We start from the raw sequence: 72,089 nt of genomic DNA, 5'->3' as shown, positions 1-72,089 counted from the left end.
GCCTGTATCATATTGCATTGGGAGATTAGCCATCATGATTTAGCCATCGGTCCCTGGATGCAAGTCCAACTCGGCTGGCTGCAACTTTGTTGCAGTCAATCCCACTGCACTATGGAGCCATGTAACGTCAAAACTGGTGACGTTGTCAGATTTCATTCCCTGTTGAGCGTTAGAGAATCAAATGGATTTTATAACAATCTGCTGGATTCATTGTTACCATTATTGAGAAAAGTCTTTTTTTTAATTTTAAGGTTATATTTAATAGAATTTGGAATCCCACGGTTGACTTTGTGGAATTCATACCCCGGTTACCGTATTCTAGGCCAGTAAATTATCGCAAGTAACTTGGATATGTAGAGAGGCAATCATACTCTGAAGTCAATGTTACTCCCTGAGGCAAACCATATAGGGGAATATCACATAGTCACGTTTCCAAATGTAAAGTCACAAGAATTCACAAGTAACATGGAGGAGAGAACTTGGTGTTTGTGTTTTGTTCATTTGAGCCTTAGTTTCAAAATTATGCACAGAAAAGTCTTTATCACAGTGTAAGGGCAGAACATGTTTTACAGGCTAGGAGTATTTCAAAGGCATAGGCACCTTTGCAAAGAAATGTAACTCTTAAGTTTTTTTATGGAGAAGGACAAACAATAATGAGAGAAATGGCCAATTTATTAGTCTTGCTGACACTCGATTATCAGGGGCTTGAATACCAGCTCTGCCTTTCTGTCCACATTGCCTATGGATCTCTCAGAACAAGACCATTCTCTGAGCTTGGTCATCTGGAGTGGGACTGGAATCCACAAGCTTCTTAGCTGAGAGTACTGCAGCTATAAAGCCACACATTGAGAAATAAAGCAGCATGATTAGTATCTGGTCCGACAATAACTCAGTCAATGTTTAGGGACTGACAAAACAGATGTCTACATTGTTCACTTTACAAGTAGATTCTGTTGTTAATTTCCTGGTCCACACCGCTAAATTATTGTAGCACAACAGTTGGACATGCTTCCGTACAGCTCCATCATCCCAGATTAGATCCTGATATGCATGGATTTCGCATGTTCTCCCTGTGATAAAGTGGGAACCCTCCAGCTTTTCTCCAACATCCCCGAGAAAAACCACTAGGTTAAAGGCTGCAAATTAACCCTTTGTGTATGTGAGTGGCAAAATAATTAATTTGATGAGATATGAGAGAGAAGAGTACTGGAAAATAAGGAAAGAGAGATTGAAACTGATGGGAACGTGCTGCTAGCAGACAGTTAGAACACATGGCCTTCATCTGTGTCAGAAGAAGTAATTAACACAATAATAGCACCATTTTGTATCTTGAAGGATATTTAAGGCAAGAAGAACTGATGGTATTGTGGCCTCATGTATGGCACTGTAGCTGGTGTTGAAGGCATACTGCGTGTTTGCCGCATTATTCTAAGGCCAGTTAACACACACTATTACAGTCATAGAGAATACAGGCCATTCAGCCTAACAGGTTAACGTTGAACATGGACCCCACCCAAAAGTCTCCATTTTTTGTTTTTGGATCATATCCCTCTAAGCCCCTCCACATACCTGTCCAAGTGTTTCGTAAATCATACTATTCTACCTGCTTCATCCACTTCCTCTCACAGCTCATTCCATTTACAGAAAGTGGTGTCTCTCAGGTCCATTTTAAATCTTTCTCCTTTAACCCTACACTTAGTTTGGACTCCTCACCTGGGCAAAAAGACTGTTACTACCCAACTTATCCATGCCTCTCATAATTTTAAACACTTCTATAAGATCACTCTTCATGGAATAAAAACCTAGCCTGGCCAACTCCTCCCTATAATTCAGGCTCTCCAGTCCTGGTAACATCCTCATCATCAGCACTTTTTCAGTTTAACCATAAATTTTCCATAATAGGGTCAAGTTTACATGCATTGATACCTTCTAACATGCTCTCTAAGCCTTGACATGACATGATATAAAATTGGTTTTGAATTAATGGAGATGCACTAGAATGCACTACTCTTTTAACTTACGAGTTCAACTCGTACTATAGTTGGAATGGGGAAAGGTGATAGTGATGTTAATAGACAAGCCGTAGCTGTTTCTAAATCAATTGTGACAGCCCCATGTTCGATGTTAATGGGTGAAGATACATCTTGCTGCATTACTTTGAAATCCATTGAAGCCCACATATGTCTCCACTTGAGCAGTTAGGATTTACTGCAACCAGACTGTCAAATTAGTAAGGCAAAGGAGTTTCACAGCAGGTTATGCAAATCCTATCAGCAACAATATTTGTAGGAAATAAGAATAATCATCAGGGAGTTGGATATTTCCACTTCAAAGCAAGGAGTATATATACCTAAGGCCTGAAAATATTGGGATTCAGCAGAGCAGGACCGTGGATAGACTGCTTAACAGCAATTAATCACGCCCCTTTTGCCAGAAACTGTACTTACATCTGGAAGGGAAGATTGATTTGTTTATGAAGCAGCTGGCAGTAAGATAGCTTTTCAATAGCAATGTGGTATTTATTTATGTGCGTGTGTGTCTATTTGCTTATACTTTAGATTTTAGTGTATTGTTTCATCAATTGAGTGAGGTACCAGACTAGAGGCAGTTTAATTTGTACTACGTAAATGATCTGCGTTTGTTGTCTTATTCAATTTAATTGGTTGCTGGCTGCCTATACACAGAGAAGGCAGGAGAGTGCTTGGGAAGAGGATCAAGTCTCAATCTCCTTACCCAGTAACCTCACGGCAAAGGGGCCATGAAAGTAATGGAACAGTAGGGCCGGGCAATCAGCTTGGGTTCATTGACAAATGGAGAAGTGCTTGCTGGGTACAGCATCAGACAAATATAACAATGAGGGGTCCACTTGATAACGCTGTAACCAATGTTCCCTGTACAGTATTTTTTTACAGCTATACAGACCAACCATTGCTCTGACTGAGCAGAAATTCATTACATGGCCTAAAAACTACACAGCACTTTAAGTGTTTTTTGCAATATGCATACTATAAATATTTAGAATGAATTTTGAAAAATCGCATACTTTTGATATTATTTATTAATTGAAGAGCATGATGCTTTAATGTACAACAAAGAAAATATTTCACATTTTGTAAACTTTTTCTTGTCTGTCTTTATTACAAATCCATTGTCGGCAAACACTGTCCAGATTAATTTCACATCCAGATGAAAAATATGTCTTAATCCTCATGAGATCATCCAAATGTTCTACTTCTAGTCTGGATTTACATTTGATTGAATTCATAACACTAAATCTACGCTCGCAGTTAGCACTAGAAGCTTGAAAAGTTCTAATGAGGTCAACAAGAATTGACATTTCTTCAAATTCTTAATTTCTAAGCACACGGTTCAACATATCAATGAAGGACCATGCAGCTCAGTGGGACTGTGAAAGTGATAAAAGCTGACTACAATAGTTTTTGTAGGCAAAATCTCTGAGAAAGTTTCTGATATGTTAATCAGGTAATTACTTGCAAAATGTGGCTTTGTTTTAAACTGAAGAAAGTTCAAGGAGTTTCAGGAAAATTTCAAGCATTTGTTTTTTTGAGTACTGTATAATGAACCAGAATCTACTCTGTGTGCAGTAAGGTTATTGCACAGACTTCAAGTGGGTGACAAAAAGCTGCTTGTAAAAGGAATTGAAAAGACCAAAGCCCAGCTGGATGAGTGGAAGGCAAAAAGAAAGGATTCAATGAAGATACAAAAAGAGAGGATTCATCAAATGATGTCGTGAATGAGGAAACCAAGAAGAGAGATCAGATAGTAAAGAGAGCAAGAGAAGTATTAATAGGAGAATACATCAGTGAACTAAATACAACTTCCCAGGACCAAAACACGAGGAATTCAATTAGTCAGTTAGTCCTGACGAAGGGTCTCGGCCCGAAACGTTGACTGTACTTCTTCCTAGAGATGCTGCCTGGCCTGCTGCGTTCAGCAACAACTTTGATGTGTGTTTCCAGGACCAAGATTCTCATCCTGGAAAGAAGAAAAGGGAAAAGAAAAAGAAAGACAAGAAGTTCAAAATGGAAAGCAGAGTAATACCCCTTGTCAGGAAGGACATTATACCACAAGAGTAAAAAAAAATCCTCCACAGCAATTCAATCTTCAGGGTTGAATAGGATAATTTAAAATTCACCTTGTTATGGATGTCCGTATATAGTAGTTATATAATAAACTGTGTAAGTGGTTGAGATACATTCTATACTGAGTTGGAGTTTATACTTAAGCAGGGAGGAGTGTTGTGTGTTTATTATTCAAACAACATTTGAGTAATCTTGTCTATGTATAGTTTGGTTGAGTATTCTTGTTTGTTTAAATAATTCATTATGGGTTATATGTATAAGTACATGAATTGCATACATCATTACGCTACCACATGATATGTACTGTACATGCCTTGCTTATAGTAAAACATGAATTTAGGCTCACATTTGGACACCTGTGCCTTCCTTTGAATTAGTTTAATGTTTTGCAGTTACAAAACATAATAGCCTCTACATCCTTTCTATAATGGGGTGACCAGAATTGAATGCAATTCTCCAGATTTGGTCTAACCACAAGTTTTATGATGCTACAGCATAACTTTTTGACTCTTAACACAACACCTCAACTATTAAAGACAAATTTCTTACACACCTTCTTTATCATCCTATCAGCTTGTTCAACCAATTTCAGGGAGCTATGGTCTTGAACCCCAAGGACCTTCTGTCCATCAGCACTGTTAAGGGCCCTTCTAAATTTGATCTCCCGAGATGCAACAGTTCACACATACTTTACTTTATTGTCGCCAAACAATTAATACCAGAGCGTACAATCATCACAGCGATATTTGATTCTGTGCTTTGCGCTCCCTGGAGTACAAATCGATAGTAAACATTAAAATTTTAAATTATAAATCATAAATAGAAAATAGAAAAAGGAAAGTATGGTAGTGCAAAAAAACTGAGAGGCAGGTCCCGATATTTGGAGCGTACAGCCCAGATCCGGGTCAGGATCCATTCAGCAGTCTTATCACAGTTGGAAAGAAGCTGTTCCCAAATCTGGCTGTACGAATCTTGAAGCTCCTGAGCCTTCTCCCGGAGGGAAGTGTTATGTACCCCGTAACTGGGTTGCCAAACCAGCAGAAATGGACCACTTAGTTGGAGTCTGGATTACTGGAACTAAGAAGGTTTTATTAAAGAAATAAGTAACACAGTACTCTAATCGTAAGGATATAAATGCAACAGGTTAGCAATGATAAAACACACATGTACACAGGACTAGGATAACAGGAATCAATCAAGCTCTATCGCAGTCTAGGGGTAAAATGATCAGTCTCAAGTGACGCAGAGTTCAGTTCAGTTTAGTATAGTTCGCAGCAATCGCTGTTGTGCCGTTTGGAGAGAGAATGTGCAAATAGGATCCAGACAGACCTTTGTTCTTCGCAGTTAGCTTTCGGCGCGAGCCCTTTTAATATCTTCTGAGGTCACCGACTGTGACCCCTCCGTTCCGGATACGATTGTTCTTCTGCGGTGAACCCGGCACCAAGGCAAGGGCGGACACACACACCAGGTTCCCGCCGATCGTACCTTTGGACCCTGTGCGTCTATGGTCGGTCCCGCGACCAGACCTCCAAAACTCCCACCACCTTGTGGGGGGGCACACCGCACTTCCAGGGTCTCGTTATCTCGTGGTGTCGTGGTGTGTCTCTTGCCTTAGCGAACCTGTTCCTTTTATCCCCCTGCTGGGGTATCACCTGTCCATCAAACTTCAAACAGTTCAGGTTCAAAGCAACCGGTCTGACGATACTCGGAACTGTGTCTCTTTTCGTTAATCTCTCTCGTCTCTCATTAACATTTGGAATGTTTCTCTCTTTGTCTCTCTTATCAGCATCAATCTTCTGATAACTTGGTCTTTTGTCACAGAAGAGGGACAAAAAGTGTGTTGGCTGGGTGGGTTGTGTCCTTGATTATCCTGGCAGCACTGCTCCAACAGCATGCGGTGTAAAGTATACAGTACAGTATACAGTACTGTGTATATATCTCTCCTCCATGCTAGAAGAGCCATCCCTGCTGTATTGAAGATCAAACAACAACAGAAAGCTGAATACAGTACAACAGCTGTAGAGAAATGGCAGGTGGAGATAGACAATAGGATGCAAGATCACAGCGGGGTCAAAAGTCTATCTGATTGTGCTAGGCAGTAGTTATATAACAGTGGGACAGAGGCCGTCCTTGATCTTGGTGTCAAGTTGTTTTTAATCTTCTGCTTGATGGAAGAGAGGAGAAAAGAAAACATCTGTGGTGGATCTTAGATTATGCATGTTGCTTTATTGAGGCCTCGAGAAGTACAGCAGAGTCCATGGAAGGCAGACTGGTTTCCATGATGTACTGAGCACTGTCCACAGCTCTCTGCAATTTATTGAGGTTATGCACAGAGCAGTTGTCATACCAATCTGTTATGTATTCAAATATGATGGTGCATTAATAAAAATTCTTAAGGCTCAATGTGGACATGCCAATTTTCTTTAGCCTGCTGAGGAATTTTCACAAGCTGTTGGCAAAGGAATAGAGTTTGGCCAGATCTCATCTGGAATTGAATAATCAACACGTTGCCATTACAAAGATGGAACTGTAGTGCATCTGCTTTCTTTGAAGTTTGTGCAGATTCAGCATGTCATCTAAAACTTAGACAAATTTCTTTAGATACACAGTGGAGAATACCCCGACTGGATGCATCATGGCCTGGTTTGGAAACACCAATGCCCAAGAAGAGAAAAGCCTACAAAATATCATCCATCACAGGAAAAGCCCTCCCCACCATTGAGCACATCTACAAGGAGTGCTGCTACAAGAAAGCAGCATCCATCAGCAAGAGCCCCCACCATCCACACCTTGCTGCTCTCCTTGCTGCTACCATTGGGAAGGAAGTGTACAAGTCTTAGGTCTCACTCCTCCATGTTTAGGAACAGTTATTACCCTTCAACCATCAGGTTTCTGAACCAGCATGGATAACTTCACTCACCTAAGCACCAAAATGATTCCACAACCTATGGACTCACTTTCAAGGACTCTGCTACTCATGACCTCAGTGTTATTTTTTTATTTATATTTATAATTTGTTTCTTTTTTTTTGTATTTACATAGTTTGTCTTCATTCGCACATTGGTTGCTGGTCTTTGTGTGTCACTTTGTATTGATTCTATTCTATTTCTTTGTTCTACTGTGAATGCCAGCAAGAAAATGAATGACAGGGTAGTATATGGTGACTTACACTGTACATACTTTGACAACAAATTTACTTTGAACTTTGAATGCTTTTTGCACATCTGAAAGGTCTGTCAAGTTTGTGACGCCAAACCAAGTTATCAGACGATTGATGCTAATGAGAGAGATAAGAGAGACAATGAAGAAACATGCAAAATGTTAATGAGAGAGGAGAGAGAGATTAACGGAAAAAAATCACGATTCAGAATATTGACATACCGGTTGCTTTGAACCTGAACTGTTTGAAGTTTGATGGACAGGCAATACCCCAGCAGGGGGATATAAAGAACAGGTTCGCTAAGGCATGGGACACCACGAGTTCATGAGATAATGAGACCCTGGAAGAGCGGTGTGCCACCACAAGTTGGTGAGAGTTTAGAGGTCTGGTTCACGAGAACCGACCATAGACTCACAGGGTGTAAAGGTACGATCAGTGGGAACCTGGTGTGTGTGTCCGCCCTTGCCTGGGTGCCGGGTTCACTGCGGAATAATGGTCATATCGGGAACGGAGGGGTCACATTCGGTGACCACAGCGGGATAGAAGACATAAAAGGGTCTGCCCAAAACTGCGAAGAACATCTAAGGTCTGCCTGAAACAAACTGCAATCCCCTCCTCTCTCTCTCTCTCTCTCTCCAACAGCACAACAGCAATTACTGCGAACTGTACTAAGCTGAACTGAACTCTGTGTCACTTAAGACTGATCATCTTACCCCTAGACTGCAATAGAGCTTGGTTTGATTCCCATTACCCTAGTTCTGTGTACATTTGTGTATTATCATTGCTAACCTGTTGCATTTATATCCTTACGATTAGAGTACTGTGTTACTTATTTCTTTAATAAAACTTAGTTCCCAGTAATCCAGACTCCAACGAGTGGTCCATTTCTGCTGGTTTGGCAACCCAGTTACGGGGTACGTAACAAGTTGAACACCACTTAGGGAGGATGTTGGTTCATTACAACTGACAGAGGTCCCACCTATTCATTTGTTTTTGCGTTCAAACACCTGGGGAGAAACTTGAACCAGTGGCCACTAAACATGTCAGTGAGAAAGCAAGCTAAATATTACGTTTTGTTCTACTGTCAGCTCTATGCATTGGCCTGAACATGATTGGAAATGCACCAAGGTCACAGCGGGTGGGTTCACAAGTCAAAAACTCCTGCTTTCTCTGTATTCACAGTAGTGTTGTAATATTTTCTAATTCCATACAAATCCTACACCAGCTCTACAATTCTGTTAAAGATCATATCAGAGAACTTCCCTGCTGCTCACATCTGCAGTCACATACCTGGCAGAGAGATGTACATATAATGCATGCACTGGGGCAGCAAGTCCAAAACACAAAATAAGTCCCTTTGTTAAAACAACATTTGCACATTCAATTAACACACATCAAAGTTGCTGGTGAACGCAGCAGGCCAGGCAGCATCTCTAGGAAGAGGTACAGTCAAAGTTTCCAGCCGAGACCCTTCGCCCGAAATGTTGACTGTACCTCTTCCTAGAGACGCTGCCTGACCTGCTGCGTTCACCAGCAACTTTGATGTGTGTTGCTTGAATTTCCAGCATTTGCAGAATTCTTCGTGTTGCACATTCAATTAGTGCATTGACACTCAATTACGGAATGTTAGAACTGGAATCCGTGACCGCAGACTTTTGATGTGAGCAATTTAACTACCTTTATTACAGATCACAATTTGACTACTTTCGAACAGAAGAAAAAAGAGTTTACAGAGCAATTTGGACTATATGGCAGTCAGTGCATCCTGAAATTCTCTGCTGCTTTTTCAGTGTGTTTTCAATATGGTAGCAACATTCTTAGCAAAGAATGATACCACAATCAGTCATATTACCATAAGACCATACAATATAGGAACAGAATTAGGCTATTTAGCCCATCGAGTCTGCTCCACCATTTCATCATGCCTGATCCAATTTTTCTCTCAGAGCAAGTCTCTTGCCTTCTTCCCGTATCCCTTCATGTCCTGTGCAATCAAGAATCTATCAACCTGTGCATTAAATATACATAAAGACTTGACCTCCCCACAGCTACCTGTGGCAAAGAATTCCAATGATCCACCACTCCCTCGCAAAAGAAATTCCTCCACATCTCCGTTCTAAAATGACGCCCCTGTATTCTGAGGCTGTGTCCTCTGCTCTTAGACTCTCCCACCGCAGGAAACATCCATCCAATCCATCAAGGCTTTTCACCTTTCTATAGGTTTCAATGAGATCATCCCTCATTCTTCTGAATGAGCCCAGAGCCATCAAACGCTCCTCATGTGACAAACCATTCAATCCTGGAATCCTTTTTGTGAACCTCTTTTGAACCCTCTCCGGTTTCAGCACATCCTTCTTAAGATAAGGGGCCCAAAACTCGTCACAATACTCCAAGTGATGCTTCACCAGTTATTTATAAAGTCTCAACATTACATCCTTGCTTTTATATTCTGGTCCTCTTGAAATGAATGCCTTCCTTACCACAGAGCAACCTGCAAATTAACCATTAGGGAATTCTGCACAAGTACTCCTAAGTCCCTTTACACCTCAGATTTTTTAGAGTGTTTTCTCTCCATTTAGAAAATAGTCAACCCTTTCATTTCTTCTACTAAAGTGCATGATCATACACTTCCCAACACTTTATTCCATCTGTCATTTCTTTGGCCATTCTTCTAATCTGTCTAAGTCCTTCTGGAGCCCCTCTACTTCCTCAAAACTACCTGCCCCTCCTCCTATCTTCATATCATCTGCAAACTTTGCAACAAAGCCATCAATTCCATCATCCAAATCATTGACTGTTAAAGAATCGGTTCCAACACAGACCCTTATGGAACATCACTAGTCACCAGCAGCCAGTCAGAAAAGGCTCTCTTTATTCCCACTAGTTGTCTCTTGCCAGTCAGCCATTGTTTCATCCATACTAGACTATTTCCTGTAATACCATGGACTCGTAGCTTGTTAAGCATCTACATGTATGGCACCTTGTTAAAGGCCTTCTAAACATCCAAGTACACATCAACCGATTCGCCTTTGTCTATCCTGTTGGTTATTTCTTCAAAGAATTCCAACAGATTTGTCCAACAAAATTTTCCCTTGAGGAAACCATACTGATTATGGCCTATTTTATCTATTTTATATTTATCCAAGTGCCCTGAGACCTCATCCTTAATAATCGACTCCAATATCTTCCCAACCATTAGGTCAGACCAATTGGCCTATAGTTTCCTTTCTTCTACCTCTTTCCCTTTTCAAAAGTGGAGTGACATTTGCGATTTTCCAGTCTTCCAGAATCATTCCAGAATCCAGTGATTCTTGAAAGATAATTACTAACGCCTCCAGAATCTCTTCAGTCATCTCTTTCAGAACTATGGGATACACCATCTGGTCCAGATGACCTATCTACCTTCAGACCTTTCTGTTTCCCAAGAATCTTCTCTCCAGTAATAGTAACTTTACACACTTCGTGACCCTGGACACCTAGAACTTCCACCATACTGCTAGTGTCTTCCACAGTGAAGACCGATGCAAAATACTTATTCGGCCCATCCACCATTTCATTGTCCCCTGTTGCTACCTCTCCAGCATCATTTTCCAGTGGTCCTATATCCACTCTCACCTCTCTTTTATACTTTATGTAAATGAAGAAACTTTTGGTATCTTCTTTAATATTATTGGCCAGCTTACTTTCGTATTCCATGTTTACCTTCTTAATGATTTTTTTGGGTTGCCTTCTATTGGTTTTTAAAAGCCTCCTAATCCTTTAAGTTCCCACTAATTTTTCCTGTTATATGCCATCTCTTTGATTTTTATGTTATGTTAGAGATGTATGGGGTGTCAGGGAGGGGTAGCGCCTCTGGAAGGGAAACATGTCACGTCCTTTTCAAGGTGGTTAGTCCACCTTTGGTCCCTGCCTGGCACTCAGCTCTCACTTGTGGCTCCTCGTAGCTGTTTGCATGCGATAGCGGCCACACCCCGGGCAATGGCTTCGACAAGCCGGCTAAACCAGGTGACAGTAGCTGATGGGTCTCAAACCCTCTGTGAGATAGGGAGTTGTCTATCCCAGCATGTGAAGAGAAACTCCGGTGGATTGAGCGGACTAGACCTATGGAAGGTCCAACGATCAAGAAGGAAATCTGTGCAAGTGTCATGGAATGTGTAGAGCAGGACAAGACACAGAAGACGTCCTGGTCATCCACTGCACCTAGTCCCATCTCCAGCCGTCTCGACTCTGTCTTGTCACTGGATCCAGATGCGAATTGGGAAGAGACAGTGAGGCTGACGCTGCACAACTCTCCCTCACTTAAATCCAAATCACGCACTAGCCTCGACACCATCATAATGGTGTCGAGGTCCTCATTGACATCGACGATGGACAAACACAAATGTTATAACTAGTTAATCTGTTTCTGATACCAGATGATAATTACATTATCATAAGACTATAAAGCAACTACTGGATAGTGGGATGAGTGTGTATGGGTCCTTGCTGGTTGGCATGGGACAAGGTAGGCTGTTTCCATGCTGCGTGATGCCCTAATGGAAAACTGGGAGAAAAGATAGTGTGCCGTCCTTCACAGCCTTCCGTGGAAGAGAAATCCACAGGTTCACTACTCCCATTGAAGAAAAGTCTCTTCATCTCAGTCTTCAGAGCCTTACTCTCTACCTCAAGACTGCAACATCTAGCCCTAGCACCCCCAGCCTCCCTTCTCCATGTTTGAAGAAAATCTGCCCTGTGTCTAGCCTGTCAGACCCTGTAAGAAAGTTATTCACTTCAATGAGATCCCCTCTCATTCTTCTAAACTCCAGAGAATTCTGGGGTAAAAATACCAATCTTTCTCCATAAGAAATTCCCACCATATGAGCAGCTTAATCCAAACGTCAATTATCCTTCCAATAAAACCACAAGATTTCTGAACTCAATAACATTATTTGTAAGACCAAATGAGATAAGGTGTCTGGAAAATGGAGGATGTGGGTTTCCACAGAGTATCTGATGTGCAATATGTATGGTTAGTGAAGTTTTATGTATGGCATGTGTGTGTGTGAATGGAAACAAATGGATGTTACTGAGGTTATGTGACCAGAGAAGTTGTTAGTCTGGTTAACTATCTGCTGAACTGCATCATCATTGACCCAAATAAAACATAACAGTCCCTTTTATTGAACAAATCAGACATACAGTATACAGACACAGGACATTATCACACACTCCTTTCAAGAGCCAATGAAGGTTTTGGAATATTTATCTGAGAAATCCAATCACTGTCAGCACAGAGGAAATAGAAGTTGGTCTTCAATTACAAAACCACAGAATTCATCTAACATTTGAGTTGTCTTTCAAAACTGATCAAGTATAAATATCACCAAGCTTCACGAACCTCTGAACTGATAGATACATTTGCACAAATTCCAAAACAGCTCTCTTCAGTGGAGTCAGGGAATTGCAATCCACTGATATACCTCTGCTTTCTTAGGAGCTTGTGCAGATTCATCATGTTACCTAAAACTTTGACAAACTTGCATTGATGCATAGTGGAGTGTGTCCTGACTGCATCATGGCCTGGAATGAAAAAAACCATGTTTATAAAAGCATACAAAAAGAGGTCTAGTTCATCCTAATAAAAACCCTCTACACTATTGAGCCCCTCTACAAAAAGTACTGCCAAAAGAAAGCAGCATCTATCATTAAGGACCCCACCCTCAACCACACCACCATCCAGGCCATGCTCTCTTCCCATTGGTACAATCAGGAAAGAATTACAGGAGCTGTAGGTCCCACATCACCAGGTTTAGGGACAGCTATTTACCCTTCAACCATCAGGCTCCTGAACCAGCACGGACATCTTCACTCATCACAACCCAGAAATGATCATTGAACATAACCTATAGACTCACGTCCAATGACTCTTCAACACATGTTCTTGGCATTATTTGTTTGTTTGTTTGTTTATTATGTGTTTTTTTTGTATTTGCACAATTCGTCTTCTTTTGCACATTGGTTGCTTGTCAGTCCCTGTTTTTGTGTAGTTTTCCATTGATCCTATCATATGTCTTTTTTCTACTGGGATTGCCTACAAAAAAAAGTAATCCTAGGCTGGTACTTGGTGACATATACGTACGTATTTTAATAATAAATTTACTTTGAACTTTGAATTTAATTGGAGGGTTCTTTTAGAAGTTATGCAAAAAATTCTGTCCTGACGAAGGGTCTCGGCCTGAAACGTCGACTGCACCTCTTCCTAGAGATGCTGCCTGGCCTGCTGCGTTCACCAGCAACTTTGATGTGTGTTGCTTGAACTTCCAGCATCTGCAGAATTCCTGTTGTATGAAAAAAATTCACTTGGTTTTGGTACTAGCACATTAAATGGACAGCTGGATATGTGGTATGTGAGATGCCGGTTTCATTTCACGTTATACTAGAGAAACACAAACTTGTTCTACTGAATAAGCTTCACTCAGCTTAGACTAATGTCCTGTAACAAATAATTACAGCAGTAAATAAAGCTTTAAACAACTAAAAAGCACAATATTTAACCACATCAGCAATCAAACTAATTTACAAATACTCTATTATCCCTGCCCTGATCAAGACATAGTCATCCTTCAGGAGTTTGAGGAGATATCTCACCAAAGAGTCTAGCAAATTTTGACAGATGTACTATAGAGAGTATTCTGCCTGGTTGCATCACAACCTGGTATGGAGACACCAATACACGGGATTTTTAGAGGCTTCAACCATCTCCATCAGAATCAGGTTTATTATCACTGGCATGTGTCATGAAATTTGTTAACTTAGCAGCAGCAGTAGTTCAATGCAATACATAATATAGAAGAAGAAAAAATATATATATAAATAAATAAGTAAATCAATTACAGTATACTTATACTGAATAGATTAAAAATCGTGCAAAAATCAGAAATAATACATATTTAAAAAGTGAGGTGGTATTCACAAGTTCAATGTCCATTTAGGAATTGGATGGCAGAGGGGAAGAAGCTGATCCTGAATCACCTCACATGCCTCCTCGCCATTGAGGACATCTTTCAAAGATGATACCTCAAAAAGGCAACATCTGGGACATGCCCAATTCTCATCTGGCATCAGGGAGGAGGTATAGGAGCTTGAAGAATCTGACTTATCATTGTGCAACAGCTTCTTCCCCTGTGCCACCAGATTTCCGAACAGTCTATGAACCCACGAACACCATCTTTTGCACTATTTATTTATTTTTATATTGTACCTGACTGTGATTTGTTTTGCCTGGTCTGGACTGCAGCCACAAATGAACACATTCCATGACTAATGACTAATAGTGAACATGAGCACATACATTTCCTAATAAACAAAGCCCCCTCCACAATGTCCAGTTAATCAAGTACGGTTAAGAGTGTGGTTGGTGTTGTAATGCTAGAATTTGTGAAAACTAATAGCTATACATGACGAGCTCCCACAAACCACAATGTGACAATCGCTGCGTATCGGTTTAGTGATGGTGTCTGGGGGGAGAACTATTGAGCAGGGCACTGGAAATATCTTCCCAATTGTTTATCAGTGTGGTTTCATGGGATCCCTTACGCCTACCTGTGAGAGCAGGTGAGTCTTTCTTAAATACCCCACAGAAATTGCTTCCAATCATGCTGCGCTGCATTTTGACTGACTGACATAAGACTTCAATTAACAACCCTTGACTCACAGACGACGGGTATTAGTTGATAATATTAATAGGCTTTAAAGTGTGCTAATAAAAGGGGTGGGGGTGGGCTGGGGGGCGGGGGAGAATGCTGGAGTGTTTATTCAGTGACTGCTTATAAATCAGAAAAGAAAATTCCATGCCATAGAAGAAAATAGTGATTAGCTAAACCTCAGCAGTTTGTGTCAGAGGGGTCAGAGTATTTATTAATAGTAATAGAACACAAACAACAGAGATCACCAGGGAAACACTGATAAAGATAAATTTATTGGTAAATAGTCATAGTCATAGTCATACTTTATTAATCCCGGGGGAAATTGGTTTTTGTTACAGTTGCTCCATAATTAATAACTAGTATTAGAATCATAAATAGTTAAATAGTAATATGTAAATTATGCCAGTAAATTATGAAATAAGTCCAGGACCAGCCTATTGGCTCAGGGTGTCTGACCCTCCAAGGGACGAGTTGTAAAGTTTGATGGCCACAGGCAGGAATGACTGGGGAGGTGAGTTAATTACACAGATAGAGCTTGGGAGTAAGTGAGGTTTGATCGATAGCTGAACTGAGATATGACTGCGAGGTGATCAGTATTGGTAACTGAATATTCTACGGTGCATGCATTCTTAAAAACAAAGAGGAAACTAGGAAAATGGGTGCATTAGCAAACTCCAGTCTGGATCCTATTGTAACAAGAGAGCTGTGGTTGGTGGTGAACTCAAGTGCACCAGTAAGGTCTAGAATATATTCAGACTCAAAATTAGCAAGACGTCACAAACAAAATCCAAAGGCAAAATCACAAACAGTACTAGAAAAGAAAATCTTCCAATTGAGTACTGAGTGTCCCGCTCAAGGCCTTTAAGTACAGACTTTCTTTGAAGGAATGCTGCAGGCAATAATTGGCAGTCTGAGTCTTAAAGGGAAAGCAGCAGCTAACTATTCTCTGAGAAATTGGAACCCCCCAACTTGGATGCCTGCTGCTGTTCAGTCAGGCCCATGACATGTATGCCCTGAGAGAATCAGGGGCAATGAAGCCAAGAAGTAAGAAAGAGGAGAAAAGAGTTAATAGAAATGGTTTACTGGCTGTAGACCAGTAACCATGAGGCTGGGCTGAGTCTAATTCCATGAATGAGTTTGCAGAGTCCTGACGAAGGGTCTCGGCCTGAAACGTCGACTGTGCCTCTTCCTATAGATGCTGCTTGGCCTGCTGCGTTCACCAGCAACTTTGATGTGTGTTGCAGAGTAATACAGTTGTCTTGGGGATCTTAAATCTTCACAGGCTAAACCAATTTAACCAAAAGTGGTGTGAGGAAAAAATACTCATGAAACGCATTCATGGCGGGAATAATCCACCAAAGAACCAAATAAGAATAAGATTATATAGATCAGCTGCAAAATGAGGCTGAGATACTGTAATTAGTAAAAAAAATCCCTGGAGAAGAGTGATAACATAATAGAATTTCAATTACAGATCAAGAGTGATCTGACTAAGATTAAAACTAAATTAAGGAAAGCCGATTGAAGTCTGTGCAGCAAATCGTTTGAAGGTCATTGAGAAACGATATTAGCAGAGAAGTTGGTAGTTAAGCAATGGAAAATAGGTTTTAAAGAAATAGTCATTTTCAACAAATGTACCTTCTCTTGCTGAATAAAAAAATAAAATATCACTGCATGAACAGTACATCCCATAATTAGTGAACAAGTTAAAACTAGTATAAAATTAAAAGGAAGTTACATTTATTACATATGGTAAGGGTTAGTGGTATGTGTTCAATATTGAGGAATAGTGCAGAGCACACCAGATACCAGCATGCAGGATATCCAACCGAAGTTTATTGATGACCCTGCTTGTATAGAATGTGAACTCCTTCTATATGGGAGTGGGTAACTGAGAAGCATCGGAATAACACTAGTAACACCACTGCATCTCCCCTTCTTGAAAAAAAGGAAAACTAGGTATGTACTTCTTGTCAAAGGACCTGAATTAAAATTATAGTCACTGAAATTAAGTGATTCAGTTCACTTTAACAATAGCACATAAGATATGCTCCTTACATAAACATAAAAAAGAATTGCCAATATTACAACTGTCTTTCTCTTTGTTTTTAACGGTCTCTCACTCCCTTTGCAGTCCTCTCTTTTTTGCCAATTCCTTTTCTTTTAAAATAACAGTCTCATTTTGTGAAATGTTTTCAACATTGAAACCCTTTATAAAAATCTCTATATCGAATGGAAATCAGGGTAGACTACCTGAACACTTCGGTAAAGTGAGAGGATTATTCTGCCTCTTTAGTCACTTGCCCTAAGCTGTCAGGCTATGGAGTATATCTCTATGGTAGGACAAATAAAAGACTTTACATGGTATAGGTTGCTGGAAGTGTTGGAGCAGACGGAGTTTCTCGAACGGGTGCATTCACCTCAGGTAAATGGTCCTTGTCATAATGATCTTTCTCTACCTTCCATGAAATTTGAGGCACAAGCAAACTGTTCCTCCTGATTTCACCTTGTGATGTTCTGATCACAAACAATTGTAGTGCACACTGTCGGCCTATTGTTGCTTTGGTGAATTGGTCTGTAACCCACATAGCTTCAAACCACTCCTGAGTAGCGACAAAGAATTTGCTCTGTGCCTGAGATCATACATGCTCCTCATTTTCTCACGCTGTGTTGTCTCAAAATTTCTCGTTTTGTCTAAGTCTGGTACGTGAAGTTGGAGAAGGGAAGGAAGAAATGGCAGGCTTCTTCTCAATCTCTGACCCATTGACAGCTTTGATGAACTGTAGCCATTCACAAGAGGTGTGGAGCAATAAGCTAGCAGTGCTCTGTAGGAGACCTTTGCCTTCAGTAGGAGACTCTTAACAGTTTGCACTGCTCTTTCTGCTTCTCCATTTGCCCGTGGGTATTGTGGAATGCTTGTCTGGAATTTGAGTTCATATTTCCTAGAAAAGGGTTTGAATTGTGAGCAGCTGCTTTGTGGACTGCTGTCTGACACAAGGGCCTCTGGTTTTCTATGGTGGGTGAATACAGCTTTCAGCTGCTGTATAACTGTTCCTAACGTGGTCATACCAGAGGCGGTAGTGAGGATAAGCTCCCACTACCTATAAAGTGCTCCAAATGATATGTGACTCTAACAGCCTCTGACAACCAAGTCCAACTCTTGGCCTTCACGTGTGGCCTAGTTACTAGGCTTGGCAGAACTGTTTCTACTGACAAGAGAAGGGACAAAGGCGGACCATTGGCGCCTCAAAACCAGCTGCTTCGGGTAGGTGGGGCTTGCCAGCCTTGGACGGGAGTCTGCCCAGGAGAGGGAACACTCTGCTTTTAGACAACCGCTGCCTTGTAGCCATACCCACCCAAGGGAAAGGCTTTGGGAGCAAACCCCAAGGAAGAAATCTGGAGCCAGGGTCCCTAAGGAAGTTTGATGTTGTTTACAACCTCACTCTGGAAACCTCTGCTTTGACACTGGTGCCAAACTGTATCAGTGCTTGCCCTTCCCTTGGACTACATCAGTGACGTGGAGGGGGGGAGCCCGCTGCATGGGCAACAGCTGGTTCTTCAAATCTCCCCACCCAGGCTAGCACCCTGGAGAGGACTCAGTTCACCAGAGGCGCAAACCCATAATTCTCTGGCATTGACAACTGCCTACTATTATAACTGCAGCTGAGGGTGTAGAGGACGGTTTGGACACCAGGCATTCCATGAATAGTAACTCACAGTGAGAAGGTATTTGTCTCTTTTCAGCTCAAAAATGTATGTACCTGCAGTTTGTCGTGGAAAGTCTGGAAATTCTGTGGAACAGAGAGATTCAGCATGATTTTTGCGCAGCTTTCTGCATTCTTCACATTGCTTTACATAATCTTCCAGCTGTGGGCTCAGGCCAGCTCACCACATGGGCTGACTTGCTCTTAGGTGAAATTTGTCATTGGCTTGATGTCCTTGGTGGATTTGACTGATGATTTTGGTGTGCATAGAAGCAGGAATAATGAGTCTGGAGCCCTTTAACAGCAAACCATCAACAGTGGTGTGTGTGTCTCTATTAAGCCAGTAAGGTCTGAGTTCATGAGCTCTTTTAGGAACAGCTGGCCATCCTGCTCAGAGTATTGCATAACCTTACTGCAGATTTGGTCTTTATTCAACTCAGCGTGAATTCGTCCAGTTTTATCTGTGATGCAGGAAGACTTTCACCTACCTGATCTAAGTATATGTTGGTATCTTCCATGAGGGTGGAGTCAGCAGTCCATCCATTCACTTTTGCGTGGCATCCTCTTTCTTTTCTTTATCAATCTTTTTATTAGTTTCAATATCAAACAGATTACAAAAAGTAAGTGCATAATAATTGAGATTATATTAATTGATAATAATTATTGGAATTTACAGTCAGATAACGCATGGTTAGACAGATTAGCAACAAAATATATAAGGAGTATACATAAAATATAAAAATATCATAAAAAAACAGAAAAAGAAAAAAAAAATCCCCTAAAAAAAAAGAACTGCTCTACACAAACTAATGAAAACTAAAGAAAAAAAAGGGCTATTTTGATTACTCAGATAGAACCAATAGTGTCGCCACTTCTTCTCCTCTCCCCATATAATGAAATCACAAAGTAGATTTGGCAAGGGTCAAATTACATCATGTGGAAGTATTGAATAAATGGTCTCCAAGTCTCAGCAAATTTAATAGATGGGTCAAAGATGACACTTCTAATTTTTTCAAGATTTAAACAAGATATAGTTTGAGAAAAACGATGAAATGTAGTAGGAGGATTAATCTCTTTCCAATTCAATAGTATAGATCTTCTAGCCATTAAAGTAACAAAAGCAATCATCCAACAAACTGAAGAGGTCAAATAAAGTTTTTCTATCATTGGTAAGCCAAAAATGGCAGTAATAAGATGAGGTTGTAAATCAATATTCAAGACAATGGAAATAATACCAAAAATATCGTCCCAATATTTCTTCAATAAAGGGCAAGACCAAAACATATGAGTTAATGAAGCTATCTCAGAATGACGTCTATCACATACAGGGTTTATATGAGAGTAATAAAGAACTAGTTAATATCCTTAGATATATAAGCCCAGTGTACAACTTTAAACTGTATCAACGCATGTTTAGCACAAATAGAGGAAGAATTAACTAATTGAAATTTTTTTTGCCATTTCTCAGTAGGTAAAGTAAGCTTAAGTTCCCTTTCCCAGTCATTCTTAATTGTATTGGAAACACCTGGATTTATTTTCCTTATCATATTATAAATAATTGCTATCGAACCTTTCTGAAAAAGGTTTAAATCCAAAATTTTTTCCAATATATCAGTGGAATATGAAATCGGAAAGGTAGTAAGAACAGTATTAAAAAAATTTCTAATCTGTAAATATCTAAAAAATGTGATCTAGGTAAATTATATTTATTAGATAATTGTTCAAAAGACATAAAACAATTAACTGAAAATAAATCAGAAAAACGTATTATACCCTTTGTTTTCCAGACCAAATATGCTTGATCCAAAAAAGAGGGTTGAAAAAGAAAGTTGGATATAATAGGGCTAGTTAGAATAAATTGATTCAGTCCAAAAAATTTTCGAAACTGAAACCATATTCGAAGAGTATATTTAACTATGGGTTATCCATTTGTTTGTCCAGTTTAGAAAAGTCAAAAGGAAGTGGGGTCCCTAAAATAGAACCCAATGAAAATCCTGAAACAGAATTACATTCAAGATTAACCCATTGTGGACTTGGAACTGTATCCCAATTCCATGTCCAAAATTTTAAATAACGAATATTAATCGCCCAATAGTAGAATCTAAAATTTGGCAATGCTAAGCCGCCCTCCTTTTTGGGTTTCTGTAAGTGTCTTTTACCTAGTCTAGGATTTTTATTCTGCCATATGTTTGAGGAAATTTTTGAACCAACATTATCAAAAAAGGATTTCAGAATTAAAATTGGCAATGCTTGAAATAAATATAGAAACTTAGGTAAAATAATCATCTTAACAGCATTGATCTGACCAATTAATGACAAAAACATTGGTGACCATTTAGTTATCAAACCTTTAATCTGATCAAGTAAGGGTAAAAAATTAACCTTAAATAAATCTTTGTGCTTCTGGGTAATTTTAACTCCTAAATAAGTAAATTGATCAGTAACTAATCTAAAGGGTAAACATTTATAAATTGGAACCATCATATTTAACGGAAAAAGTTCACTCTTATTAAGATTCAGTTTGTAACCAGAAAATTTACTAAACTTATCCAACAAGGATGAAGTTGCAGGAATGGATTTTTCTGGGTCAGAAATATATAATACTAGATCAACTGCACATAATGATAACTTATGTATCTCCTTCCCACGAGTAATACCAAAAATATTTGGTGATCTTGAATTGCAATTGCTAAAGGTTCTAAAGCAATATCAAATAATCAAGGGCTTAAAGAACAACCCTGTCTAGTGCCACGAAATAATCGAAAAAAGGGAGATCTTTGATTGTTAGTCAAAATCAAAGCTAAAGGAGTACGATATATCAGTTTAATCCAGGATATAATTATCGGGCTGAAGTTAAACTTCTCAAGTGTAGTAAATAAATATGGCCATTCAACTCTGTCAAAAGCTTCCTCTGCATCTAATGACATAACACATTCTGGAATTCTCAGTGAAGGAGTATAAATAATATTTATTAATCTCCTAATATTAAAAGATGAATAGCGATTTTTAATAAATCCAGTTTGATCCGTGGAAATAATTTGAGGTAATACCTTTTCTAACCTAGATGCTAATATTTTAGAAAAAATTTTTGAATCAACATTCTATAAAGATATCGGTCTATATGATGCACATTCAGTAGGATCCTTATTTTTTTTTAAATTAAGGAAATGGAAGCTCCATAAAATGTTTGTGGTTGTTTACCTATAATAATTGCACCTCTAGAAACTCTGCACAACTGGGGAGAAAGAATAGAAGAGAAAAATTTTAAAAATTCTGCTGTATAGCCATCTGGGCCGGGCAATTTACTAGAATTCATTGAAGAAGTAGCACCCAGTACTTCTTCATCCGTAATAGGTGCTTCTAACTTTAAACATTCATCGGGTGTTAATTTCGGAAAGTTCAAATTCCTTAAAAAATTTTGCATCTCCTTGAGATCATGAGGAAATTCTGACTGATATAAAGATGTATAAAATTCTTGAAAAGATTCATTAATCTCATCATGATCAACTGTTAAAATATCATTAGGTTTACGAATCTTAGTAATTTGACGTTTAACCGAGGCTGTTTTTAATTGATTGGCTAATAATTTACCAGATTTATCACTATGTATATAAAACTCACGTCTTGTTTTCATTAATGATTTTCTATTGACGATGTTAAGAGTAAACTATGCTCCATTTGAAGTTCAACTCTCTGTTTGTAAAGCTTCTCATTAGGAGCAATGGCATATTGTTTATCGATGTCTTTAATCTTGTCAATCAACACCAATATTTCATTCTTAGTGCACTTTTTCAATCCAGCCAAGTAAGAAATGATCTGACCAGGGATATAGGCTTTAAAAATGTCCCATATAACCCCACTGGAAATTTCGTCCGTAGTATTGGTTAAAAAAAAGAAGTCAATCTGATCCTTGATAAATTTTACAAAATCTGAGTCTTGAAGTAAGTTGGAATTAAAACGCCATTGTCCAGTATTAGAAGATATATCCGATAACTTAATAGAAAGATTCAATGGTGCATGATCAGATATGGCAATGATATCATAGTTACACTCAATTACAGATGAAATTAAATAAGAATGTATAAAAAAAAGTCAATCCTAGAATAAGTATGATGTATGTGTGAAAAGAAAGAAAATTCTTTATCCTTAGGACGTAGAAATCTACAAATCTCGGAGATTCCAGAATCAATCAAAAACGAATTGATAAGAGTGGCCGACTTATTCAGTAGTGCCTGAGTTCGTACAGATTTATCCATTGAAGGATTTAAGCATCAATTAAAGTCAACCCCATTATCAACATATAGTCACTTAAATTAGGAAAAGAGGTAAATAATTGTTTAAAAAATTCAGGGTAGTCCACATTCGGGCCATAAACATTAACCGTAACAACTTCCTTATTAAAAAGTAGACCAGTAATTAACAAGAATCTACCATTTGGGTCAGAAAAGGTGGTGTGATGTACAAATGCAATTGAAGAATCTATGAAGATTGAGACTTCTCTCACTTTAGCTTTGGAGTTTGAGCGATACTGTTCTTCCTTCCAAAACTTAAAAAACGCTGATTATCCTCTTTCCTCACATGAGTTTCTTGGGCAAAAATAATATGGGCATTCATTCTATGGAATACTTTAAAAATCTTTTTCCTTTTAATCGGATGGTTTAGTCCATTTGTATTCCAAGAAACAATATTAATCCTCTGAGCCATGTTAGCCATGAATCAATCTTTTGGTATATAAAGGGTTAACCAGAGTAAAACCCATGTAACCGGAAGAAGAACCAGCATTTGGAAAGGAGATGGAAGTTGTGACAATGCAGACATTGTTGTAGTTCAGAATTAGCCTAATGAGAAAAAGAGAAAGCCCCCCCACCCACCACCCAAGAACCCTAAAACTAAGCCAAGAAAGGCCCGAAAGCTAACTGAGACCAAATCTACTCCAATTTCTCCGGAAGGCGGCTCCCAAATATATGCTGGTAAAAAGACCACCTAAAAAACTACACTATAACAGTGGAAAAAAACAATAAACTTAACAAATACAATAAAATAAAATACCTTAGCATTATAATTGCTAACATGCTAATAAAATAAAAAGAACAGAAGGGATACCAATACATATTATTCAATGTAAAATATTTGCAAGGGAAAACAGTTAAGTGTGAAAAGAAGGTGTATCCGGCAAGAAAAGGATTATGGGGAGAAGAACCCAAAAAGATGGCGTGGTAAAAAAAAAAGGATAATGGAAAGAAGAAAACAAAACGCCATCATGATTATGCCACAGGGAGAAAAGACATAGTATTCCCGCACATACAATATTAAAAAAAAATATAGAAAATAACTGATAACAACTGTAAAATTAAGTATAAAGAATACCAACACTACCGATCAAAACTAAAAGTTTTATACTTATAAAAGTCAATTTTTGAAAATGAATCGTATGATTAATAAAATTTGAAAAAAAAGACAAAAAGCCAAAGCCAATATTGCAAGGATCGTATATTAATTAAACCGTGGCAGCTGATTCAAATTCTTCCAGAAAGCTCCGAGCAGCACTTGTGGAGTTGAAAAAAAGTCGCGGGCTGTTTGGAGGAGAAATTCTTAAGCAGACAGGATACAGTAACGCTGGTTTAAGATCTTTTTAGTAGCATTCCATCATCAGAGGTTTGTAAGCCAATCGAGCTCTCATTAATTCTGGGCTAAAGTCCTCATACAGTCGGAATGGATGGTTTTCAAATGTAATCATTCCCTGCCATTGAGCTACTCGTATGAGTTGTTCTTTAACGTGAACATAATGAAATCGGATAATTACTGGTCTCGGTTTAGGTTGAGAATCTGATTTATTTTGAAAAATACGATGTGCGCGATCCAGCAATGGAGGATCATCCGGGAATTCAGAGCTAAATGCAGTCTTTAAAAGTTTAGAGAAGAAAACTGAAGGGTCTCCTGTCTCAGCTCCCTCGGAGAGACCAATTAAACGTAAGTTCTTTCTTCTGGATTGGTTTTCCAGATCAGTAATCTTAAATTTAAGACTCTCCAGCTGTTTATCTGTCGAAGAAACTTTTTGTTCCAAACTCTCGATTTTTTCTTCTTTCTTTCGTGCACCTTCCTTCAGTTCGGTGATAGTATTTTGTTGCTGTTTGACTTGATGGTCAAGCACAGCGTAAGTTTGCATAGTTGCCGTAATCTCTTCATTAACGCCTCAGCGTATTTCCTCAGCTTGATCACGAAGCAAATTCATCAACAATTTGTAAGTTATCTCAGGATGTTTAGGATCAGGTTTCTTTTTTCCATCGCCATCGGCATCTTTTGCAGGTTTGGTGTCTCGAACTTTAGGTTTTATAGCTGATTCTCTGCTAATCTCTTCAAAGTTCAAGATCCAACTTAAAAGTAAGTTAAATAAAGGTGATCATAGATATAAAATGAAAAAGTAACAGAGCGAAGTCGAGAGGTGACCTCACTGCGCGAGCGCCATCTGGAGAATTGCATGGCATCCTCGACAGAGTGTCTGGTGTTGTGAAAGATTTGCCAGGGACATACTCAATGTCATAACGGTATCACATAAGCCTCATTCTGAATCTTTGCAGATGTGGAGGTGAGTCATCCAAATGTTTTGAGCTGATGGCTTGTGGCTTTTTCCAAGTAGGAATTTAGTGCCTATCAAGTAGCAGCTGAAGCACTTGCAAGTGTACGAGAGCCAGTGTCTCCCTTTCAATTTGGGTGTAACTCTGTTCAGTCGGAGTCAGTGCTCTTGATGCATGTGCCACCAGTTTTTACACACCACTGCAGTGTTGCATGAGCATTCCCCCTAGGCCAAAGGAAGAGGCATCTGTGAGACCTCATTTGTTTTGTTCAGATCAAAGTACGCCAATGCTGGCAGAGAGATAAGCTTTGCTTTAAGTGATGAGAATGACTTCTACTGTGGCGTGTCCCAGGTCCAAACATTTCTCCAAGAGAGGAGATCATGTAGTGGCTTTGCTTTCTCTGCCAAATCTGGAATGAACTTTCTCATCAGGTTCACCATGTAAAGGAAACTGCGGAACTCTGTTAATTTTGTAAATTGTTTCATGCTCCGAACTCCTGCCAGTTTGTCTGAATCTGGTTGTACTCCCTCTTTTTCTGAATGGTGATTCCAGCCTCTTTCAGTTTTTCCAAGGCAGCTTCCACTCTTTTGTCATGTTTCCTACTTGAGCCTCCAAAGATGAATATATTGACCATGTGGCAGAATACTCCTTTAGTCCATCCAAAATTTGGTTCCTCCTCATCTGAAAGAGTTCAGGGGCTGATGAGATGCAAAAGGGGAGTCTCTTGAAGGCATAGCGTCCATATGGTGTGATAAAGTTTGTGAACTGTTGTGACTCAGGAGCTAAACGGATCTGCCAGAACACTGATTTGCATATAGTTTAGTGAAGAACATTGCTCCACCTAGCAAACCCAATATGTGCTCAGCAGAATAAACTTCTCTCACGGCACTGCATTATTTGATGTTGTTAGATCAATACAGATCCTCAGCGTGCCATCTGCCTTGGGAACAGGAACAATGCACTCACCAAAGCCCTGGGATCGATGGCTGCCTACTATATCAGTGTGTTTAGCTGATGCTCTTGTGAAGCCTGAATGAGATTGCTTGCAACTTAAATCTTTCAAAATGTCTGAGCCATCTCTCAAAATCACCAAGTATAGAGAAATTAAATGTCACAGAGGGCAGGGAGCTTTATTATGTAAGTAGATATAAAGTTATGTCAGTATTTGCTCCATTTTCCTGTTTTTTTGTTTATTTATTATTTTATTGATTTGGTACAAAAGTCTTCTTTTCGCTCCCTGTGATTTTGACTGACTTCCCTGCTGTGTCTGTGTCTCTGTGCACTTCCCTAGGCTAGTGTCCACAGATTACTACAATGTATACACTTCTAGGTGCAGCCTGAAGGTGTTGCCTAGCAACCCTGGCCAGTTCTCAGCTCAGCCTCAAAGTGTATATAGTCAGCAACCAGCATAGGCAGTTTAGTCATAGTCATAGTCATACTTCATTGATCCCGGGGGAAATTGGTTTTCATTACAGTTGACCCATAAATAATAAATAGTAATAAAATCATAAATAGTTAAATAGTAATATGTAAATTATGCCAGGAAATAAGTCCAGGACTCGCCTATTGGCACAGGGTGTCTGACCCTCCAAGGGAGGAGTTGTAAAGTTTGATGGCCACAGACAGGAATGACTTCCTATGATGCTTTGTGTTGCATCTCGGAGGAATGAGTCTCTGGCTGAATGTACTCCTGTGCCCACCCAGTACATTATGTAGTGGATGGGAGACATTGTCCAAGATGGCATGCAACTTGGACAGCATTCTCTTTTCAGACACCACTGTCAGAGAGTCCAGTTCCATCCCCACAACATCACTGGCCTTACGAATGAATTTGTTGATTCTGTTGGTATCTGCTACCCTCAGCCTGCTGCCCCAGCACACAACAGCAAACATGATAGCACTGGCCACCACAGACTCATAGAACATCCTCCGCATCGTCCAGCAGATGTTAAAGGACCTCAGTCTCCTCAGGAAATAGAGATGGCTCTGACCCTTCTTGTAGACAGCCTCAGTGTTCTTTGACCAATTTAAGTTGATAACCCTCTGGATATTTTTCATAGATATATGCAAACAGGAACAGACTTACACAAGATCCTTTCTTGTTGGGGATCTCACTTGGTTTGTACCACCAATTCATTGATGATCAACCACTTCTGACGCTATGTTGTGTTCAATATTGAGGGATTGTGCAGAGCACACCAGCCACAAGCATTGCAGGATATTCAACTGAACTTTATTGATAACACTTTTTTACAATATGTGAACTTCTCCCATGTGGGAGCGGCTAACTGAGTGGAATGGGAATAACCTTTTAGCTACCACTAGAAGTGGAGTTTGAGTGAATAATCTCATTGAAAAATATAAAGACATAGTGAAGATTTTGATCAATGTATAATAAATTATGTGAGTAACCTGGAAAGAAGCATAAAAATGTTTTATGAACTTTTGCAACATAGTGGAAATGGTGAGATTAATAAAGTAATGTGGGTCCTTAAGAAACAGATAAAAATAAACTATAACAGGACAGAGGGTAAAATAGCTGATCTGTAAAAAAACATCCTGCATCGAGATCCACAGGCCAAATCTCAAAGAATATGTTAGAAAATGTGTTCTGATAAGAATTAAAAATTGGAAAAGAAAAAGTCCTGGAATAAATAGTGGGCCAAACACTGATAAATCTGGTTTCAAATAGTCTGCACCACAGGTTTTTAAAGCAGGTGCTTATGGAGGTAGAGGGAACTGGAGTACAGCGGAGGAAGTATCGAGCTACCCATTGTTATAAAATGAAACAGAAAATTAGGAGTTAATTTTAAAGGAGAGGAGCCATTAAATCTTGAAGAGGAAAGAAATGTAAGTACTCATTTACATGAGTCACAGGAAGTTAACATGCTGGTATAGCACGTAAATGGTAGTCACTTTTTTATTACTACGAAATTAGAACACAAAGGTAAGGGGCCTAGAAAATGTTTGGCAGCTGGAAAATAAGCCTAAGTACTCAAAAACTTCCAAAGAAGTTTTTCACGGTGTTCAACCAAACTGTTTTCCAGGCAAGGACAGTATAGGATAACTATGAGAATAAAAGAAAAACTAAAAATTTCAGGAGGACATATGAATGCTGTCTTCTCTTTATCAGATTCACTCATTGGTATATGGTAAAGCCCTCTTCTTGGGTGCAACACACTGAACCATTTGCTTTCACTTAAATAGGCCAGAGCATCCTCAATCTGTGGAACTGTGTATTGGTCTCAGATTGTACATCTCTTCAGTGTTGTATAATCAATACACATCCATATTTTCCCTTTCTTTTTCCTCACAATCACTACAGGTGATGCATAGGGACTCCTCGGCTCAGTGATAATTCACCTTCCTTATGTTTTAGCAGATGCTGCCTAACATCTTTAATCTGCACTGGTGCTAACCAGCAAGAACTCTCTCGGAAAGGTGTGGCCTCTGTCACTCGGTAGCAACTGAGTGTGGTGATTCATCAGAATGGGTCTCGGCCCGAAATGTTGACTGGTTACTCTATTCCATAGAAGCTGCCTAGCCTGCTGTGTTCCCCAGCATTTTGTGTGTGTTAACAGCAACATAACGCTACAATACATGGGAATAACAATGGAAAGGCCTTTACCAGTAAACAAGTGGGTCTAGAATGATTATGATTTGCGTAACCAAAAAACATAAAAATTTGAACATCTCTTTCAAGGGAACATAAGACCATTACCTGTATGATTACTGATGGGCACCATGAAAATTTAATGTTCTTCAAGAAGCAATAATTTAGCTCTCACCAGTATAAACAGAGACTGAAATTGTATTAACAAAATATTTTATAGCTATAACCAACAAAATAAAGAAAAGGGCTCATCATATCTATGCACACAATTGTTGGAACTCATGCAATGCAATCAATCCAGTTTGCTTTGCTTCGCTTAGTCACAGTACCAAAGTGATTCTGCGCTGAAGAACTAGTCCAAGTAAAAATTATAAAAATAGAAATCCACACAACATCCAAGGAAGGTGTTGAACTGACTCCTCTTACCCTTTCTCCAATGTCATGTAGTAACTGGCTTACTGAAGGTTATCTGCACTTTCTCCATGAAACTACAGACTGTGTGGGTATTTCCTGAAAAGCGTATCTGTCCTTCCAAACTGGGTTCTGTGTGCATTTCACTGTGTTCTTCCGCCCAGTTGTTGTTCATCTTTTTTTCTCCTTCTTTCTTGAAACTTCTTTGATTCCGTGCTCTCTCTAGAATGGTTTCCTGCTGTTGTCTGTTTCTTTCCCTCGGGCATCTTACTGGGCAAAATGTTAGCAAGACAAATCCTTTTGGCTAATTTAACAAGACTAAATTATTAATCAAGCAAAAATAGAATACTCACTTGAAATTGTATATTATTAAGTGTTTAATGTAATTAATGTACACTTTTATCAGGAGGGGAGGAGAAGATGGTGGCGCAACGCAGTGTGCGCGGCCGCTCCGGAATGATATCGGTATTTGTTAAGTAGGTACCGTGCACAATCCTGATTTGATGGAGACAGACGTGAGAAGCATGGAGGAACATCTGGAGAAACTTCTGAAATATCACTGCTACTATGCGATCGAGACTCTCCGGAGGGGAAGGCCCCAAATCCTCAACTTTGCCAATTGCTTGGCGACCAGGGCCGGGGTCAAAGCGCTCGGCAGAGATGGTGCTCGGTGCCGGAGGGCTGGTTGGAGGCTCGAAGTTTTCGGATGGACTCAAGAGTCGGCTGTGGTCGGGTGCTTCCAGGATGCTGCATCGGCAAGTTTGCGGCGCTGGAGGTTCATGGCAGGGAGAGTTTTTCTTCCTTCTATCGTCTGCATGAGATGATAGGACTTTCAAGAGACTTTGAGACTTTTTTTTACCGTGCCCATGGTCTGTTCTTTATCAAATTACGGTATTGCTTTGCACTGTTGTAACTATATGTTATATTTATGTGGTTTTTGTCAGTTTTTCGGTCTTGGTTTGTCTTGTGTTTCTGTGATATCATACTGGAGGAACATTGTATCATTTCTTAATGCATGCATTACTAAATGACAATAAAAGAGGACTGCGTGTCCTCATAATCTAATCTATATATATGAAGATTTTATATATATATATAATATCTTTATACATATATATTTATATATATATAAATCTATATATATATTTTTTTAATATATATTTTATATATAGATTTGCTTTTTAAGAAGATCGGGAATTAAATCTCTGAATTAAACTTATTCAATGGTGGGGCAGGCTTGAAGGACCAAGTGGTTTCTGTAATTGATTCACTTATTTACTTTTTTTTTCTCTCTTCTATATTATGTATTGCATTGAACTGCTGCTACTAAGTTAACAAATTTCTCGTCATGTTCCGGTGATTCTGAATCTGATTCTTTCCCCTATTTGCTTATGTTCTTTCATTTGTGAAAGAAGTTGTAGCATGAGTTTCATTATGCTGTGTTCTGCCTTTGAAGTTTACGAAGTCCAAGAGCTCGATACCCTCTGTGGCCATTTCTGCATCATGGTAAAAAAAAGTCTACAACTTATCTGTGTAGATTAGCATGACATTGGAGACTCATGTTGTTTATTGCCACAGTCTGCTTGAGGGCAGAACTGCTAGAACAGCCTGGGATCATTACACTCAGTCCACAGACACTTGCAGAACATCACTAATCCATATTCAGATCTCCAGTGTTTGCAGAAGAATTCTGTCTGGGTTTAGCCAAATAACAAAGCAGATTTCTCCTGATTTGAATCTCCTTGATATGAGGTTTGCTCTTCAGAGATCTCAGGCCACTTTGAATTTTAACCCACAGATTTTAAAGGATATTCTTCTGGATGTGTTAGACAGATTTTCTGGTCCTGCTGCTTAGCACAGTACACCAGAAGTATTTAAGTGATTCAACCAGAATAATTTAATAACTAGTTGATAACAAAGACATATTGATGCTGCTCAGAACAAAGTTAACTGCTGCTAGTATATTGTGCAAAAGGATTCTTATTAATGAAAGAATGAAGATGATTCCAAGCAAATAACTTATGTTTTTGCTCTTTCTGTATGCTGAATTCAGGAGTGATCCGAACTGCTATTGTCAACCTGGACCATGAGAAGAAGGATCATTATGTTTTGGTAACCCAAGCGAAAGACATGGCAGGGCAGGTGGGTGGATTGTCTGGATCAACTACTGGTATCATCACCATCACAGACATCAACGATAATTCTACTGCCCTCACAGTACATTGCGTACAAAACTATGAAGGGAGTTAAACACCTTCTCAAAAATCACCCAAGCCAGAAGCTTTCTTCAGGGTTTTTGATGAGAAAATTTTCAAAAAGATTTTGCTGTTTCTAGGGCAACTAAGAGTGGATGGAGTTGACTGTCTTTCAAATGTGAGTTCTACAAGTTGAAATCCAAATTGACCCACGTGGGACAATGATGTAAAAAAAAGCTTACAAACAGGAAGTGATAGTTGTGCAAAACGAGCTGCATACAAAATGAACAGTGCCTCTAGAGACAGAACATTTCCCTCTAGACATCCATGATATTAAACTTAACTACTGAAACTAAAACTTAACTATTGAAAATAAAAGACTTTCATTAAGTCTTTGGCAAAAGAAGGACAGTCTCAAAGAGTGGTCTTGAAAATAGTTCTATTGCACAGGCCATAACTGTTCTTGCTTTGCAAATGTCATCCTCGATGACATACTTGCTCATGGTAATGTCTGATGAGCAGGCCGGTAACATGGTGCTCACCCAGAATGACGATTGGCTGAGGTACCTATGAAGTAGATTGCGCTCTCGTATTGTATCCTCCACCTAACTGTTACCACTCAGAGCCAAGAAAGGGACAGAATTCACTGAGATAACTTTGGATTAGGAAAGGTCTTTGCTTTGTGATGCACTGCATGTCCTCTGCTTGCTTATACTTGTCTTTGAACAACAGGAAGGATTCTAGCCTTTGCCCGATATATTTTCACTGAGAGGTTGATTACAAATGTGCCACCCACTGCAAAGGCTGTTTTTTGCTTTTCTTACAATCTTATCTTTCATATAGATACTACTCTCAGATGGGCTGAAATTACTTGGGTGCACATTCTTAAGCAGGTTAATCTTAAGTGCAATGACAGTGGACTAATGAGCACTATTGAGGCAGACTCACCCACTATGATCCAACCCAGGTCCAGTCATTGGGCATTTGGTGCATAACGCCGATCTTTGCGCCCTTCTTGTACCTTCAGCATGACAGAATCATGGCTGAAAGATTATAGCTGTGAGCTTAATGTCCAAGGGTACACATTGTATTGAAAGGATAGACAGGGACACAGAGGTGGCGACATTATTCTGTTGTAAAAAAATGAAATCAAATCATTAGAACAAAGGGTCAGAAGATGTTGAATCATTGTGGTTAGAGCTAAAGAACTGAAACGGTAAAAAGACCCAGATAGGAGATGTATACAGAATCCTAAAAAGTAGTAAGGATGTAGCCTACAAATTAGTCATAGTCATAGTCATAGTCATACTTTATTGGTCCCGGGGGAAATTGGTTTTCGTTACAGTTGCACCATAAATAATTAAATAGTAATAAAACCATAAATAGTTAAATAGTAATATGTAAATTATGCCAGGAAATAAGTCCAGGACCACCCTATTGGCTCAGGGTGTCTGACTCTCCAAGGGAGGAGTTGTAAAGTTTGATGGCCACAGGCAGGAATGACTTCCTATGACGCTCTGTGTTGCATCTCGGTGGAATGAGTCTCTGGCTGAAAGTACTCCTGTGCCCAACCAGTACATTATGTAGTGGATGGGAGATAGTGTCCAAGATGGCATGCAACTTAGACAGTTCTTCAAATTCTTCATTTCTAAGCGTGTGGTTCACATATCAGTACAGGTTGAGTCTTTGGTGAAGAAGGCAAATGCAAAGTTAGCATTCATTCTAAGAGGGCTAGAATATAAAAACAAGGATATAATGTTGACATTTTATAAAGCACTGATGAGGCTTCACTTGGAGTACCTTTGGGCAGGTATGGGCCCCTTATCCTAGAAAGGATTGCTGAATCCAGAGGGGGTTCGATGGAGGTTCACAAATATGATTTGTGTCATCCTTTTTACCTACCACGGGAGTTCTCCAGGGTCATTTTGGTAGCAGTATACATTCCTCCTCAGGACAATGTCAATCAGGCTTTGGATGATCTGAGCAATGGGATCAATATGCATGAAACAGCGCATCCTAATGCCTTCACCATTGTTTTGGGAGATTTTAACCAGGCCAGTCTAAAAAAAATCACTAAGCAATTACCATCAACAGATCACTTGCAATACCAGAGGTAAAAACCCACTGGACCTTTGCTACACCACCATCAAGAATCCCTACCTGCTATCCCACTTCGAGAAATCTAATCATCTGGCTGTACTTCTACTCTCTGAGTATAGGCAGAGACTGAAGACTGCAGCACCAGTAGTGAGGACCAAGAAGGTATGGACAAGGGAAGCACAGGAGCTTCTGCAGGACTGCTTTGAATTGGTGGACTGGACTGTTTTCAGGGATTCATCTTCAAACCTGGAGTACCTGGCAAGGCTTTGAAAACCTGTGCCAACCAACTGGCGGGAGTATTCAAGGACATTTTCAACCTCTCATTGCTATGAGCGGAAGTTCCCACTTGCTTTAAAAGGCAAAATTATACCAGTGCCGAAGGAGAATAACGTGAGCTGCCTTAATGACTATCTCCCGGTAGTACTCACATCTGGAGTGATGAAGTGCTTTAGAGGTTGGTCATGACTAGACTGAACTCCTGCCTCAGCTAGGACCTGGACACATTGCAATTTGCCTACCACCACAATAGGTCAATGGCAGATGCAACTTCAATGGCTCTCCATGTGGCTTTAGACTACCTGGACTGCACAAACATCTATGTCAGGATGCTGTTCATTGACTATAGCTCAGCATTTAATACCATCATTCCCACAATCCTGATTGAGAAGTTACAGAACCTAAGCCTCTGTACCTCCCTCTGCAATTGGATCATTGACCTCTTAACTGGAAGACCACAATCTGTGTGGATTGCTGATAACATCTCCTCCGCACTGACGATCAACACTGGTGCACCTCAGGGGTGTGTGCTTAGCCCACTGTTCTACTCTCTATATACACATGACTGTGTGGCTAGGCATAGCTCAAATACCATATAAATTTGTTGACGATACAACCATTGCTGGTAAAATCTCAGCTTCTGATGAGTGGGTGTACAGGAGTGAGACATGCCATCTAGTGGAGTGGTGCCACAGCAACAACCTGGCACTCAACATCAGTAAGACAAAAGAGCTGATTGTGGACTTCTGGAAGTGTAAGACGAAGGAACACATACCAATCCTCATGGAGGGATCACAAGTGGAGAGAGGGAGCAGTTTCAAGTTCCTGGGTGTCAAGATCTCTGAGGATCTAAACTGGTCTCAACATATCAATGCAGTTACAAAGAAGGCAGGACAGTGGCTATACTTTATTAGGGTTTTGAAGAGATTTGGTATGTCAACAAATACACTCTAAAACTTCTACAGGTGTATCATGGAGAGCATTCTGACAGGCTGCATCACTCTCTGGTATAGGGGGCTACTGCACAGGACAGAAAGAAGCTGCAGAGGGTTATAAATTTAGTCGGCTCCATCTTGTGTACTAGCCTACAAAGTACCCAGGACATCTTCAAGGAGTGGTATCTCAGAAAGGCAGCATCCAATACTAAGGACCTCCAGCACCCAGGGCATGCCCTTCTCTCACTGTTACCATCAGGTAGGATGTACAGAAGCCCTAAGGCACACACTCAGTGATTCAAAAACAGCTTCTTCCCCTCTGCCATCTGATTCCTAAATGGACATTGAACCCTTGGACACTACTTTGCTTTTTTAAATATTTAGTATTTCTGTTTTTTGCATGATTTTTAATCTATTCAATGTATGAATACTGTATAAAGTATACTGAATGAGATTTATATATTATTATTATTATTTTTCTTCTATATTATGTATTGCATTGAACTGCTGCTGCTAAGTTAACAAATTTCACGTCACGTGCCGATGATAATAAACTTGATTCTGATGATTCCAGGATTGAATGGCTTTTCATTTGAAGAGTGACTGATGGCTCTGGGGTTGTATTAAGTAGAATTCAGAAGAATGAATCCTCATTGATACCTATCGAATGGTGAAAGGCCTTGATAGATTGGATATGGAAAGGATATTCCCTATGATGGGAGACAAGAGGACACAGCCTCAGAATAGAGGGATGTCCTTTTAGAATGGAGATGAGGAGGAATTTCTTTCGCGACATGGCAGTGAATCTGTGGAATTCTTTGCCACAGGCAGCTGTGGAGGCCAAGTCTTCATGTGTATTTAAGGCAGAGGTTAATAGATTCTTGATCAGTCAGAGTTTGAAGGGATACGATGAGGAGGCAGGAAATTGGAGCTGAGAGAAAAATTGATTCAGCCATGATGAAATGGTGGAGCAGATTTGATGGGCCAAATGGCCTAATTCTGCTCCTATATATATGGTCTTATGGTCTTTTAGTACATGTATGGATTGTGTCCTTGCCAAGCAACAGGAGAATCTCAGCAGAACGGTCAAATTTGGGGATCTTGTCAGATATGTCATCATGGTGTGAATGTCCACATGTAGATTCAGGTACTGGGATTTCATCCTTGTTGCTGGGAATATGGTCGCACTCAATGAGGGCTGGCAGGGGTAAGCAGACCTCCCCTCCTACTGACTCCATGATGAATTCACTGTCTCTGCTTCTGGCAACTTCTGATGTTCCAGAACATGTCTTTAGCATGTGTGGGGAAGTAGCTTCATCTGATGGAATCTCAGCCAGCCCGCTGCAGTGCTCTGCTGTCTGTCTGCTAGAATAATAGCCCAAGGAGCTGGCCCTGAATTTACAGTTGTATCTGGGTCTAGTTCTTCTGAAGTGTCAATAGATTCTTGGTTCATCAGTTTCTGTCACAACAACAGATTCGGCAGTGTAGCAGATACGACGATTGTGCCCGTGAATATGCATGTGTCAGCTAACTATTATTTCACAGTGATAGTATTTAACTCCATTCTTTTTGTCATAGTACTTGACAAGACTTGAGCAAAGCACAGCAATATTTTGTTGCCAGCTTGCATTCGTCCCTGCTTGAAAAACTAAACTGTCGAGTCAACTGACTCTGAAGACTAGCGGCATTCATTTTGGGAATAAACGGGACCTTTTCAGAATGGCAGGCGGTGACTAGTGGGGTACCACAAGGCTCAGTGCTGGGACCCCAGTTGTTTACAATATAAATGACTTGGATGAGGGAATTAAATGCAGCATCTCCAATTTTGCGGATGACACGAAGCTGGGTGGCAGTGTTAGCTGTGAGGAGGATGCTAAGAGGATGCAGGGTGACTTGGATAGGTTGGGTGAGTGGGCAAATTCATGGCAGATGCAATTTAATGTGGATAAATGTGAAGTTATCCACTTTGGTGGCAAAAATAGGAAAACAGATTATTATCTGAATGATGGCCGATTAGGAAAAGGGGAGGTGCAACGAGACCTGGGTGTCATTATACACCAGTCATTGAAAGTGGGCATGCAGGTACAGCAGGCGGTGAAAAAGGCGAATGGTATGCTGGCATTTATAGCGAGAGGATTCGAGTACAAGAGCAGGGAGGTACTACTGCAGTTGTACAAGGCCTTGGTGAGACCACACCTGGAGTATTGTGTGCAGTTTTGGTCCCCTAATCTGAGGAAAGACATCCTTGCCATAGAGGGAGTACAAAGAAGGTTCACCAGATTGATTCCTGGGATGGCAGGACTTTCATATGAAGAAAGACTGGATGAACTGGGCTTGTACTCGTTGGAATTTAGAAGATTGAGGGGGGATCTGATTGAAACGTATAAGATCCTAAAGGGATTGGACAGGCTAGATGCAGGAAGATTGTTCCCGATGTTGGGGAAGTCCAGTACGAGGGGCCACAGTTTGAGGATAGAGGGGAAGCCTTTTAGGACCAAGATTAGGAAAAACTTCTTCACACAGAGAGTGGTGAATCTGTGGAATTCTCTGCCACAGGAAACAGTTGAGGCCAGTTCATTAGCTATATTTAAGAGGGAGTTAGATATGGCCCTTGTGGCTATGGGGGTCAGGGGGTATGGAGGGAAGGCTGGGGCGGGGTTCTGAGTTGGATGATCAGCCATGATCATAATAAATGGCGGTGCAGGCTCGAAGGGCCGAATGGCCTACTCCTGCACCTATTTTCTATGTTTCTATGTTTCTATATTTAGTTATTACTTTCAGCCGCAGTGTGGGCTTTATTTTAGATTTGAGAGTTTTAGTTAGCAGCCCGGCTTGGCCTAGCATTTATTGTTTTCTTTTCCCTCTAACTCCGTCTGTATTGAAGTCTGTGATCTATTGACCCACTTCAGTGTCTCTTGGGCCATATCCATATGTTTCCAAGTTGAGACCTTGGACACTTCTCAACTTCAACCCTAAATGAGGGTTCATCCTTCTTTGGGTTTGAATCTGAAGCAGAGGATGCAGGTTCAGGAGGAGGACTGGGTAAAAATCTGGTGTGAAGCATGAAAGGAAGCTGGTTCCTATCCTGGTCTGCTGTTTTGATTTCACCCTCTGTTGAGCAACCATGTCATATTAGAGGGCTTGCACCAATGGTCAGTTCTTCAGTCACCTTCCCAGAGAGATCACCACAATCAGCAGGGAAAAAAAAACCAAGTTGTCCAAATAATAAAAGTAAGCAAATAACATTCAGAACTGAAGTTCACGAAAGTAAATCCACAGCCTCAAATCGTGTCATATCCCATAGCCTCAGTTCTATGCAGCGATGAGTAAACCTCATAGAGCAGCAAGCCCATTCCTCTCCTCTGGCCCGATAGCCTGACCTTTTCAATCTGGCCTGGCACTTATATTGGCCAAACAGCAGGACGCACCTCACACTTGGACCTGCGTCCAGCTGCTTTGATACCGCTCTCTGGTCTGGGCCCCACTGCCTCCATTCACCCTGGACACCACCTTTTCAATCTGGCCCATTGCTTAAGTTGGTCAGACATCAGCTTGTTCATCATTGTCAGGCCCCTCAACTATGCCTTACCTCGGTTCTGCCACTTTAAATCAACGCCAAGTCCACTCTAGCAGGCAAACATTGCCCTCATTCCCTGCTCTTGGACCCGGGGCCCACTGCCTTGATTCGTCCCATACATGCCACCCTGCAACCATCCTGCACCTCCAAGACTTCAGTTCACACCACAAAAATGCCAGGTTATACAAGCAGTTCAAAAGTTCAACTCTGAGTTACAAGCTATTGATTGCAGTGACCATTTTTGAGAAAAAATGTGAGTAATAAAGTAGTTAATTGTTGTGTTTGCTGCCAGTGTTTCACCAGCGCCATCTTAAATTGGGTTAAATCCCAAGGCCAAAGGATATGTAACAGTTGCAGTCTAATTTAGGACTTGTCAACTACTATAACAGGTTTCTGCCAAACCTAGCTACTGTGCTCCACCCCTTGAACTCATTACTACAGATTGGGAAGAAATAGCAATGGACAAAGCAGTGTGAGGTGGCTTTCCAAAAGGTAAAGGAAATGGTGACGTCGGACACATCACGTTCCACATCATCCAGTGAAGCTTGCCATGCACTGTTCGAGATGTCAACAGTTCTGCAGTCCCAGAGTCAACTCCTACAACCACCACGGAGGAAGCCCCAGAACCTGAGATTGTTTCTCAGCCAGAAGTCTGTCCTTCCAAGCAGAGTCCCACAAGAGTAAGAAAGCAACAATAGTAACGAAGTCTTTTGGCCTGAATGGGAGAATTTAAAGTTTAGTATACTGTGGATGTCTCTATTGTATTTGCATTGCATAGTGTACCATATATAAATATATATAAATGCATATAAATTGAGATGTATTCTATATTGAGTTGGAGTTTATACTGTTGCTAACCAAGGAGGGGTGTTGTGTATTTAATATTTTAGATGCATTTGAGTAATATTGTAAAAACATACTTTAATTAAGCATTCTTGTTCATTTAAATGATTCATTACAGGTTATGAATTGGGTTCCTTAAAGTTGTTTGGTTCCTTAGTGTTGTTATAACCATGGGTGGTAATGGGGACAAACTCCCACTACCTATTTATTCTTCTAATGGTGTGAGCCTCAAATAGCCTTTGACAACCAAGTTCTACTCCTGACTGTCAATTGTGACTTAGCTACTAAGATGAGTGGAACCATCTTTACTAACAGGAGAAGGGTCAAAGGCAGGTTACTGGTGCCTTAAAACCAGTCGCTTTGGGCAGATGAGGCTCATCAGCCATGGTTGACAGCTCATCTGGGAGAAAGAAAACTCTGATCTCAAACCTCTGCTGCCTTGTGGCTACACCCACTCATGGGGAAGGCTTCAGGAGTAAACCCCAAATGAAAAATCCAGAGCTGGAGTCCCTAAGGCAAGTCCAATGGGTTCAATGTTGAATGGCAACTCCTGAGACACTGCTGGTACCAAACTGAATCGGTCTCTGCCGTTCCTTTGGGTTCATCAAATGAGTGGGCGGGGGGAGCTTGCTACACAAGCAACCGCATTCTCTCCATATCATACTGCTCAGGCTTGCATATCTAGACAGCAAGGATGCAATATTCATGGTCAACTCTGACTGACAGAGACCTCACATCACATCACGGGTTATATATAAAAATAAGTGAAATGCATACATCATAACACTACCACATCATATGTGTGTGACTTGCTTAAAGTAAAAACAAAGTTAGATTCACATTTCAGACTCACATCTTTCCCTTCCAATTAGTTTGACATTTTGGAGTTACAAAACATAAAAAATTATCACTTCTAACCAAATGGAAGCAAAGACTGTATGACTGCACAGTGCGGTACATAGGACTATCATGTTTTGTTTCACAGGGCAAGAAACAAAAGAAAACATTGACTCATTTCATATATGTTTGAGACAAAACATGCATATTCTGGTCTTTAACTGAAAATGCAAGTCTTTCAAAGGTACGCATTAAAACAACTCTGGAGAAAGCTTAACTTGTCAAAATCAATTGCAGATGAGTTAGAAAGATCTCAAAAGATGTTTATGTAGAGCATCAGAGCTGAAAATCAAAGTCAGGTCAAAAGGAATCAGCGGAAAAAAAATTGCAATTAGCAGTGAATTAAACAGAAGGCAAAACAGTACTTTTATCACAGTAGCAACTCCCCCAGGTAGAGCATCATGCCAAGAGGTAACATTGCAAGGCTGTGATGAGAGAAATCTGTGAGGATAAAGTTTGTCATTCAACAATTTTAGTGAGTCAAACCTCATTAAAATGTGTAATGAGTGTTGAAACCAGTACAAAAATTATGATGATTTTTGATATACGTTAGTTATACACTTTACTCATTAGAACACTCAGGCTCAGTTAGAATTCATCATTTACAACTTGTGAACTGATGTACAAGCTGATACAGGTATGTCTGTAAATGTAATGACTGAACAAGCTTTCATGTCTTGGCTGGCATGCTCCAAAAACTCCGCAAGGAAATATTTCTTACAACAGCACTCCACCAACAGATCTGGTTTTCTTTAATTTCAATTTACTTTCAAATCATAGAGCGTTAATTTGATTTTCTCTCTAATATTAGATTACCATGAACTTGTCTAACTTTGGTAAACCATCAGCTCATAGAGATCACAGGCATAATGTTTTCCCATCAATTGCATTAATGATAAAGAAATCAAGGCAACAAGAAGCAAATATTTTCACTGTTACTATGTATGGCAGCAATTTAATTACAAAGCTGGAAACATGGAAAGTACACTCTTTCATGATGCCATACTTTTACTGCAAGATTGCACAAAGCTTGTGACAAACTCATTTGGACTTGTGTCGGACCTAATTGCATCATCATTCTAAAGCCACCAACAGAATATGCCAAAGACATTGTTAATGAAGGCCATCGAACAAACATAAAAGGAAGGATATCTTGTGCAGCAATAGATCTGTTAGTTCAACATAAAATCAGCAATTGTCCAGGTTCCCCAGCAAATCCAATGTCAGCTTTACAAGAACTGATGAAATGATTGAAGTGAAATTAGAAAAATGCTGGCAGTACTCAGCAGGTCAGGCAGCATCAGAGAGAATTTGCTTTAACTAAAAAGCCTTCATCAGAATTAGCGGTTAGAAAACGAGCACATTTTAAGACTTCATATTTTTTATTATGTCTGACCCATGGCAACTCTTAGAGCAATCCTATCAGTCCATGTACATTCCTGTAGTCTACTTCCGATCACAAACCCAGAAACCCAGGATAGATGAAAGGTCTCAACCTGAAACGTTGATTGTTCATTTTTCTCCACAGATGATTCCTGGCCTGTTAAGTTCCTTGAGCATTTTGTGTGTTGGTCCAGCACTTGCAGTCTGTCGAATCTACAGAATTCTTCTTCAACATTCTAACATTGGCTTGCTCTGGGGACAATTTGCAGTGGCCAATTAGACGATTGACCAGCATAACTGTGGAAGAAAGCAGAAGCGTTAGAAATGAACGTATGCGCAGTCACAGGATGAATGTACAAGATCCGCATGCGTACAGCAGTGGAGGATGGGATTGAACCCAGAACCAAGCAGGAACTGTGAGGCAGCATCAGGGATGAAGGGATGTCTCCCTGTGTCTCAATTACCTAGCACCCCATGAGTTAATGTTGCTGTTGCTTTTTCAGATCTACACATTAGCCTACAGTTGTCAATGACTTCAGTGGATTTTTTTTTGTAGAAATTGTCAATTCTCAAACTATGAAAGCTAGAACCTGCAGCTTGATTACAGCTCTGCTCTATATGCTAGTCTCCAAATAGTGAGGACAGATAATGGCCCACTGTTCAACAGTGATCGTTTCAGGAATAAATTCTTCTCAGGCTTCTAGCCAGGTACAGGTGTCAATTTTAACCAACATTTTGATGACAAGCTCTGCCATCTTCATCAGGAATGATGCTTAGGCACGTCTAGTCCAATGGTATACAGTGGCATGCAAAAGTTTGGGCACCCCTGGTCAAAATTTCTGTTACTGTGAATAGTTAAGTGAGTAGAAGATGAACTGATATTCAAAAGTCATAAAGTGAAAGGCGAAACATTCTTTTCAATATTTCAAGCAAGATTAGTGTATTACTTTGTTTTGTTCAATTTTAGAGTGAAAATAAGAAAGGAGAACCATGCAAAAGTTTGGACACCCCAAGAGATTTGGGCTCTCAGATAACTTTTACTAAGGTCTCAGACCTTAATTAGCTTGTTAGGGCTATGGCTTGTTCACAGTCATCGTTAGGAAAGGCCAGGTGATGCAAATTTCAAGCTTTATAAATACCCTGATTCCTCAAACCTTGTCCCAACAATCAGCAGCCATGGGCTCCTCTAAGCAGCTGCCTAGCACTCTGAAAATTAAAATAAATGATGCTCGCAAAGCAGGTGAAGGCTATGAAAAGATAGCAAAGCATTTTCAGGTAGCCGTATCCTCAGTTCCTAATGTAATTAAGAAATGGCAGTTAACAGGAATGGTGGAGGTCAAGTTGAGGTCTGGAAGACCAAGAAAACTTTCCAAGAGAACTGCTCGTGGAATTACTAGAAAGGCAAATCAAAACCCCTGTTTGACCGCAAAAGACGTTCAGGAAGATTTAGCAGACTCTGGAGTGGTGGTACACTGTTCTACTGTGCAGCAACACCTATACAACTATGACCTTCATGGAAGAGTCATCAGAAGAAAACCTTTCCTGCATCCTCACCACAAAATTCAGCGTCAGGAATTTGCAAAGGAACATCTCAACAAGCTTGATGTATTTTGGAAACAAGTCCTGTGAACTGATGAAGTTAAAATAGAACTTTTTGGTTGCAATGAGCAAAGGTATGTTTGGCGGAAAAGGGTGCAGAATTTCATGAAAAGAATGCCTCTCCAACTGTTAAGCATGGGGGTGGATTGATCATACTTTGGGCTTGTGTTGCAGCCAGTGGCACGGGGAAAATTTCACTGGTAGAGGGAAGAATGAATTCAATTAAATACCAGAAAATTCTGGAAGCAAACATCACACCATCTGCAAAAAGCTGAAGATGAAAAGTGGATGGCTTCTACAACAGGATAATGATCCGAAACACACCTCAAAATCCACAATGGACTACCTCAAGAGGCCCAAGCTGAAGGTTTTGCCATGGCCCTCACAGTCCCCTGACCTAAACATCATCATTGAGAATCTGTGGATAGACCTCAAAAGAGCAGTGCATGCAAGATGGCCCAAGAATCTCACAGAACTAGAAGCCTTTTGCAAGGAAGAATGGGCAAAAATCCCCCAAACAAGAATTGAAAGACTCTTAGCTGGCTACAGAAAGCATTTACAAGCTGTGATACTTGCCAAAGGGGGTATGACTAAGTACTGACCATGCAGGGTGCCCAAACTTTTGCTTCGGGCCCTTTTCCTTTTTTGTTATTTTGAAACTGTACAAGATGAGGGAATTAAATGCAGCATCTCCAAGTTTGCGGATGACACGAAGCTGGGTGGCAGTGTTAGCAGTGAGGAGGATGCTAAGAGGATGCAGGGTGACTTGGATAGGTTGGGTGAGTGGGCAAACTCATGGCAGATGCAATTTAATGTGGATAAATGTGAAGTTATCCACTTTGGTGGCAAAAATAGGAAAACAGATTATTATCTGAATGGTGGCCGATTAGGAAAAGGGGAGGTGCAACGAGACCTGGGTGTCATTATACACCAGTCATTGAAAGTGGGCATGCAGGTACAGCAGGCGGTGAAAAAGGCGAACGGTATGCTGGCATTTATAGCGAGAGGATTGGAGTACAGGAGCAGGGAGGTACTACTGCAGTTGTACAAGGCCTTGGTGAGACCACACCTGGAGTATTGTGTGCAGTTTTGGTCCCCTAATCTGAGGAAAGACATCTTTGCCATAGAGGGAGTACAAAGAAGGATCTGATTGAAACGTATAAGATCCTAAAGGGATTGGACAGGCTAGATGCAGGAAGATTGTTCCCGATGTTGGGGAGGTCTAGAACGAGGGGTCACAGTTTGAGGATAGAGGGGAAGCCTTTTAGGACCGAGGTTAGGAAAAACTTCTTCACACAGAGAGTGGTGAATCTGTGGAATTCTCTGCCACAGCAAACTGTTGAGGCCAGTTCATTAGCTATGTTTAAAAGGAAGTTAGATATGGCCCTTGTGGCTACAGGGGTCAGGGGGTATGGAGGGAAGGCTGGGTTCTGAGTTGGATGATCAGCCATGATCATAATAAATGGCGGTGCAGGCTCGAAGGGCCGAATGGCCTACTCCTGCACCTATTTTCTATGTTTCTATGTTTCTAAGATGGAAATAAAAAAGTAATCTTGCTTAAAATATTAATGTTAAAACTTTAACTTTATGCCTTTTGGAAATTAGGTAATCTTTTACTCGCTTAGCTATTCACAGTAACAGAAATTTTGACCAGGGGTGCCCAAACGTTTGCATGTCACTGTATGTACTCAACTCCCATCGTCCATCCCTCCTGACTGGTTAGTCCTCAATCAATCAGGTTTCCAATGTCCCACCTTGTTTAAATTCATATTCCAGTTCTTGCTCAAAGAGAGACCTTCATCTTTGTTAAAATTCTTATTTCAATGTTTTCCTTCGCCAGACAATTCCAAAAGCCATTGGCGCAGCATAGTATCTTTGTGCCATCAAAGTCAATCCTGTAGTCACTGCGTTTGCAATGTTCTGCTACTGTCGATTTTGCTGGTAGCGGAAATGGAGACATGCCTTGCACTCCTTGATGCAAGTTTCCACCGTGCATCCTGTCTGGCTGATATACGCTGCTCTGCATTCACAGAGAATTCTGTAAGTGCCAGCCATCCTGAGACCCAAGTCATCTTTGACCCGTATAAACTGGAATTTGAGATTCTTTAGAGTTTGTGGATGGGATTAATCTGGTATTTCTTCAGGATGCTGGTGATTTTATATGGTTTCTGGAAGCCTGGTTAAGGAAGCCATTGAAATAAGACTAGAGAATAAGAATTTTAACAAGGACAAAGTTCTCACTCTAAGTAAGAGCGGGAATACGATTTTAAACAAGATGGGACAGCAGAAACCTGACTGATTGAGTACTAACCAATCAGGAGGGACGGGCAACAGATTAGATATGCCTAGGCATTATCCCTGATGAAGATGGCAGAGTTTGTCATCGAATGTTGGTTAAAATTAACACTTGTACCCGGCTGGAAGCCCAAGAAGAGTTTATGTATCATATACTCTGGGAAAGTACTGGAGCCTTTTTCCACATTTCAGGAAGTTTGCATATTTTCTTCATACATTGTACAATGAAGCTCACTGGCAAGGCCATAGTGAAGTGCATTGATTTATATAAATGACTGGGAAAGTCATCATTACTGCTATTGTCAAGGGAAAAATCAGGGAAGGAAGAATGTTATTGCTGAGCATTGCTACGTTCAGCAACAGGAATACCACCAGCCACAATTACGTTTTCACACCCTATCTTTCTGAGATGTGGAAGATATCTTCAAGGAGCAGTGCCTCAGAAAGGCGATGTCCATTACTGAGGAACTCCAAGACCCAGGACAAGCCCTCTTCTCATTGTTACCATTCGGAAGGCGGTATAGAAACCTGAAGGTACACATTCAGTGATTCAGGAACAGCTTCTTCCCCCCTGCCATCCGATTCCTAAATAGATATTGAACCCATGAATGAAAACTCATTTTTTTCTTTCTTTTAATATGTATTATTTCTGTTTTTGCACATATAGATACTTACTGTAATTTATTTACTTGGTTATTTATTTATTCATTTTTCTTTCTATATTATCATTTATTGCATGGAACTGCTGCTGCTAACAAATTTCAGGACACATGCAGATGATAATAAACATGATTCTGATTCCGAGATATTTCATGAAATAGATGCCCATAGTTACATGGAGAAGGTAAACCTAAGAGGAGGGCTGAAAGTTTAAGCAGGCAATCAGATTTAGTTTTATACTATTACAGTCCTGGGATAAATTTGTTGAGAAAGTCAGTAATTACGGAAGCAAGCAAACTACTCTGTGTAACATGCAGCCACTTGAAATGACATGCTGTGAAAGTCCCAATGCCCACAGCGTCGCACGCGTTGCAAGTCTTGGAATGAATGCATCGGTCTTCAAAGTCTCTGAAGAAAAACATTCAGTATTAAAGAATCCAGAACCCAAGGCTGGAACTGAAATTGAAACAGGACGACACAGTTGCTATAACAGCTATCACTGTCTCCTATGGAAGTCATGAAAACTCTACCCATTGGACAGACAGAAGCCTGTCTCACCTAACGGACAGAGTGATAAAGTGACATAAAGTGAAAGGAAATTTCTCTTCAGGAAGTGGGAAGGTAGCATCTTTCCCACTGTCATAAGACTATTGAATGGACTTCTAGTACAATAGGATGAATTCTGACCTCACAATCTATCTTATCGTGGCCTTGCAATTAATTTGCACTACTCGTTCTGTTTAACAGTAGTGCTATATTCTGTATTGTTATTTTCTTTCTTTCGTATTACCTTGCTGTACTGACATGATGAAATGATCTTTAAGGATGGTATGAAAAACACTGTACCAATTTGCCAAAGTCAGCTATTTATTTTACTTAACAAGAGAGGAATACAGTCTTTGATTCAACAACAATGAATGGTGCATTTAGCAGCTTGAAGAATGAGGCTCTTTGTGTGATCCCTGGTTTATTATTTATTGTAATGCTGTTCTTTTTCAAGGTAATGTGGGAAATGTTTGAGAATGCCCAGTATCTTATGCAGGGTAATAAAGATCAGCCATTTCCTACATTGTGCTCAGCAGTCAGCCTGTATAATTAATCACACAACTGGAGACAAACAGTGGTATTTTACTCTGGATAGGTCATAATAAAATGATAAATGATGCAGCATATTACATTCAGATGATCTGAAACTTCTTGGCCACCCCTCAATATATCTAAGTCTTAAAGCATCTAACTGTTTTCTCCAAAGAATTGTCCTGGCTTGGACTAATGGTTCAGATTGTTGATCACTTGTTGTACAAAGATAATGGCCTGTAGATCTTTTGCTGTTAAAGTTGCTATGAGGGACATAGATAGTGGGAATGTACAGATAGATAGTCTTTTTCCCAGGGCTGGGAATGAAGAACAAGAGGGAATAGGTTTAAGAAGATATGGGAGAGATTTACTAGAAACCTGAGGGTAAACCTTTTCACTCAGTGAATGGTCAGTATAAGGATGGAACAGTCAAAAGAAATGGCTGAGGCAGAAACAAAATTTAAATGGTGCTTGTACAGGGACATGGATAGGAAAGGTTTAAAGGGAACTGAGCTAAATGGTGGCAAGTGAAGCTATCTAATGACACTACAATTCCAAATTCTTGCACAGTACTAATCAAGAATCTCATTCCGTTCACACCCCCTCTGCACTCATCTCCTCAAACCTTACCAACCCCCAAAATGTCTGTGTATCTTAATTTTAGCAGAATGTCCCTCCCTCCCTCCACAACCTGCCCAACCCCACTCCCTAGCCCATCATTAGAAACATAGAAACATAGAAACATAGAAAATAGGTGCAGGAGTAGGCCATTCGGCCCTTCGAGCCTGCACCGCCATTTATTATGATCATGGCTGATCATCCAACTCAGAACCCAGCCTTCCCTCCATACCCCGTGACCCCTGTAGCCACAAGGGCCATATCTAACTTCCTTTTAAACATAGCTAATGAACTGGCCTCAACAGTTTGCTGTGGCAGAGAATTCCACAGATTCACCACTCTCTGTGTGAAGAAGTTTTTCCTAACCTCGGTCCTAAAAGGCTTCCCCTCTATCCTCAAACTGTGACCCCTCGTTCTAGACCTCCCCAACATCGGGAACAATCTTCCCGCATCTAGCCTGTCCAATCCCTTTAGGATCTTATACGTTTCAATCAGATCCCCCCTCAATCTTCTAAATTCCAACGAGTACAAGCCCAGTTCATCCAGTCTTTCTTCATATGAAAGACCTGCCATCCCAGGAATCAATCTGGTGAACCTTCTTTGTACTCCCTCTATGGCAAGGATGTCTTTCCTCAGATTAGGGGACCAAAACTGCACACAATACTCCAAGTGTGGTCTCACCAAGGCCTTGTACAACTGCAGTAGTACCTCCCTGCTCCTGTACTCGAATCCTCTCGCTATAAATGCCAGCATACCGTTTGCCTTTTTCACCGCCTGCTGTACCTGCATGCCCACTTTCAATGACTGGTGTATAATGACACCCAGGTCTCGTTGCACCTCCCCTTTTCCTAATCGGCCACCATTCAGATAATAATCTGTTTTCCTATTTTTGCCACCAAAGTGGATAACTTCACATTTATCCACATTAAATTGCATCTGCCATGAGTTTGCCCACTCACCCAACCTATCCAAGTCACCCTGCATCCTCTTAGCATCCTCCTCACTGCTAACACTGCCACCCAGCTTCGTGTCATCCGCAAACTTGGAGATGCTGCATTTAATTCCCTCATCCAAGTCATTAATATATATTGTAAACAACTGGGGTCCCAGCACTGAGCCTTGCGGTACCCCACTAGTCACCGCCTGCCATTAGTGAGCATGTATCATCTGATGGATTCCTCAGTTGTGGAAATGCATCTCCAAACCATTCTGACTTCTTCATCCACACCTTTTAAATTTATCATCAAATCAGAATCAGGATTATTATCACTGGAATCTGTCGTTGAATTTGTTAACTTAGCAGCAGCAGTATAATGAAAGACAAGATAATATAAAAAGAGAAAAAAATCTCTTATAGACTCCATAGACTCTGTCATACTCTCCATAAGTATGCCTTCATCTACTTAGATGATATCCTAATCTTCTCGAAGTCCACGGAAGAGCACATCACTCACCTCAGGGACATTTCAAAGAGGCTTCTAGATGATGGGCTTTATGTCAAGCTGGAGAAGTCCGAATTCCATGTGAACACTGTTTCGTTCTTGGGTTTTATCATCTCCAATGGTAATTTCAAGATGGTCTCCACTAAGACCCAGGCAGTCAGAGACTGGCCACCACAATCCAATGAGAAACAAGTCCAACATTTCCTGGGATTTGCCAGCTTTTACCAGATGCTTTTCTCAGATGCTTTTCTTGCTGTTACCATCAGGTCGGTGAGAGGTGCAGAGACCTGCAGGCACACACTTGGCAATTCAGGAACAGCTTCTTCTCCTCTGCCATCTGATTCCTAAATGGACATTCAACCCATGAACACTATCTCACTTTCTAATTTATATTATTTCTGTTTTTTGCACAATTTTTAGTCTATTTAATGTAAGTATACTGTAATTGATTTACTTATTTAATTATTTTTCTTCTTCTTCTTCTATATTATGTATTGCATTGAACTGCTCCTGGGAAGTTAACAGACTTCATGGCCATGCCGGTGATAATAAACCTGATTCTGAGGTCAGTGGCAGCCCCGCTGACGACCCTAGCTAAGAAATCCACAGGGCCTTTTGTTTGGACTACCAAAGTGGCTGCTTTTGCATAGCGTAAACAGTAGTTCACAACAGCTCCCATTTTGGTTTCACCTAACCTAGACCTTCCTTTCATCATGGAGGTGGACGCCTCAGATGTAGGAGTGGGTGGAGTGATGTCTCAAAGGTCACCTTCCGATGGTAAACTGCTCCCATGTGCATTCTTCTCCAGGTGCCTGTCCCCAGCAGAGGTGAACTACGACATTGGGAATAGAGAGCTGCTGGTGTTGGAAGAATGGCGTCACTGACTTGAGGGGGCCATTTTTAGGGTTTGAACAGACCATAAGAACCTGGCTTCTATTCAAGATGCCAAGAGACTGAATTCCAGTCAGTCCTGGCGGTCTCTTTTCTTTAACCATTTTAAATTTTGTCCTGACCTATTGACAGAGTTTAAAAAAACAGGAAACAGATGCTTTGTCCTGTCAGTTCAACAAATCATGGGCAAGAGGAGCAGCCTTCCACAGTTTTGCCCCATGCTAAAGTGTAGCGCCAATTTGTTAGGGAATTTGATGCTCTTGTTCATATAGCCCAAGCACAAGGAGAGGTTTCTAAGAACAGTTTCCTGGGTTGGCTGTTCATCCCAAGTTCCATCCGGTCTCAGGTACTTCAATGTGGACATGCTTCAAGGATGGCCACTCACCCAGCGATTGCCAGGACCCTCGAGTTCATCAAGAGAAGATAGGGTGGCCTGGAATGGTGAGAGAAGTCCGACAATACGTGCAGGCCTGCGAGGTTCACCCTGTATAAAGAGCCCTGAACCCAACTTCAAGGGCTCCTTCACCCCAAGCCTATTCCGGACAGACCATGGATATCAATATGGACTTTGTCACAAGTCTTCCTTCTTTCAAGGGGAAGAACATCGGCATGGTAATTGTCAGTCACTTTTAAAAAGCATGCAAATTCACTGCTTTGGACAAGCTACAATTTGTGGCAGATTCGGCCAAGGTTGTACTGCACCAAGTCTTCAGATCCATGGATTTCAGGTGGACATTGTGTCAGATCACGACTTGTGTTTCTGTAAGGTGTTCTGTAGGCTGAGTCTTTCCTCTGGATTTCACCCACAGTCCAATGGTCAGATGGAGCAGATGAGCCAAGATTTGGAAGAAACCCTTAGATACCTGACCTCAAAAAGACCTAATGAGTGGTGCAATCATTTGATGTGGACAGAGGTTGCCCACAGCATTTTACAACATTCTCTGCAAGGGATGTCCCCATTCAAATGCCAAATTGGGTATTCTCTGCCACTCTTTCCTGAGCAGGAAGACATGGCTGGGGTTCCTGTGCCAAAGATTTCATCCAGTGCTGCAAAGAGAAATGGAGAGCAAGGGAGAATTTGATGGCTTCTATCTGAAAGGCTGAAGACAAGGTAAGCCGAAGGAGAAGACAGAGACCCACTTTGCAGCCTGAGCAACAGGTCTGCCTATCTACTCAGGATTTGCCTTTCCAGATGGAATCTAGAAATTTGACACCCAGGTTCATTGGACTCTTCAAGGTTCCAGGAAAGTAAACTCGGTGGCTTACACTTTGCAGCTCCCCTAGAACCTCAAGATCAATCCCACTTGTCTAGTTTTCTCCTCACAAGGTGACACGTCAAACAAAGTTTTTCACTGTACCTCAGTAAATGTGAAAATAATAAACCAGATGCCAGGTAGCAACATCAATGTAAGTTACTGTTATTACTCTTTGCGAAATGCTGAAGAACGTGCCATCTGCTAGCCCACTTAATTAAGACTGGGTGAGGGAAAGGTGAGGAGCTCTGAGTGAATTGTGAGCCATATTCTGCTGTCTTTTACAGAGTTGTACCAGCTAAGCATGCTGGAAACGGCAGCCATCGGAACAACAGTGGGCAGGGTGAAGGCTGAGGAGACTGACCTGGGACAAAACTCAGAGATGACCTACACGGTCAAAGTGCAAGAGAGCTCTGATAGGTTCAGTGTCATCACAGACCCAGACGCACAGGGAGGGATAATCATTCTCAAGAAGGTGAGTGTTTGCCAACGAGGACCTCTAACCTAGAGGCTGATCCAGTTCTATTCTGAGCTTGCTTCATCTAGTGCATGAAAAGCAAGATACAATGTCAGACTTCCCTTTGACTTTGATCCAGATATTGGAGAGTTGCATACACAAAATTGCCATGGGTGTAGAGTGGTTAAAGTACTAGAATTCTATCCAGAGCCTGAGATTATTGCTTTAGAAATGTGAATTCAGAGTCAACCATGATAATGAGGTAATTTAAAGCCAAGTGAAAATAAAACTAGAACAAGTGGTATTACTAATGGTAACTAAGTACGAGTGGATGGTTATTAAACCACAGAGAATTTGCAATTCTTATACAACCTGGCTTGTGTTCTTCCATTGTGATCAATTTCAACCTGCCTTTGAAATGGGCTAACAAACCAAACCATCAGGCAATTCAGAGGATTGATTAGGATAAGAATAATGTCTTCTTCAATTTGCAAGAAGATTAAGGGAAACCTGCAGGCTGTTTGGTGTTCCCAAGTCTCATTTGAAAAATGTCAGTTATTTATCGAGAAGAGATTAGAATTGATTTACCATATTTAATTTTGGTCACTGTCTGCTTTCCAGTTGAAACATTATAAGTTTTATAATTCTTCACAACATTAGTTACCAAATAGGTCAAGGAATAAGAAATGAGAATCAAATCTGCAGCTACTGAAAATTTCATCTTTTAACAGCAAGGACCCTTGACTTTGTTACCCCACTACATTAACGCCCAAGAGAGGCCAGACCAAAACAGTGTGAGGAATTGGGATATGCCAGACTAGTACAGTGGGAGGTGGCTGCCCTTGGGCTCAGTGACACAGAAGGCCATGGATAGTTTTACTCTGCATCTTGTTTTGATTCCCTTGACGGAGAACAGTGTGACGGGTACACTGAAACCAAGTGGAAAGTGAAGGTCAATCCCTCAACATTAGCAACAAACTCCACCATTTTCAGCATGAAAGCACTATTAGCAATGTTCAGCTGCTGTTGACCTGAGTGTATTGAGCACTATTCCCACCATACCATTTACTGCATGTACCTGGGACAAGCACACAGAGAAGTGTTGCACTGTGTCACCTTTAGCAAAATGAAGATGGACTGAGTTATAGAGAGAGGTTGTATAGTTCAGGACATCTTTTTGTTAGAGATTGAGATATAATACATAAACTATAAAATTTTATGAAAGGCATAGATAGGGTGAATGAGACAGTCATCGGCAGGAAATTGAAAGCTATTGAGGAGATCAAGAGCATGCGAAGTGTTGCAGATGGGACGGGACTGAACCAAGGGAGATAGAATGGTGTTGTGGTATGCAGACACGAGTTCAGTGGGGCAGGAGCAGGCAGAACCAATGGACCTACCCGGACAGTCAGGTTTGTGGATCTTGGGTGGGAGGGAGAAATGAGCAGTGTACGGTAAGGGAATGCTGAGTTTGATGGTAGTGGTAGGGAGTTCTCGAGAGTCGATGAGGTTGCTGATAGTGTCAGAGACAATATTCTGATGGCCCTGGAGTGGGGTCCTTCTCAAGGGTTAAGTAAGGGGAAGAGTCTGAGAGTTACCGCATGTCCTCAGTAAGATAGAGGTCAGTCCGCTTCACTACAACAGCACCCCTTTGTCTGTGAGGTTGATGGTAAGGTTGGGATTGGTGCAGAGACAGTAGGCAGTGCATTCATAGGGGGTAAGGTTTAAAGAGGAGCGAGGAATGCAAAAGTCAAGCTGGCTGATGTCATGTTGGCAATTGGAGATGCAAAGATCCAGAGCAGGCAGAGAACCAGAGTAGGGTGTCTAAGAAGAGGAGGACGGTTGGAGACTGGAGAAGGGGACATCAGTGCAGAGTAGGGAATTCTTGCCAAAGAAGTGGACTCGGAGATGGAAGTGAAGGAAAAAGAGCTTGGCGTCATGGCAGGGATGGGACTCACTGAGGTGCGGGCGAAGCGGGAAAAGGTAAGGTGAGGACAGGACGCTCCACCTCAGAGAAGGGAAGGTCAAAGGGAATGGTGAAGCACAGCAGGGATTAAGGCTGGGATCAGAGGGGGAAGGAGAGTTGCTAGTATCAGAGGATGGTCAGGGAAGACAGGGTGGGAGGAAGTTGAAGGCTCTGAAGACACAAGTGGTGATGGGGAAGCTTGACAGAATGCAAAATGATGTTTCAAATAATAGCAGTAATCAGAGGAGATAATTAACCAACCTTGTATTAGTTGCTATATCTGTAGCCATAAATTCATGCAGTGTAGGAATAAGCCTTTCAACCTGTCTTGTGTATGCTGATCATCCAGTACCTACCTGCAGTAAACCTCTGCACCAGCACTCACTGTAGCCTGTAATCTTTCTCCTTGACAAAGGTGCTTCTTCAATGTTCAATGATTATTGTTCTCCCTCATCTTTTCAGGCACTGTGTTCCATTTCCACTGGTCTCCAAATTTGAGCAAGGACGTTCTAGCTATTCAGGGAGTGCAGCGTAGGTTCACGAGGTTAATTCCTGGGATGGCGGGACTGTCATATGTTGAAAGATTGGAGCGAATGGGCTTGTATACACTGGAATTTAGAAGGATGAGAGAGGATCTGATTAAAACATATAAGATTATTAAGGGATTGGACATGCTACAGGCAGGAAACATGCTCCCGATGTTGGGGGAGTCCAGAACCAGAGGCCACAGTTTAAGAATTAGGGGTAGACCATTTAGAACGGAGTTGAGGAAAAACTTTTTCACACAGAGGTTTGTGGTTCTGTGGAATGCTCTGCCTCAGAAGGCAGTGGAGGCCAACTCTCTGGATTCTTTCAAGAAGGAGTTAGACATAGCTCTTAAAAATAGTGGAGTCAAAGGATATGGGGAGAAGGCAAGAAAAGGGTACTGATTGTGGATGATCATCCATGATCACAGTGAATGGCAGTGCTGGCTCAAAGGGCTGAATGGCCTACTCCTGCATCTATTGTCTATTGTCTATTAGGCAGTTATCCTCTGACTGAAGGTTACCTTCTTCAGATCATCATGCTCTTCCTATAATGCAGTGAACAGCACTGCACATAGAATTTCAACTGTGAGGAAACCAAACTTTTATAACATTGTACCAGCACCTCACTTCTGTAACAGTTAATCAAGTTCAAGTTAAGGATTATTGTCATTCAGCTGCACACACATATGCAGCTAAAGAAAGCATCTTTCCGCTGGGGCCAAGGTGCAAAACCCAGTATATATAGTCACATATAGCACATATAGTTATGATCCAGCAAGTGCAGTCCAAAGACGTATTGGTTAGTAGGTTACTCGGTCATTGTAAATTGTTTTGTGATTAGGCTAGGGTTAAATAGATGGGTTGTTGGCCGCTGCAGCTCATTTGGCTGGAAGAGCCTGTTCCACACTATTTCTCTGAGTAAATAAAATGTAAGTTATTGTCATTCAACCATTCACATGTATACAGCTAAATGAAACATTGTTTCTCTGAGGCCAAAGTACAAACACAGCACATATAGAAAAGTTATGATCCAACACATACAGTCACAAAATAAGCAACACACATCATAGTTGCTGGTGAACGCAGCAGGCCAGGCAGCATCTCTAGGAAGAGGTACAGTCGACGTTTCAGGCCGAGACCCTTCGTCAGGACTAACGATGTGACGATTTTTGATGTGTGTTGCTTGAATTTCCAGCATCTGCAGAATTCCTGTTGTTTGCAGTCACAAAATAATATTAGCTCAAGTCCATGAGTGTTATGGCCTGAATATTGGCAGGTTGTCATTAAGTGTGAGGTACATGTTTGTGGAAGACAGTATAATATTCCTGCCACTGTTATTATAATGCTTATAATAAAACAAGCAGTCATATCAATATGCAAAACAGTAGCAATAAAAGATGAAAAGGGACCCGTCAAGGATGAGAGTGTATCTGTGGAACTCCACTGGTCAAGATCTTCCAAACTTAAAAGCAGTCCTCCACCATCTGTATCCTATTAACAAAACAATATTCTCTCAGACACTAACTTTGTCAACCAATCTTCCATGTTACCCTTTTCAAAGACCTTAGTGAAGACCACATGAAGCACAACCACACTGCACTTACCAACATAATGTTAACTCCTCAAAAATTCAGTTAAATGAGTCAGACAGGACCCGGTAATTCATTACCTTTCCAAGGGCAGTCTAATCCTGAATTTTTTCTCTGAGAATTTTCTCTCAGAATTTTTTCCAATTATTTTCCCGTCACTGACATTTAAAGTTTAAAGTAAATTTTATTATCAGAGTACGTACGTGTCACCACATGCAAACCTGAAAGTCTTTTTTCTGTGGACATACATAGCAAATCTATCGAACAGAATCTGTAAAGAGTAAATTGACAACAAACTGTGCAAATGCAGACAGCAATAAGTAACAAGAGCATGAAATAACAAAATAAAGAATCCTTAAAGTAAGATCATCAGAAGTAGGATGAGTGTAGTTTTCCTCTTTTGTTCGAGAGCCTGATGGTTGAGGGGTAGTAACTGTTCTTGAGGAATGTCTGGCAGCTCTTGGGCTGTATTCCCTGGAGTTCAGGAGAATGACGGGGGATCTCATAGAAGCATTCCGAATATTAAAAGGCCTGAACAGATTAGAAATAGCAAAGTTATTTCCCATGATAGGGGAGTCCAGGACAAGAGGGCACGACTTCAGGATTGAAGGACATCCATTTAATACAGAGATGTGGAGAAGTTACTTTAGTCAGAGGGTGGTAAGTCTATGGAATTTGCTGCCATGAGCGGCTGTGGAGGTCAAGTCACTGAGTGCGTTTAAGGCGGAGATAGATAGATTCTTGATTAGCCAGGGCATCAAAGGGTATGGGGATAAGGCAGGTGAGTGGGGATGACTGGAAGAATTGGATCAGCCCACGATTGAATGGTGGAGCAGACTCGATGGCCCAAATGGCCTACTTCTGCTCCTATATCTTGTAGTCTTCTGAGCCTGGTGGTGTGAGTCCTGAGGCACCTGTACCTTCTAACTGATGGCAGCAGTGAGAGGAGAGCAACAGATGAACTAATCTATGTTTAGCTAGCTTATCCATGTATATCTTAGACCATAAGACATAGGAGAATAGGCCAGATGATTATACGGAAAGCAGGGAAGAACGTTGCTACATCTTTGGCAATAATCTTTGCATCCTCACTTGCCACAGGATTAGTACCCGATGACTAGAGGATGGCAAAAAAAAAATTCCTTTGTTCAAGGAAAGGAGTAAGGGTAGCTCTGGGAATTACAGTTCAGTCTTATTTCAATAGGTTTCAATAGGTACATTTAATGTCAGAGAAATGTATACAATATACATCCTGAAATTCTTTTTCTTCGCAAACATCAACAAAAACAGAGGTGTGCTCCAAAGAATGAATGACAGTTAAATGTTAGAACCCCAAAACTACACCCTCAGCTCCCCCTCTCATGCATAAGCAGCAGCAAAGTGACGATCTCCCCTCCCCCACCAGCAAAAAAGCGTCTGCACCCTCCACCTGAGCACTCAAGAGTGCAGCAAAGCATCAATAAAGACAGAGACTTGCAGTACTCCAAAGGCTAATTCAATATACCACAAGCTCTCTTTCTCTCTAATAAGGGAAAAGGAGGTGTCCTGTTTCACAGTGAGAGGGGAAACATAACAAGCAACTCACTGATGTACAATGTTAAAAGTCTGTTGCATTGCTTTTTCCAAGCTCTGTGCCTAAAGAACTCGGGTCTCTGGGCACACAGCCAGCAGCCAGCTCGCTGCTTTCTATCTTCCGTGTACTCCCACAAGAGTGGTGGGCAAATGATTTGAGAGGATTCTTAGAGACAGAATTTATGAGTAGTTGGAGAAGCATAGTCTGATTAGTGAAAGGCACGAACCTGATTGAGGATGTGACAAAGCACATTGATGAAGGTACAACAGTAGATGTGGTGTATATGGATTTTAGCAAGGTGTTTCATGTGGTTCCCCATGTAGAGTCTTTCAGAAAGTCCAGGGAAACTTGGTTCTGCAGGATCTGTTCTGGGACTTTTAAACTTGTGATCTTTATAAATAACTTGGACAAGGAAGTGAAAAGGTAGGTTAGTAAATTTGCAGATGACACAAAGGTTGGTGGAGTTGTGGATGTGTGGGGGAATGTTGTAGCTTGCAACTGGACATTGACAAAATGTAGATCTGGGCTGAGGAGTGGTAGATGGAGTTTGACCTGGAAAAATGTGAAGGGATTCATGTTGGAAGGTTGAATTTGAAGGTGGAATATAGGGTTAATGGCAGGATTCTTGGCAGTGCTGAGGAAGAAAGGGATCTTGTGGTCTATGTCCATAGATCACTCAAAGTTGCCGTGCAAGCTGATAGTGTTGTTAAGAAGGCCTATAGTGTTTTGGCCTTCATTAGTCAGGGGATTCAGATCAAGAACTGCAAACCAATGTTGAATCTCTATGAAACCCTGGTTAGACCACACTTGGAATATTATACTCAGTTCTGGTCACCTTATTATGGGAAAGCTGTGGAAGCTTTAAAAAGCTTCCGTGTCTACGCCCACCTGGACAAGCCAGCAAGCACTGTGAGGATCATGTTTTTTGACTTCTCCAGTGCATTCAACACCATCTGCCCTGCTCTGCTGGTGGAGAAGCTGACAGTGATTCAGGTGGATGCTTTCCTGGAGTCATGGATTCTTGATTACCTGACTGGCAGACCACAGTACATGTGCTTGCAACACTGTGTGTCCAACAGAGTGACCAGCAGCACTGGGGCTCCACAGGGGACTGTCTTGTCTCCCTTTCTCTTCACCATTTACACCTTGGACTTCAACTACTGCGCAGAGTCTTGTCATCTTCAGAAGTTTACTGATGACTCTGCCATAGTTGGATGCATCAGCAAGGGAGATGAGGCTGAGTACAGGGCTAAGGTAGGAAACTTTGTCACATGGTGTGAGCAGAATTATCTGCAGCTTAATGTGAAAAAGACTAAGGAGCTGGTGGTAGACCTGAGGAGAGCTAAGGTACCGGCGACCCCTGTTTCCATCCAAGGGGTCAGTGTGGACATGGTGGAGGATTACAAATACCTGGGGGTACGAATTGACAATAAACTGGACTGGTCAAAGAACACTGAGGCTGTCTAGAAGAAGGGTCAGAGCCGTCTCTATTTCCTGATGAGACTGAGGTCCTTTAACATCTGCCGGACGATGCTGAGGATGTTCTATGAGTCTGTGGTGGCCAGTGATATCATGTTTGCTGTTGTGTGCTGGGGCAGCAGGCTGAGGGTAGCAGACACAAACAGAATCAACAAAATCATTCGTGAGGCCAGTGATGTTGCGGGGATGGAGTTGGACTCTCTGACGGTGGTGTCTGAAAAGAGGATGCTGTCCAAGTTGCATGCCATCTTGGACAATGTCTCCCATCCACTACATGATGTACTGGTTGGGCACAGGAGTACATTCAGCCAGAGACTCTTTCCACCGAGATGCAACACAGAGCGTCATAGGAAGTCATTCCTGCCTGTGGCCATCAAACTTTACAACTCCTCCCGTGGAGGGTCAGACACCCTGAGCCAATAGGCTCATCCTGGACTTATTTCCTGGCATAATTTACATATTACTATTTAACTATTTATGGTTCTATTACTATTTAATTATTTATGGTGCAACTGTAACGAAAACCAATTTCCCTCAGGATCAATAAAGTATGACAATGACTATGACTATGACTATGAGGGTGCAGAGGAGATTTATCAAAGTTCAAAGTAAATTTAATATCAAAGTATGTGTACCATATACAACCAGCAAATGTTCAATGTGTAAAAAAAGAACAAATAGTGCAAACTATAAAAAAGGTAAATAAATAATTCTCAAAAAATGAACCGCTGAGACCCCGAAAGTTAATGCGCAGCCACAGAGCCAGTTCAGCACTGAGGCATGTGAAACAGGCCCAGGAGCACAATGCCTGCAGGCCACTGCTCAGAGCCAGCTCGGCGCTAAGACAAGAGAACCCGGTCCAGGAGCCTGACGGCTACGGTTCACAGCGGCGGAGTCCATACTTTAGCGCTAGCGTGAATAAAGCCAAATATCCAATAAATACTCCCAAACCTGCCACTGTGGACCCAGGACTCCTGCATCACCCACCCAATGGTAATAGAGAGAAGAGAAAGAGAGAGAGAGAGAGAGAGAGAGAGAGAGAGAGAGAGAGAGAGAGAGAGAGAGAGAGAGAGAGAGAGAGAGAGAGAGAGAGAGAGAGAGAGAGGTCAAACTCAGGCAGAGGATATGGGCTCAGGTGGAGGGGAATCCTGGCTGACACAGAGATGTGAACTGAATACCGGTTGAACCTCTGCCTTCCATCTTGACTCCTTTATTTTTTCATTTTGGCTCGTCACTTAAATCAATGAACTGTCACTTCATTTCTTGCTCTCAGGCCCTGGCATTCCAATCAGGGAGCCCAAGGCTTTCTGCCTCAACAATGGCTATGATGGTGGCCCTATGTGCATTCACGTGAGTCCTGATACTGTTTTGACTGGAGGGTATGTCTGGTGAAGATAGACTGAGCAAGCTAGGGTTTTCTCATTTTCAACACCAATCTCACTTGAGCTGGTGAATAACGCAGGGCTTTATAATGAAGGAGAACCTTGCTTTGCTTTTCTTTGCATTTGGATGTCAAAATGTTACAGCTCTCCACAAAATCCTCCAGTTGTGGCCCCCTTCGCAGGTAATGCTAGCTTGATCCATGGTGATGTATTGAAGAAAGTAACATAAGTAGACTGGATATAAATGGCCTTGGAGATCATGCACAAATTCTCAGAACACAACAACAAGCAGGGAGATCATGATCGATACAAATCATTCTCATGTTGTTTATCCCTTTGAGCTGTATGTCCTTTGTGTCTATGATGGAAGATTTAGGGAGCCCATCTGAATAACATTTAATGCTATTTTTGGTAATCCTTGTCAAACTTGCTCTGAAGCTCCTCCCTCTCTCTCTCTCTGAATCTCTGTGGCTTCAACAGATTTTCATAACTTTCTTATTTCATAAACATCTGGTTTGAAAAATTGCCTTGCAGCAGAATGCATAACCAGATTCCAATATTGATTTTGCTAGGTCTTAGCCATTTGATATATTCAGCTCCACCTCGGAAAGCAAGGCTGTAGTTATGGTAACAGAAGCTGTTGTTATAGTTTTTCTGTAAATACACCAAAATGCAGAAACAAGCAGCAGAAATTTATAACTTCACAATAAAAAAAGCACACAAAGGAAAACTTCAATAAAAGTGGACAAAAACAAGTGATGCCCTGATATACAGTTGAAACGTATCTCCATGTCAGTTGGGTATCCTTCTTCAGTCCAATAATGACTTCTTCCCTGCATGCAGCTATCTCTCTCCATCAGTTCTTCATCAATGTCCAGTATTGCTCACCTTAAGCACGATGCTATGAGTGTTAGTATTCCCACTAAAAAGGAAACCCTTGACTCCTGGTCAAGTTGTGGCTGTGCCTCTGGTTAGGTCAGGCGTAGAATCCACAAACCACTGAATTCACTTCAAGGCCATGGGAATGAAAACAGAGGAAGTAGGCTCCATTTTATATCATTAATTGTGGCCAAAAATAATGCCTTTAATCATTTAAAATGTAAAATGTCTGAATTATTTTCTTTAAATATAGAATGGATTAAATTATTAAATGTTAGCAGTTTTTAAATGTTTCTGAATGTTTACAACATCCAGAAATAAAAATGACCTTATTGGTTTGACAGTCAGCTAAACTATGTCAGAGTTATAGTATTACGCAGCTGTACTCCACAGACGCAGGCCCTTCTGCCCAACACATTTTCACTAACCCTTTTTTCTCGTCTATACTAATCTCTTTGCGTACACTAGGACTGTATCTTTCTGTGCCTTGCCTATCCAAGTACTTGTATCAAATCTCTTTAAAGATAGTGATTGTTTCTGATTTCACCATATCCTCTGGCAACACATCCTAGATATCACGAACAAGAGAAAATCTGCAGATGCTGGAAATCCAAGCTACACACACAATATGCTGGAGGAACTCAGCAGGCCAGGCAATATCTATGGAATATAGTACTGCCAATGTTTCAGGCTGAGACCCTTCATCAGGACTGGAAAAAAGTTGAGAAATCAGAGTAAGAAAGCGGGGGAAGGGGAGGAAGAGTCATTAGATAGTAGGTGAAACAGGGAAGGGTAGGGGGTGAAGTAAAGAGCTAGGAATTTGATTGATAAAAGAGATAGAGGGCTGGAGAAGGGGGAATCTGATAGGAGAGGGCAGAAGACCATGGGAGAAAGAAAAGGGGGAGGAGCACCAGAGGGAGGTGATTGGCAGATAAAGCGAGAGACGGGAAAGGGAATGTGGAATGAAGAAGGGTGGGGGAAATTACCAGAAGAAATCGACGTTCATGCCATCAGTTTGGAGGCTACCCAGAAGGAATATAAGCTGTTGCTCCCACGACCCATGTGTGACCTTATCGCAGCAGTAGAGGAGGCCATAGATTGATATGTCAGAATGGGAATGGGAAGTGCGATAAAAATGGGTGGCCACTGGAAGATCCTGATCTTTATGGCAGATAGAGCTTGGCGAAGTGGGCTCCCAATCTGCGTGGGGTCTCCTCGATACACAGGAAGACACATCGGGGAGCACTGGATACAGTAGATGATCCCAACAGACTCACAGGTGAAGTGTTGACTCACCTGGTAGGACTGTTTGGGACCCTGAAATTCTAGATATCAAACAGAACCTGTGGATAAAAAACACTATCCCTTCAGACCCCATTTGAAACTCCTTTCCTACGCAACTCCCTTGTCCATTCGTCCTCCCCGTCCCTTCCCACTGATCTCCCACCCGGCACTTATCCTTGTAAGCGGAACAAGTACTACACATGCCCTTACACTTCCTCCTTCGCTACCATTCAGGGCTCCAGACAGTCCTTCCAGGTGAGGCGACACTTCACCTGTGAGTCGGCTGGGGTGATATACTGCACCCAGTTCTCCCGATGCGGCCTTCAATATATTGGCGAGACCCGACGCAGGCTGGGAGACCATTTCGCTGAACACCTACATTCTGTCCGCCAGAGAAAGCAGGATCTCCCAGTGGCCATACATTTTAATTCCATGTCCCATTCCCATTCTGATATGTCTATCCACGGCCTCCGATGAAGCCACACTCAGGTTGGAGGAACAACATCTCATATTCCGTCTGGGTAGCCTCCAACCTGATGGCATGAACATTAACTTCTCTAACTTCCGTTAATATCGCACCTCCCCTTCGTACCCCATCCCTTATTTATTTATTTGTTTGTTTGTTTGTTTTATTTATTCCCCCCCTTTTTTTCTCCCTCTGTCCCTTTCACTATAACTCCTTGCCCATCCTCTGGGCTTCCCCCCCCCCTTTCTTAATTCCTAGGCCTCCTGTCGCATGATCCTCTCCCTTCTCCAGCCTCGTATCCCTTTTGCTAATCAACTTTCCAGCTCTTAGCTCCATTCCTCCCCCTCCTGTCTTCTCCTATCACTTCAGATCTCCCACTCCCCCTCCCACTTTCAAATCTCTTATTATCTCTTCTTTCAGTTAGTCCTGACGAAGGGTCTCGGCCTGAAACGTCAACTGTACCTCTTCCTATCGATGCTGCCTGGACTGCTGTGTTCACCAGCAATTTTTGTGGGTGTTGCTAGTCCCATATGAATTTGCTGTACTCAGAGTGATAAAGTCATACAGCATGGAAACAAGCCCTTTGGCACGACTGGTCCATGTTGATAAAGATTCCTATCTAAGCTCGTCCCATTTGCCATCAGTTGCTTATCAAGCTTCTCTGGAAAATATGTAGTTGTAGTCACATGTACTACAATAGAGTGCAAAGCTTTTCGCTGTGTACCATCCAGGCAGATCGTGCCATACGTAAGTATATTGAGGTAGTAAGAAAATGGTACAACAGCTACACAGAGAGTGTAGTGCAGGTAAACAAATAAAATGTAAGGGCAACATTGAGGGAGACTTTGAGATCAAAAGTTCTTCTTTATTATGCAAGGTCCATTCATCCATTCAATAGTCTGTTATAACAGCATAATAGAAACTGTCCCTGAATCTGGTGGGGAGAGGGGAGAATTGAGTGAGTGAGACATTGGTGGATGAGAATTGAAGACACACTCATCCCCACCCCACTGTATTGTCTCATTATGTCCCTGCTTCAGCCTGGTCACTGGGTTCTGGGATGTTTCAGCTCAGAAAGTTTTACCTTATACATCTGAATTAGATAAGTTTGCAGTTACTGGTTAAGGAGCCAAAGTTATACATGTAACCAGTTTCTAAACATTAAATAGAAGCTTCCAAAAAGGGGGTGGGATAAATATTTGAAAAAGATATTGCAAGCCATTGGGGAAAGAAATGGATAATTCACAGATGGGTGGATGGATGGGGTTCAAGATTTGCTTCTAGAACAGATACACAATCCAGGGTTGTGGTCTCAGTCTGGTACACAGACAGTCTACACAATCTGGTGTGACTTTTTTTTTGTGAGATGTGTAACTGAGGTGCCATTTACTCCATAAGTCCTTACACACCATTCAAAGATCCTCTCTGGTGCCTCAAAAATTAGTTCTCAGCTAGCAAATATAATATTCATCCTGCCCATTTGTACTTGCATATGTTATTGAAAGCTCCTGATGTATCTTTCGGCTGTTATGTTACCTAAGAGTGCACTAGGATAGGTTGGTTATAAATCACTGTAGAATATGTTGAAATTATGAAGGGTACTATCAAGACTGCCTTGCTTTTTATTTGCTTGAGCTTTCTGGCTGACTTACATAAGCTTAAATAATTCTTGCCTATAAATAACTATTGGATAATTAGCAGAACTATGTACTACTGTCTCTATCAGACACAAGCTACTGCTCATTCAAAAAATGTACAAATGTCAAAGATTCAAAGGTTCTAAGTCCATTTACTAACAATGTGTGTATTATACAGCGTACAAACCTGACAATCGTCCTCCCACAGGCAACCATGAAACAAAGAAAACACCATGGAACCTGTTCAAAGAAAGTATCAAACACCCAAGCACAAGAAAGAACAATCATCCAAATGGCAAAAAGCATGCAAATGTTTATTACCAATATCTACAATTGTGTAATTTAATTTGAAATAAACACTCAGTATGAGACTGAATTAATTACAAGACGCTTCATGAATTGGATACCACTGTAAAAAATCAGATGGTTCAGCTCTATCCAAAGCTGAATTTACTAAATCATTCCCCAGCTGTGAAATACTTTGCTGATGATACTAAAAATAAAACATTAAAAGAGAGTCGAGGGATATTTATGAGGATTTTCCTGTGAACAGTAACATTTAGCTGAGGAAGCATTGACTAGAGTCATGGTATGATAGAGTAATATAGCATGGTTACAGGCCCTTCCGCCCAACCAGTCTGTACTGACCATGACACTTACCTAGCTAGTCGCAATTTCTTATGTTGGGCCTATAGCCCTCCAGACCACGCCCTCCATGTATCTATCCAAGTACTTCTTAAATGACACTATTGTACCTTCCTCAATCACTTCTGGTAGCTTGGTCCACATACTCACCACCCTCTGCATGAAAAAAGAGCTACTCAGGTTCCTTTTAAACCTTTCCCTATTCACCCTAAGTTTATGCCCGTTAGGTGATAAAAGACTGTTATCACCCACCTTATCTATATCTCTCATAATTTTAAATTATTTCATAAAATCACCCTCATTCTTCTGTTTTTCAAGGAATAAAGACAACCTCTCTCTTTTCTGAATTGTTTCCAATTGAACCACATCTTTCCTGTAAAAGGGTGGCCAAAACTAAACACAGTGTTGCAAGTGTGGCATCAGAAAAATTTATACAACTGCAATATGATGTCCCAGTGCCTGCACTCAATGTTTTGATTCATGAAGACCAGTGTGCTAAACACTTTTTTCGCCACCCTGAATAACTGTGATGCTACTTTCATCTAACTTTGCACGTGTACTCCTGAACACTCTGTTCAATTACATTCCCTAATGCCCTGCAACACACATAAAAGTTGCTGGTGAATGCAGCAGGCCAGGCAGCATCTCTAGGAAGAGGTACAGTCGATGTTTCGGGCCGAGACCTTTCGTCAGGACTAACTGAAAGAAGAGCTAGTAAGAGATTTGAAAGTGGATCCGAAATGAGAGGAGAAGACAGGAGGGGGAGGAATGAAGCCAAGAGCTGGACAGGTGATAGGCAAAAGGGATATGAGAGGATCATGGGACAGGAGGCCCAGGGAGAAGGAAAAGCGGTGGGGGAGCCCAGAGGATGGGCAAGGAGTATAGTCAGAGGGACAGAGGGAGAAAAAGGAGAGAGAGAAAAAGAATGTGTGTATATATATAATAAATAAATAACAGATGGGGTATGAGGGGGAGGTGAGGCATTAGCGGAAGTTAGAGAAGTCAATGTTCATGCCACCATGTTGGAGGCTACCCAGACGGAATATAAGGTGTTGATCCTCCAACCTGAGTTTGGCTTCATCTTTACAGTAGAGGAGGCTGTAGATAGACATATCAGAATGGGAATGGGATGTGGAATTAAAATGTGTAGCCACTGGGAGATCCTGCTTTCTCTGGTGGACAGAGCGTAGGTGTTCAGCAAAACGATCTCCCAGTCTGCGTCGGGTCTCACCAATATATAGAAGGCCGCATCGGGAGCACCGGACGCAGTATATCACCCCGGCCGTCTCACAGGTGAAATGTCGCCTCACCTAGAAGGACTGTCTGGGGCCCTGAATGGTGGTGAGGGAGGAAGTGTAAGGGCATGTGTAGCACTTGTTCCGCTTACAAGGATAAGTGCCAGGAGGGAGATCGGTAGGGAGGGACCTCCTACCCCATCCATTATTTATTTATTTATATACACACATTCTTTTTCTCTCTCTCCTTTTTCTCCCTCTGTCCCTCTCACTATACCCCTTGCCCATCCTCTGGGTTTCCCCCCTCCCCCCTCCCCCTTTTCTTTCTCTCTAGGCCTCCTGTCCCATGATCCTCTCATATCCCTTTTGCCAATCACCTGTCCAGCTCTTGGCTCCATCCCTCCCCCTCCTGTCTTCTCCTATCATTTCGGATCTCCCCCCCCACCTCCCACTTTCAAATCTCTTACTAGCTCTTCCTTCAGTTAGTCCTGACGAAGGGTCTCGGCCCAAAACGTCGACTGTACCTCTTCCTAGAGATGCTGCCTGGCCTGCTACGTTCACCAGCAACTTTGATGTGTGTTGCTTGAAATTCCAGCATCCGCAGATTTTCTCGTGTTTGCCCTAATACCTTGCCATTTCTGAATGGAAGTAATTTTCTTTTGAACAGAGTAGGCTGAGAAGAAATGTAATCAAGGGGTGAAGAATTTTGAGGCCCACTTCCTGTGATTAAGAAGGGCCCATTTCCAGTGATAGAGATATGCAAAGCTAAGCGTAATGAAAGGATTTGTGAAGATTTTAGGTCTAATTTCCACTCCACCAGTGTATAAGAATGTGAGAAAGTAGAGCAGGATTTACCCAAGCAGATTCATGAACATGTTTCACTATTCAAAAAAAAATTCTTAACCTAGTCCTTGGCTCAGCGACACTTTCCCATGTTCTTCCCTACCCTTTAACTCCAATATATTCAACACTTCCTTCTCCACAGATTTGGATGGAGAATTCCAAAGATTCACTATCTTCTTCGAGTGGAAATTCCTTCTCATCTCCATATGAAAAGGGAAACCTCCTATTCTGAAACTAGTTCTATAAACCCCAATAGAGGAAACTACCCTCAGCTCCCATGTTTTTCTCAATTCCCCTCAGAATTCTTCTGGAAAACCCCTCTATATCTACTGGTTTCCACTTATTCTCCCAGTTTTTTGCATCCTCAGAGCTTCAACACATTTGTCAAGCAGGATTTACCTCAAATAAAAGTATGTTGACTGATTGCTTTATGTGCAATGGGCCAATGTACTCAGATGAGACTAGCTCAGCAAGGCAACTTGGTCAGCATGGATGAGTTGGGTTGAAGCGCCTGTTTCTGTACTATGTAACTCTCTGAATATAGAACTTTATAAATGTATAGTTATTATCCCTTTAAAAAATGAAGTGGATCCCTTTAAGAACTGAAATGAAGGTAACTGCCTTATAGTTTCCCACATTCCATTTCAAATATTGGCATTATAGAAACATTTACAGACATTCAGACTGTTACATGAATATCAGGAAATAGAAGAATTTAGATCATATTTGGGAAGATATGATTATTTATTTAGGCATCATAGTTAGTGCAGACATTAAGAGTAAAGGGCCAACATCTGTGCCGTACTGTCCTAGGTTCTATTCCACAAGTGTTGCTTCCATTTTACACAGGTCTGCAACATGAACACAGTTGTGCCCGCAAAGGATGTTGCAACCCAGTTTCTTCTCAGCTGATGCCTTTTGGGTGTTCTGGTTGAGACCAGATACAGAAGCACAATCCACAGAAACTGAGAACCTATCTGAGCAGAGTGCTTAGAGTCATTGATTTATGCAGGATGGAAACAGACCATTCTTCCCATCTTGTCCATGCCAAGCTAATACTGTTCGCCTGCATTTAACTCATAACCTATAAACATTTTCTATCCATGTACCTGTCCAACTGTCTTCCAAATAGGGTAAATGCATAGTAAATCTTTCCCCCTTCTCCTTAAATCTATGTCCTTGACTTTTATATTCCCCTACCATAGGAAAATAACTGTGATTATCTACATTATCTATGCCCCTCTGTAAGGTTACTCTCAATCTCTCCAGTCCTGGGAACATTCTCATGGAGCTTTTCCATCCTTCTTCAGCTCCCCAGTGTTGTGTCACCTAGTCTGGAAGTTTATTCCATACACCCACCACGTGTGGGGACGTGGCCAAGTGGTTAAGGCATTGGACTAGCGACCTGAAGGTTGAGAGTTCGAGCCCCAGCCCAGGGAACGTGTTGTGTCCTTGAGCAAGGCACTTAATCACACATTGCTCTGCGACGACACTGGTGCCAAGCTGTATGGGTCGTAATGCCCTTCCCTTGGACAACATCGGTGGCGTGGAGAGGGGAGACTTGCAGCAAAGGCAACTGCTGGTCTCCCATACAACCTTGCTAGGCCTGCGCCCTGGAGAGTGAAGACTTTTCAGGCGCAGATCCATGGCCTGAAAAGACATGACTAACGGATGTCTTTGCTTACACCCACCACTCTATGGGAAAAACTTACCCCTTAGGTTACCTATATTTCCCCTTTCACCTTAGACCTATGCCCTTGATTTTTAGATCCCCTTACCCTGGAGAAATAATAGTGACTACCTACACTATCTATGCCTCTCTCAATTTAAAATTACTATCTAAGGTCACTCTCAATCCTTCCAGTCCAAGCAACATTCTCATGAATCTTTTCCATCCTTCTCCAGCTCCCCAGGGCTGTGCCATTATGTTCTGCTCTGGTTTAACTTCCCAGATTGCATCTCTTTGCACTTATCTAAGTTAATTTCTACCAGCCATTTTCTTGCTCACCTCCCCAGTTGATACGGACCCCAATGTAACCTTTGGCCATTTACCATATCCCTTTCCAAGCCCATGACGTTAGCCTAACGTCAGTGGTGGGGAAACTGCTGGAGTCAGTTATCAAAGATGTGATAACAGCACATTTGGAAAGCGGTGAAATGATCGGACAAAGTCAGCATGGATTTGTGAAAGGAAGATCATGTCTGACGAATCTCATAGAATTTTTTGAGGATGTAACTAGTAGAGTGGATAGGGGAGAACCAGTGGATGTGGTATATTTGGATTTTCAAAAGGCTTTTGACAAGGTCCCACACAGGAGATTAGTGTGCAAATTTAAAGCACACGGTATTGATGTGGATAGAGAATTGGTTAGCAGACAGGAAGCAAAGAGTGGGAATAAACGGGACCTTTTCAGAATGGCAGGCAGTGACTAGTGGGGTACCGCAAGGCTCAGTGCTGGGACCCCAGTTGTTTACAATATATATTAATGACTTGGATGAGGGAATTAAATGCAGCATCTCCAAGGTTGCGGATGACACGAAGCTGGACGGCAGTGTTAGCTATGAGGAAGATGCTAAGAGGATGCAGGGTGACTTGGATAGGTTGGGTGAGTGGGAAAATTCATGGCAGATGCAATTTAATGTGGATAAATGTGAAGTTATCCACTTTGGTGGCAAAAATAAGAAAACAGATTATTGTCTGAATGGTGGCCGATTAGGAAAAGGGGAGGTGCAACGAGACCTGGGTGTCATTATACATCAGTCATTGAAAGTGGGCATGCAGGTACAGCAGGCGGTGAAAAAGGCGAATGGTATGCTGGCATTTATAGGAAGAGGATTCGAGTACAGGAGCAGGGAGGTATTACTGCAGTTGTACAAGGCCTTGGTGAGACCACACCTGGAGTATTGTGTGCAGTTTTGGTCCCCTAATCTGAGGAAAGACATCCTTGCCATAGAGGGAGTACAAAGAAGGTTCACCAGATTGATTCCTGGGATGGCAGGACTTTCATATGACAAAAGACTGGATGAAGTAGGCTTGTACTCGTTGGAATTTAGAAGATTGAGGGGGGATCTGATTGAAACGTATAAAATCCTAAAGGGATTGGACAGGCTAGATGCAGGAAGATTGTTCCCGATGTTGGGGAAGTCCAGAACGAGGGGTCACGGTTTGAGGATAAAGGCGAAGCCTTTTAGGACTGAGATTAGGAAAAACTTCTTCACACAGAGAGTGGTGAATCTGTGGAATTCTCTGCCACAGGAAACAGTTGAGGCCAGTTCTTTGGCTATATTTAAGAGGGAGTTAGATATGGCCCTTGTGGCTAGGGGGATCAGGGGGTATGGAGGGAAGGCTGGTGCAGGGTTCTGAGTTGGATGATCAGCCATGATCATAACAAATGGCGGTGCAGGCTCGAGGGGCCGAATGGCCTACTCCTGCACCTATTTTCTATGTTTTCTATGACCTCCACTAGCTAAATATGCAAGGGCAGCAAAAACATGAGGAACACCATCACCTGGGTGCTGCACTCTAAGTCACATACTATCCTGATTTGCAAATATATCTTTGTTCCTTCGCTGTGACTGGGTCAAAAATCCTCCATTCAACATTGTGGGCAGACCACACCTTGAGAACTGCAATGATTCAAGAAGACTGGAGATGGTGTAGTGAGCCGTCACATACAATTATAATGCTTGCTTGGCATGAAAAACCCACATCCTTTCAATGAATATTTAAAAGACTGGTGTCATCTGCAAACATACTCATTCTGCCATCTACAGTCTCTTCCAAGTCATTAGTATATATGATGAACAGTAAAGAACACAACACTAATAATCCCTGTGTCACACCACCGGTTTCAGGTTTCCAATCTGAATATCAACTCTCCGTTACCACCCTCAGCCTTCTGCAACCATACCAATTTCGATCTTGCTTGCTGTTTCATCTCATTGAGGATCTCATGTGCTCTAATCTTATGTGGTACCTTACCAAGGCCTTCTTGAAGTTCCTGTAGATAACGTCCAGCACCCTGATCTTGTCAGTCTTTAGGGTCACCTCCTGAAATCCTCAATTAATTTTGTGAGTCATGATCTCCCATACACAAAGCAGTGTTGAGTATTCCTAATTAGTCCTTGCCTTTCCGAATGTAGTTAAAGCACATCCCTCTGAATCTTTTCCTGTGATTTACACACATTAATGTAAGGTTTACTGGCCTTTATTTCCCTGCCTTGATCTTAGAGTACTTCTGTAAAAAAGGCACAGCTTTGGTCATCTTCCAGTATTTGGTAATTCAGGAAGATACAAGAATCTCTATCAGCTTTCCAGGAATCTTCTCCCTTGCTTCCTGTAATATCCTTTTCTTTCCTTTCTTTTTAAATCTTTTTATTGAATAAGTATACAAAGGGTAAACCATAAAGGCACTAATACACTGTTAGAAATTACAGGAGATATTAATACAGAAGAAAAAATTGATACAAACAGTGCAATTTAAACATAAAATAATATGGTAAAATAATAGTATACTGATTTATATATATATCAATAGAGAAAAGGAAAAAAAAAACCCCCAAAAAAAACCCACCGTGCAACTAAACTAAAAGCAAAGCAAAGCAATGGGCTAACTTGGAAACAGGTAGAGTTAAAGAACTTAAAATCACGTCCTCAAACCCGACCTCATTAAAAACAGTTAAAAAAAAAGGCAAGAAGGGAATATAAATATGGAACAAAAGAGAAAAAAATTACATTAAATGAAAATATTGAATAAAAGATCTCCAGGTCTGTTCAAATTTAAGTGAGGAATCATAAAGAATACTTCTAATTTTCTCCAAATTTAAGCATAATA

General features: G+C 41.2%; 1 long non-coding RNA gene across 1 annotated transcript; it reads left to right on the top strand.

Moving 5' to 3' along the window:
- Positions 1-31,301: 31,301 nt before the first annotated feature.
- Positions 31,302-64,834, top strand: LOC134337036 (uncharacterized). Its single transcript, XR_010015916.1, has 3 exons — positions 31,302-31,393; positions 51,580-51,767; positions 64,710-64,834. It is a non-coding gene; the product is annotated as an uncharacterized LOC134337036 (long non-coding RNA).
- The last annotated feature ends 7,255 nt before the right edge of the window (positions 64,835-72,089 follow it).

Source organism: Mobula hypostoma, chromosome 2 (genome assembly GCF_963921235.1).
Source record: "Mobula hypostoma chromosome 2, sMobHyp1.1, whole genome shotgun sequence".
Lineage (NCBI taxonomy): Eukaryota > Metazoa > Chordata > Chondrichthyes > Myliobatiformes > Myliobatidae > Mobula > Mobula hypostoma.
The sequence above is the reverse complement of the archived record's forward strand: the minus strand, read 5'-3'. Positions and strand labels throughout refer to the sequence as shown.